Below are 72089 nucleotides of genomic sequence, written 5' to 3' on the forward strand. Positions count from 1 at the left end.
TTTTTTCAAAAAGTTTTTCTGTCTTGCCATATGTAATTATCTTTATGGAAGTATTCAGCTGTGAGTTATAATGCATTCACATTCAAAGAATCAAATTAGAAAAAAAATAGAGGGTTCTGTCCATCAGCCCATTAGATGTGTACTAGAATTCTGTTTTTGAGATTCTGGAACAGCTTAAGGTAGGTTTTGAGGTATTGACACTCTAAAACTTAGGTTGACTAGCTGGAGTGGGATTCTACTTGTTCAGTCTGTAAATTGGTAAAATTAGATTCAGAGTAGATAGTCCAAGAAGTTGTGGCATTAAGATGGAGCAAATACTGGACTAGTAACCCCAGGTTTCAAGATTACATAATGTGGCCCATTTTTAAAATGGTTTTTCTGAGCTCCAGGATTGATTGTGGAGTTCACAGGCTCCTGGGAGGAATCTAGCCTGAGAGCACTGCAATCCTAGACCTTGGGCTGGGAACGATGGGAGTTGCAAAGGGCACATTTATCTTATTGCTAAGCTCATACAGGGGAAGTGCCATGACAGTGCCCAGCATAGAGTATCACACTATAGGAAATAATAAGTACCTTGGTATTAACTGCTAATTGCAATGACCATGTTCTGATTAAATATAGTATCTAATTAAACGACAAATAACTCCAATAGGGACAAGACGTAACCTGTTTAGGAGGTATGGAAGTTACTTAACAATTTTGACGGCTGTGAGGTATATGGTAGGGATTAACTAAATGCTAGAAGACCTAATGTCACCTCTTGCTAAGTATTGGCCTTGAGATCTTGAACAAGTCAATTTCTCTGAAATTCTCTTCCCTCATCTATAAAATGTTATCAGAAATAGTTTCATCTGTTTACTAACTGACCAACAAAATCATCTACTTCTTGAGATGATTGTGTGCCTCAGTAGTTACACTGTATGCACCTTAGGATCACACTACAAGTGATTGCCACTATTTTATTTTCCCATTAGGGATCTGGCTGATTAGCTGCCTGCCTGAACCAAGTTTCGCCATTAAAGAGACTTTACTACAAATGGGAAGGAAGGGCATAGGAGAGAATATACATAGGAAAGAAATACAATCGTTCAAAGACAAAGAATGTCTTCCTACCTATCTGGGGTGTGTGTGTGTGTGTGTGCACACTTAGCCTGAGTGTGTACATAAAAACTGCTCATTTTAAAAGGGTTTTAAAAGTAATTAGGATTTATATATTTTCAAAAGAGTGGGCAGAGTGCAATGAGTCACCAAGAGGTGATTAAGTCAGGTTGTTTGAGGCTCCCTGAGGTGACAGGATGGTCTGTAGGCTTTAGAAAGAAAGCTTATATAGCCTATTACCATGATGAAATGAAATTTAAAATTACATTTTATATTTGTAAAGGGCTAACAGGCAAGGTCCCTATGGATTGTCAAATACTACATAAAATGCTATAAAAACCAGACCGTAATCTCTCACTAACTTACACATTAGCCTCAGGCAGTAAAGATGGTTTTTATTGGAACCAGATTTTGTGAAGGGAAAAAAAAAAGTTATGCACAGTTTATCCTGGCTTTTCAGGCACTTTGCTTCTTCCATGAGTTAACATGACGTATTCCAAGTGATTAAATAAACTTATCTAGCAGCTCTTTTCATGCACGTGAAAGAGGCAAAGTAAAGAAGGATTTACTCTGAAGAGAGGTCTTAATTCTATCACTGAAAAGTGTCTCTGTTTTATTCCAATCATTACTATGAAAACCAAAAAAGGCAAGAAAAAATTAAAGCTTCTGAAAAAGCCTCTTATAGAGAACTGCTTGTACTCCATGTACTATTTCACTTACCACCTTGTACCTTTGAAGATCAAAAGTAATACGTGTGGGAAGAATTCAGAACACAGAGGAGATATTATTGTCAGTGCCATGAATGCAACCCAGGAAAATAATAGTTTGGATGTTAGCTCCTATGTTATCACTGAAGTGCTAAGCAAGGCTGCTCAAATATTTTGATGGACTGGTAAATTTTTTCATCTTCAAGAGTAACTAACTTTGAACAGCTTACGGTCAGATTTACAACATGTGGCAGATTTATAAGTGATCTCTAGATTCAACAGTCAAGCAGTGAGCCTATTGGTGTCTTTGGTTTTGTGCTTCTTTCAAGAGTTAGAGGTTTGTAGTAGCCTATAAGCCAGGTGTAAGATTTTATGTGGAGACAAACTTGGGGCTCTTTAGATATGGTTGTTTGGCCATTTACAGAGCTAGCTTGAGCAGATATTCAAAGTTCTGATCTTCCCTAATGTTTAGGTTGTGCTGGTTGAGGACTAACCCTCCGTGATTTAGTAGTCAAGGGGTAGAAGGTGGTGGCCAGTGTGAGTCTTGAGAATCCCAAGTAGGTGGCCCATGTTTAATTACATGCCTTAGGAACTCTTGAAAAGTTAGTATGGTAAAAAGCACACATGGCTTTGTTGTCAAGCTGACCTTTATCCCAATCTTATACCCATCAATTACTAGCCATGACTTTAGGCAGGTAAATTACCTTCTCTGAGCTTCAAGGAGTTCTTTGTTTTTGTTTTTCATCTATAAAGTGATACCTACCTCAAAATATTTTTGGAAAGATGAAATAAAATCTCAGGTAGAACCAGAGTGAAGTCATCTCACTGGAGCATGGATTTTGTGTATCCCAGAGCCCTAACCTTTAAGAGATAACCAGCAAAAGAGAAGCCCTCAAAGTCTGAGACATAGTGGTTAAAAAAAAAAAGATGCTTTTAAAAAGGAAAAAGAAATCAAGTATTCATTGCTATAGAAAGACGTAATAAAATAGAAATTAAAACAATCTCTCCCTCAACTTATACCCTCTCCAACTACTGTTTTTCTCCCGTCTTCCACTAGCATCTTCCTTTACTAAACTGTCCTCATCACGGTCAACAATAAATTTATTGTTGCTAAACCCAAAAATCACTTTCTGGTCCTCATTTTATTAGATCTAAAACTAGTACAGTTTGGAGAGTTGGAAAGGAAGCATTGTACATGGAAAGAGCTCAGAGTGAGTGTTTCAATGAAGAATTGTCATCTTAGTAAATGCTTGAACTTGGAAAAGCTATTGGACGATTCTGAGCTCATTTTCCTTACTTGTTATCAGAACAAAAATCTCAGCCTTATTTATGAGGATCTGTTAAGGACTAAGTTCTGACAACAATGCACGGAAACATCTACAGCTGCTCCTTGACTCTTGATAAGGTTATAATCCTTCAAAGCCATTGTAAGCTGAAATACTGTAAGTAAAAAATGCACTTAATATACCCAACCTAGTGAATATACCCAACCTGCTAAATACCTAGCCTACCTTAAATGTGCTCAGAACACTTATATTAGACTACAGTTGGGCAAAATCATCTGGCAACACCGTAGAGAACTGGTTGCTCACCCTTGTGATCACAGGATTAACTGGAAGCTGCAGGTCCCTGCCGCTGCCCAGAACCACAAGAGAGTATTGTACCTCCTATCGCTAGCCTGGAAAAAGATCAAAATTCAGAATTCAAGTATGGTTTCTATTGAATGCATATCACTTTTGCACCATGATAAAATCAAAAAATTGTTAAGTTGAAACATCGCAAGTTGGGGACCATCTGTAGTATCATGCTTGGAATGCGACAGGTGTCCAATGAGTTATTTGGCTTTCTGTTTTCCCTGACACAAAATGCAACCACATAGCAGCCACCTTCATTTTCTTCTACCTTCTTATTATGCAAGCTCCTCCAGATTAAAAAACATTTTAAATACCCATAATCTACAGTCGCTGGCATAGTGTTGGAAATAAAGTGCATGTTCCATAAATTCTTATGAAGACGAAAAACAGTTTACTGATACAGAGAAGTTCCCATAGAGGCAATATTTGGTGGTTTCCTTTTAGTAGACAAATGTTTGTGAAGGATATTTTTGGATTTATCATGGGAGGTTGATGACACCAAATCAGATACAGTCTGCCCTCTGTATCCATGCATTCTGTATCTGCATATTTGGGGAAAAAATAAAAATAATAATCCAAATAAAAAATTAATATAGTTCAACAATTACATAGTATTTACCTTACTTTACATATAAGTAATGTAGAGATGATTTAAAGAATATGTGAGGATGTGCATAGGTTATAAGCAAATACTACATTATTATAAGAGTCTTGAGCACTGGCAGATTTTGGTATCTGTGGGGTCCTGGAAGCAATCCTGCATAAATACTGTGAGAAAACTGTATCATGAAAAGACTATACATTGATAATCAATAACATACTTTAAGCATTTATTATGGACACATTATAGTAAGTGGTTTATTGCATTACTTCATTTAATCATCATTCAATCTTCAAGAAAACTGCTTTATCCCCATTTTACGAAAGAAATGATTGCTTACACAATTAGGCAAGCAGCCGAGATTACACACCGTCTGAGAGGAGACCTGAGTTTTAAACCCAAATCTAGCTGTTTTACACAGACTATGATCTTAGCCATTATGCTATGTGTCTGGATCCCCACCAAATCCAAGTTCTGAATAGACGACCTACACGGCCCTTCCTGCCATGGCTGCTGCCAATTTTGGCTTTTCACATGCGCCTTCCCCTTCTCTTTTACAACCATACTAATCCTAATCTCCTTTCATTTTTTGGTATAAATTTATGGGGAACAAGTGTAATTTTTTTACATGCATAGATTATGTAGTGGTGAAATCAGTGGCTTTTAGGCCATCACCCAAATAACATGCATTGTACTCATTGAGTAATTTCTCATTCCCTCCCACTCTCTCACCCTCCTTAGTCAGCAGTGTCTATCATTCCACACTCCATGTCCATGTGTACTCATTATTTAACTCCCACTTATAAGTGAGAACATGCAGTATTTGTCTTTCTGGGTCTAACTTGTTTCACTTAAAATTAGGGCCTCCAGCTCCATCCATGTTACTGCAAAAGACACTATTTCATTCTTTTATGGCTGAATAGTATTCATCGTGTATAATCTCCTCCACATGAGCTGTCTTGAATATGTTTCTTCCTGCCACTGACCCACCTGATTACTCTTCTGATGGAAGGCAGTATGGCAATGGTTTGGATGGAGTTTCAGCCTGAAGCCAGGTGAAAGCTAATGATAATATGTATGACTTTGAGCAACTCAGTCTTTGGATGACATAATGATAGATACTTACAAGATTATTTTAGTGACTGAGATAATGATGCAACACACTTTAAACAGCATTGATTATTAAAATGATGAATACTTTTATTCTAGTTTCAAGGTTTCTTGCTGCAATTATGCTGTGAAGTTTGGTAAACCTTTTAATGTTCATTTTAGTTGTACCCAACATAAATGCTTATTAATATGTTTCCTTATATATTGTATCTTCAAAAGAGAAGCAAGATATGAAAATCAGTAATTGAACTTGGCATGTAAATGGGAGGAGCTTTTTTAGGGATTGCTAGGGGAAAAGGCCACATATGAAACATTGATTTATCTGCCTATTGTAAAAGACCAGAGAAATAAAGCAATAACTTTTGAGATTAAAATCAAATTAAATTGAGCATTATTTTGGCCTGAGACAAATTATTTTCTTTAACCCATTCAGTTTTAATTTATGTCAGATTCAAATTTGGTAATACGTTTTACTTATTGCTATTTAAATTCATGATAAATTGCATGTATGTATATATATATATATATATATATATATATATATATATATGCCATGCATGCTGTTATGTTTTGGAGAATATTATGAATTCAGAATGGATAACCTTATTAAAATATAATAAACTATTTTTTCTATTTCAAAAACATATAGTTTATAAAGTGTGACTGTCTTAATAAATGCTGGAATTCTCCCATAATCGTCTTAGGGATTTGTTTACCTAAGATTTTCATACACTTATGACTAAATCAGGAATTACTAAGACCAGGCCATATTTCAGCAAAAAATCCTTATAATCAGTTGGGCTGTGAATCTTCCATCTAGATGTTTTTAATTTCTGCAACAGATTTTTCAATGCATAATCTCACAGCTTTGTTAAAGACTGGCGAAGCAAAAACTGAGGTATATGAAAGGTGGTTTTTATGTCTATGTGTAGGGTAAGTAGATCTTTGGAAGGTTCACCCAGTTTTTAAAAAATCTAATCATCAATCATATCTCTACGAAAGGCTTATTCTGTTCTCCTTTTTCTATTTTTCAAGATTCATTTCCATTATCAAAGATATTTAGTACTTCTATAAGATTTACCACATTAAATAATTAGTACAACCTCCTTTACTTGGCATTTAAGAACACCCAGATTACCCTGCAAAATACATAGAATGAACAATGGAAGTGGTCTTTCAGGAGACACAAAATAATATATCCTTGGCTACTAGGATCATCACTTTGCTGTATCACATTGCATAATTAATTTTTTTGAGTCTTTATTTTCTTAAGTGTAATGGAGGATTCCTAAGGTCTGCTATAGATCTTGAAGTCCATTTGTCTCTGACTTAACCCTTTCAGATGTATTTTCAACGAGTTCCCTACATGTTTCACTAGTTCCAGCTAAACCAGACTACCTACTAATTCATGCACGTGCCCCTATCTTTTCTGTCTTCTATTCTTTTGGCATTACTGATTGTTTTCTACAAAAAGTTCTCTCCCATTTCTGTCATTTCAAACTCTTCCAGTTCTTTAAAATTCCTTTCTTAGCATCCTCCACCATCAATCCCTCCCAGATTTATAACCCATGATGATATAGTCTCTGAAATTTTGCTCGAAACTCTTTTACTGATGCCATATACAGACTTTGATTACATTGTTTCTTATTTCATCTTATCTACTAGGCTTGGAACAAAGGCATTCTTCTACTGACTTCTGCATTTTTTTTCTGTAGCACCTAATAGTCATGGCACATAGTAGGCATTCAATCAAGTGTCTGTAGAATGGGAAGTCTGGTCTATTATTCTGACACAATGCAAGTGGTAAAATGATCTCCTGTTAAAAAAAAAAAAGCTGTAGGCCATTTATTCAGAATTCATTTAGTGCATTCTTTTTGATTGTTCAAAGATGCAGTTTAATACTCTTTTTTATTATACTATATGAGTATTAGCTCTCCCCTGACAGTAAGACAGGGAGAAAGCTGATGCCATTTGGCTCTTTCTTTTCTCCAAGCCATTATGCAAAGAATAAGCTCTAAGTGATAAGGTCATACCCCTGTGTCTAACAAAAAACCAGGTTGCTTCTTAAACATCTCAGACCATTTCCTGTAATCAGTTAACAATTTCTGCCTGATTAAAATGTGCACAATTTTCCATTTGCTTAATTTTTCTCAAAATTTTTGGATTAAACTATGTAAGAAATTTTTGTCTGTTCCTCCTTTCCTGCAAAAACATTATTCCTTCATAAATGAATCTCTAATTGGAATTTAAATGGTCATTTTCCAATAACTAAAGCTTTCTCCATGGATGTTAAAGCAAAGTCAACCCACATTTCCTACTATCCCTTCACCCTCAATATTGTGATGGAAGCTCTACAGATCCAGTGGATTTTGGCAGAAGAGATCTAGTTGAATTATCTCAAAGCCCTGGAGTTTTGGGCCTCTGGCTATTATGACTGAGCAGCTACGAGTATGCAGAAATTGATGCTTTGTTTGCCCTGAATCCCTGTGCCATCTGTACCACACAGAAAGCACTGTGAACTTAGTCATTCAAAATGAATATTTAACAGTTCACTTTTGACATGCATTTTTTAAATTTAAATTAAATTTGTTTTTTTTTTTTTTTTAGTTTTTATTTGTACCTTCTCAAATTTCTTGGTCCCAGCTGTCCTGTGTATCACTGTGCTGGCATCATTCTGTATTGACCTTGGTAAGATCAGCAATTATAGATTATCAGATAGAAACCCTCTTTTAACCCTTGAATCATTTTCATGATAAATAGTCAGGACAGTCCCATATCACTTCAAGATTTGCTCATTTGTGTTTACTAAAAAACATCGGGGTTGGAATACATATACAGGAGGTTTATAATGCCTCTATTTTTGTTATATTTGTTGATCTCATGTGCTTTAAACCATTTATTTTTTTCAGGTCATTGTAGCCTTGTGATGAGTTAAAATTAATGTCTTTTCATAGATTGTTTAATAAATGTACATTGAATGATAATAATTCTGAACCATTATCGAAGTGGTAGCATGCATGCATGATTTCTCTATAGAGATCCTCTAGGTTGAAGACATTTATGACAACATAATCATTATGGTGTAATATGTAATACCTATAAGCAATTTTTACTAAGATCAATGACCGTTGCTGGTCCCAAGACTGAGAAATTCTTAAGAATATCTCTATAGTGAAAATTAAAATAGTGCAGTCTTTTCATATTTAAACATTAAAACAGAATTTAGAGCCCTAAGCCTTCCAAACCTGGTAAAAGGCCAATAGTGAGGTGTCAGAGGGAGAATGAGATCTGCCCATTCTTTCGAGCACCATATATGGCACTTCACAATCTGGTCTTGCCTAATAATAAAGAGTTTAATCCTGTAGCTACAACCTGTTGAAAATTGCTTTAGTCCAGGGCTTCTCACCCTTATTCTTAACATATTTTGGGCTGGATGATTTTTACTGTATGTTCTTATGCATTGCAGAATGTTTAGCAGCTTCTTTGGCCTCTACCTATTAAGTTCCAGATGCTAGTAGCACCAGCTTCCTAACTTATGACAAATATATATATATATATCTCCAGACATTGCCAAATATTCTACAAGGGGCAAAGTTGCTCTTCACCCTCATTTGAGAACCACTGTATTAGATCCAACACTTACCCTTTTATAATTCCCTGCGTGCCCATCAGTCAGGATTCAGAAAGTTTTCAGATGTTTTAAAAGAAAGAAATTCAGTGTTTACAACAGGCAATAGAAAGTTTTTAGGTGTTTTATTAGAAAGTAACTGAGTGTTTACAACACTGTAGGAAGGGCTAAAGAAGAGGAATTCAGGGGAGTCCCAACAGACTAGAATTTTAAGGGCATGTCAGTAAAAACTGTGAGCCAGATTAAGGAAGCTGCTACTCCCCTTGCCATTGCCACAGCTGTCTCTCACACCCATAGTTTCTGACCAAAATTGGGAATTCAGTGCTTGTATTTATTCCCACCTTAATTCCTAGAACCAGCAGAAGCAACAATATCCCAACCACATCACCCTTTCAAGCCTCTCAAACCTGTATATCATTCATTAGTTGAATCTAATTCACAGACTTCTGGTTTCAAGGAAGTTTCTAGCCCCTGCAGTACACATAGAAGATAAAAATGGAGAGTGAGAATAGATACTGTGGGCCAAAATATCATATCCAGTATACATGCTGTGGCGCATCTGCTTGTTTTGGGCTTATAGTACCCTCTGCAGAGGTGCGCTTCATTTGTTCATTTATTAATCTGTTTATTCAATTATCATTCAGTCACTCTTTCAATAACTACTTATTGAATACAATATTAGGACTCTTCCAGGTGCCAATAACTTGAATTAGTCTATTAAAACATGTTAGTGGGGAAAGCAAGGAGTTAAGAGGTATTAAATATAGTAGAACTAGGCTCATAAATGCCTTTGGGACTCTTCTCTTCTTTCCTTTCTCTCCTCCTCCCTTTGCACTTTTCCTCTACTTTTCATCATCCTTTTCCTAGAGTGGGCTTTTTCAAAAGGTGCAAAACCTAGAAGTTCCAGATTCACACTCTACCAACTCCACAACTACACAGTTATTTTTTCAACAAATACATATTGAGAACTCACTAAATGTTTATCGTTTTGTGTCTTAGTTCATTTTATACTGCCATAACCACACAGGATGCCACAGACTGGGTAATTTATAATGTACATAAATTTATTCAGCTTATGGTTCTAGAGGCTGAGAAATCCAAGAGCACAGTGTCAGCATCTTGCAAGGACCTTCATAACGTGTCGTCCTATGGCAGAGGTGGAAGAGCAGGACAGCATATGAGAATGCAAGAGAGAAAGCAAGCCAAATTCATCCTTTTATCAGAAACCCATTCCCTCAAGAACTAACCCACTCCCTTGATCATGGCATTGATCTATTCACAAGAGTAGAGCCTTAATTACCCATTCATGCTTAAAGGTCCTCACTTCTCAACATTGTTGCATTAGGGATTAAGTTTCCAACACATGAACTTTGAGGAACACATTCAAACCATAGCACTACGTAGTTGCTGGGTATAGGATGAGAGAAACCTGAAAAGAAAGGGCTCTCTTTCTGTACATAAAGTTAATAAAGAATAAATGAGTAACCAAGAGGAACCTTAGTTTTTACAGCTTGGGCCACGGGCTTTTTCCTTGACCATGCATTGTGGCCAAGGAATAGAGTATTATGATTGCCCCAGTAGAGGTCAAATGTCTAATCACTTGGACCTTTCAGTTAGAGAAGAGGGTAGGTAGCAGAGGCCAAGGTAGGAGGATTACATGACATGACTATCAGGGGAATTTCTGGGAGACAGAAGGCTGCTATATTTGTGTCCACTACAACTATCTGCTGGGTATTAGGCACTATGCTAAGTGCTGAGGGTACTATAGTGGGTCAGACAATGTCCCTGGGAAAAGTTTTCTGTTAAACCTGATCCACCAGAGCTGACCACTCCCTCTTCTGGCGTACCAGTAGTTTGTGTATATTACTAACATTATTATTTCTTCTTTTCTAACTTCCTCAGAAGACTGTGAAATTGAAGCCTCTGACATCTAACTCCAGCATCCCACCTGGCATGTAGATGTGATTCCATGAATGTGCATTGGCTAAATGTTGAAAGAAGGAAAGAACAAATGATGGCTTGATTAAGCAAATGAATGGATGTCTCTCTTTCATACTGAGAGAACGGTAGATGAAGGCTTAGCTTTCTCCTTTCCTGAAGCAAGTCTATTGGAGAAGTGAGGCTGGCTCATGCAAAGGGTGATGGAGGGGCACCTGATCTGCTCTGACACGTTTCAATTTAAGCTTATCTTTCCCTCGCTCCTTCCTGTAAGTCTATCTTCTTGGCTATGGGATTTTTATTGAATTTCTGATATGTGAATGAATCACCATAAAAATGTAAGCTCTCTGTTGAATAAAATTACACACACAAAATACTCCTGGAAAAATGAGGCAAATAAGTCTCTTCAGTGGTGGCTGTTTATAAGAACCTCCTCCACCTTTAAAATACACATATTTCAATAGGCTTAAGTGTTTTTGGTTGAAATTTTAGTGAGAAAGACATAAGATCTGTGAGAAGTGGCACTTTATCCTGGTTAACTATAAAAGCATTAAAAAACTTATAATGACTAAAAGTGTTTTAAGTGATCATATAAAATGTCTTCAGATTTCTTTTATCTTTTTTGGGAGGGGTAGTACACAGGGGAGAGTGAGGTGAGTATGACTATGATTAAAATCAATGAAGACCATTGCTGGTTTTAACACATGATGACAATATTGTACACCACAGTGGCACGTAAAATGATATTACCCATAAATCCTTTGCCCTTTCTGATGCTGCTAAGAAAACACATGAAATCACTTTGACTGATTAACAAGGCTATGCTCTGCAGGCACTACTGACCCTGAAGTTACTGGTATTACCTAAAGTATCTGAGGTTATAAATCAGGAGCAGTTTGCATTATTAGAAGCAAGAAGATGTTTCTTAGGAAGGAAGAGAAAGCCAACAGTTATTTAGAGTTATTTGTGGTGTGTTCCCACAGTATCATGGATAATATAAGAAGAACAATAAAAGAAATATAAGAAAATATAAGACTATGAGAAATGGGAGAAAATTTGTGATATTAATTCTTAGAAATGGGGTTACTGAAAATTAAACGAGGTATCCCAGATTGAGAGGAAGGCAAACAGTTCTCCATAGGTTAGGTTTTACCTATTGGAAGATCTGTTTTATAGTCACTTAGCTGGAACAGGGGGTTCAGATAGGGGTATTAATTCTCTACACTTTCTATTATCACTTACTAGTTGCCTAAATCACTCTCATCTTTGAGTTAAACTAGTTAACTCTTGATGGTGGGTTTGTAGTTTTGGTGGAGTACTGATAGATAATAGAGAAAAGATTAAATGATTTGTGAATTAAACATGGAAAAAGTAAAACAGTACATTTCTCAAAATAAGTGACTAAAAATCAGTAAGAATTATACACATTAGATTGTTGACTAAAGATCAGTGAGAATTATACACATTAGATTGTATCTATTGTTTGGAATCACATAACAACCAATACATTTGTGTTATATTAATTGGAAGGTAAGAAGGCCCATTCTTATCAGCAACCATATACGTACTTCTCATCAATCTCTCAAGACCCTCTACTGAATCAGAAGCAAACACTAGCTACAGAGAGATGTAAGGAGAAGCTTGGGCTATTTGGTTCCAACATGACAATGTGTGAGATGTTTAGAATGACTAAATTATTGTATGGGCATCATTTTGGATAACATCTATAGTTAAACAAGTTCATAAATATCACATGGAAGTTCACTAAAAACATCCATTAGATCTATTTGATATAATTTACTTTATTTTCTTATTAGAAATTGCTTTCAAACAACAGAAATAGACTCTGATTAATTTAATTAAAATATTGAATTTTTGGCTTTGTCTGAATTGAACTCCAAATTGTATGTCTTTCTTCTACCTTTTTATCTATATTCTTTACTTTCAATCAGCTTTCCAAGCCAGCTGGTTTGATTTGACAGAGCACCAAACTAGTTTTTTACTTTAGGTATTACAGTTTAAGCATGTGATCATTGTTATTTATGACACATTTATTCATCTGTATAACAAAAGTAATAATATCTGTGTCTCCTAAGGTTCCAGAAAGAATCAAATAGTGGTATGAAAGCACTTTGTTAGGATGTTGAATAAGTGTAAGAGATCTATGTTTTCTTACTTTTGATTTTATAGTTCTTAATATAACTATATCATGGAGGTTCTTAATATAACCTCCATTTGTTTTTGGAACCTCCAAACAGGTACCAGATGAGTTCAGAGAATCAAAGGGAAAGAGGATAATTGCACTTCAGAAAGAGTAGGAATTAAGGTGGCTATGGGGACCTAAACTGAAGGAGTGATTAGAGTTTTAGAAAAACTAAGAAAAGAAGAACAAGAAGTTTACAGGAACTAAGCTTTGAAAAATGTAAGGCACTGACTACCCTCTGTGGAATTTAAAACTTATATGTATAGTCTCACCATATATATCCCTATCAATAAAAGAATAAAATAAAGCTCAAAAAGTTCTTATTTTATTTTATTACCACCTTGGTTTGTGGGGAGAAGTAGAAATTAAATATTTACTATTCTGATTGATTATGATGTTCTATTATCACAAATATTGCCAATTTCCACTACCTCTGCTTTGTTGGTTCTCCAAGCAGATGCTCAGTCTGTCATTAGGCACTGCTGTTAATACGATTCAATTCCAGTGACTTCAAGATTTTTATTTCTGTGTCTTCATGTTTCAGATATGCCACAGAGAGGATCCAGAGAGCCCATCTTCAGTCAGTTGTCTGTATTTGCATGTCAACTACAGCATCAAGAAGCATAGGCATGGATACTAAGGACCCCCTCTGTACACCAAGGCCAGTCCAAAGGACAGTGTTTCACTGTGAACTGGAAATTCACCTCTCTTCTTCATTTTTTTTCTACCTACTTTATGCTTTATCTCTAAGATGAGGCTGTTTATGGCCTCATCCTCAGTTACCTTGTCCCTCATTACTCCCAGTTAATGGAGATTAAGCTTTGTATCATGACTTCCTAACTAAAACTGAAATCACCAGACATCACATAAATAAAGTGACAAATGGATTAGATAAACATTCATTCCGCTATAAGGTAAATGTAAAAGTGTATTGAAAAAAATTCATATAAGGGAGAGGGAGAAGCTTTACTCTGGAGATAGAAGATGCGAGATTTCTTCATCTCTAAAATGGGTGTAACTTTCATTCCATTGTTAATTTAGGACAGCTTTTCTTGCAAAAGGAAATCTTGAGGTGGTACTTCAGATGTAATCAGAAGTGAGCCCTGTCAGCGTTTTGTTTGGTGACATCTGTCATTTTCTCTTGTTTACCTTCTGCAACAGCTCTAGTGAGGGCTGCTGTCAGTGTCTCTGATATGGTGTTAGTACGAGAATTTGTAACTTCTTCCTCCTTTTTTCTTCTACACATCAGCTTGATTTGCTATTAACCATCTCCTGCTTGTCCCCGACAACCCTCCTGTCACCCCCAGAAGCTGCTATTGCTGATGTTTGCACTGTTGAAAGACCACAGGTGGCAGAGACCTCTCTGGAGCCCTCAGTGCCCAAGTGGCTATTTTGTGCACAGGAAAACAAAACAAAACATTTATTTCTCCTCTTTTACACATTCTCATGTGAATATGAAAACAATGCTGCTTGTATCTCGTTACCTTCTTACCCATACTCTGCCACCTGCCCTTTCCATTTCTCTTATACACAAACTGTGAAAAGCTAGATCAGGAGACCAAGAGTAATGCATAAAAATAGCTCATATTCCACTGGCCATTGTCATATATCCATGTGATGACGGGAACTTTGAGAGCCATCCCACCCCCATGAGAGAAAGCAGGCCATGTGTTGAGGATAGTAGATCAGAAAGATAGAAACAATCTGAGTTTTTGAAGACATTTATAACCTTTAGAATTCACCAAGCCTAGAAACTTTCTGCTTCTGGACTTCTTGGCTTCAGAGATAATACATATTTTTTGTTTCTTAAGGCCATTGAGATGTCATATTTTGTTATATAAAACTGAAAAGACGTCTGGGCACGGTGGCTCATACCAAGCACTTTGGGAGGCTGAGGCGAGTGGATTGCCTGAGGTCAGGGGTTTGAGACCAGCCTGGTCAACCAACATGGTGAAACCCCATCTCTACTAAAAAATACAAAAATCAGCTGGGCATAGTGGCAAGTGCCTGCAATCCCAGCTACTCAGGAGGCTGAGGTGGGAGAATGGCTTGAACCTGGAAGGCAGAGGTTGCTGTAAGCCTAGATTGCACACTGTACTTCAGCCTGGGCAACAGAGCAAGACTCCTTCAAAAAAAAAAAAAAAAAAAACCCTGAAAAGACAGTAAATAATGGTCACATAACAAAAATGCACACTGTAGATGGAAAATTTTAATTATTAATTTGTTGTTCTCTTCTAGGCTTTTATCTCAGGGGAATCAGCTTGTCATTGGATAATTTACTATCCTCTGTCTAATGATCTCTAGCTCTTTGATACAGTTTTAATTTTAGTTAAAGAGACATATATACACTTCAGTTATGGTAACACCACTTCTCCAACTAAGTATTCCATTAAAATTTTTATAAGTACATTTTTATGATTTTTTTTAATGCCTAGCGCATTAAAATGTTTAGGGAGAAATGGAAAGAGAAGGCAGCATTCAAGCAAATTTCATTTTGTCTCCCAAAGCCATTAACAAGTGGATGGGATTATTTTCATATACTATAAGTTCTTCTTCTTTGATTAGAATGGTTTCTGAGTTGCTTTTCTCCTTAGTCTTAGGATAGTGACCATAGCCAAGATGTAACTATATCATTATAATAAAATTTAATTATTTAATAAGGAATAAATTTTTAAACAATTTAAAAATCTTTCAAGATGTCAGAATGAATACATGTGTTTCTTCATTCTCTCTATGGGCAGAATCTCAAATAAAACAAAATAGATATATAAAGGCTTAAGCCAAAAAACAAAGGAGGGAGTAGATGGGAAGAGAGTACATCAATCTATGGTTGCTCTTTGGAACTGTTCCTTCTGGAAAAACAAACAAAAACCATATTGGGGATTGGGAGCCAATAAAGCAGAAATGAGAAGGATAAAGTCAAGGACACTTTTGAAAATTTTAGCCAAGGATGAAACAGATTTTTCACTGCAGAAGATCAGTAGGGCTTGGAAGCTGGAAATACTATGTCTATGAAGAGTAGGAATGAGATATAATTAAAGTCTGTAGAAGAACCAGTTGACCTCTTTCCCTCTTTCCTATGTCTGTGCACAGATTGCCTGGCATACAGGGATTTAGCCCACATGCAGAAAAGCAAAATGACGCAAATTTAAGTGAGGTTCTTCAATTAAACTGAACCACCTCCTTGAGGGAGAAATAGGGTAGCTAGTGTAGGAGATGGCACCCCAGCATTAAACAGTCTGTCACTGAGGTGTCTGAAAATTTACTGCCAGCTCTCTGCTCACTTAAATTAAGCCAAGTCTGTCAAGCCTTTAACAGTGTTTATGGTCAGATTTTTTGTAGTCTCTTAATTAAATGGACAACAAGAATCTCTAGACATTAGGGAAAATCCTCAGTGCAAAGTATAATCATTCAAATACTTATTTTAAAGAAAGAGACAAAAAGAAATCCTCCCCAAGGGAAAAACAGATATTTTGGGAATAGAACAATATTTAGAAAACATCCTAATTAATGTCTCTAGAGAAATTTAGAAGATAATGCTTTAATAAAACGAGAGCAGGCTTACTTGAAAGGAGAAAAAATACCAAATACTAATAAGAAAGCACACAGCCGGGCGCGGTGGCTCACGCTGGTAATCCCAGCACTTTGGGAGGCTGAGGTGGGCAGATCACAAGGTCAGGAGATCGAGACCACGGTGAAACCCCGTCTCTACTAAAAATACAAAAAATTAGCCGGCCGTGGTGGCGGGCGCCTGTAGTCCCAGCTACTTGGAGAGGCTGAGGCTGGAGAATGACGTGAACCCGGGAGGTGGAGCTTGCAGTGAGCCGAGATTGCGCCACTGCACTCCAGCCTGGGCGACAGAGCAAGACTCCGTCTCAGAAAAAAAAAAAAAAAAAGAAAGCACACTTGAATTTGAACATATATTTACATAAATATCATATCTATATATCTCTGTCAATCTGTCTGTAAAATGATAAAATGAAGAAAATCTCCTGAAGAATACACCAGAAATACCAAAAGACAGACTTAATAAAATCTAAAGTAAAAGATACAGATAACCTCGTGAATCCAATGTCAGATTAATAGGTCTTCCAGAAGAGCACTGAAAATTCTAAAATTATGGCTGAACAACAAGACTAGAAAGCTAGCTGGAGTGAAAGAATTGGGGAAAAATAATTGCATACATCATTTAAAATAAGAGACCAATTGAAAATATAGTAAAAGAATTCTGTGGGGTAAAAACAAATTCCTTGAATGTAACTCTAGGAATATTCTCCATGAGCGGAAAAGTGAATATGTACTAAATCCTGAGAGGAGAACATGTAGTCCTAGCACATTACTTGTCTTTTTTGTAATAGTTATTAAATAGTCATAATACAAATGCAGTGTATTTATTCATAATTTTAAGAAGCCATCTATAGGCTAGGCGCAGTGGCACATGCCTGTAGTCCCAGCACTTTAGGAGGCTGAGGTGGGTGGATCACTTGAGGTAAGGAGTTTGAGACCAGCCTGGCCAAAATGGTGAAACGCCATCTCTACTAAATAAATAAATAAATACAAAAATTAGCTGGGTATGGTGGCACACACCTGTAGTTCCAGCTACTCAGGAGGCTAAGGCAGGAGAATTGCTTGAACCTGGGAGGTAGAGGTTACAGTGAGCCAAAATCGTGCCACTGCACTCCAGCCTGGGTGACAGAGCGAGACTCCACTTCAAAAAAAAAAAAAAAAAAAAGAAAGAAATCATGTAAGACTTCATTAAGCTCTCACAACACAGTGTTAGGGCTTCCAGTTTCAATTGGAATATAGAAATTTGCAATGCATCTGTCATCAGAGAAACACGAAATACAAATTATCTAGTTTTAACACTGTTAGAGAACTGTGGTCATAAAGAAGTCTAATGGAATTATATCTTAAGGATAAAACGTTTCCAAGTAAGCAGGGTTTATCTGCCACTTTCCTCCACATGGTCTGCCTACTTTAGGTTTGGGCAGGCTGAAAATCAGGCTGCCATGGGAAGAGCCACTTTTCTTGGTTAAGGAGAAACAAGAGGATTTAATGACATGGTGGGCTCGCTGGCTGACATATTAGGGCTATGGATTCCCAAACACAAAGCTAATTATCTCTCCTTGCCGATCTTTTTCCCATAGGACTTTTGTTGAGTATTTGGCTATGGCAGCATGGAAGATAAGAGACTGGGCTGGAAAGCAATAACAGCCTTCTGTAGTCTCACAGTTTTAGAGATCTTGCAAGAGGGAAGAGATTGCAATGCATGCAGAATGGATCTTACCCTGAAAATATTTGAAACAAGAGGTAAGTTGAAGCTAACTAAAGCTGCAACCAAGTCCCAACTGAGTTCAACTGTTTGGACCTAACGTGGTCATTTTCTCAAATCAGTTGCCGAGTTGCTTAGTTCCTATCTGGGGAGCAATATTTATTTACTTTACTTCATAAGAATCGTTTAAATACTATATCTAGTTACAAATAAATAATTAGATATTCAAAGATGCAAGACAAACTAAATACTAATAACAGAAAAAGCAGTCATAGAATTAGATTCAGATGCTGGAATTAGTAGACAAGCTATTGAAAGAGCTACCAAATATCTTAGAGGAATACATGAAAAATGGACAAAAAGATAAATTTTAAATTGAATTTTAAAAAGGGAACAAACTGGGCATTTTAGAACTAGAAAATATAAAACCTGAAATTACAAATTAATTGGATGGTTCAATTTCTGGGAAAATAGAGTAGATGTACTTTTCTACATTCTTCTCACTAAGTACAACTAAAACCCTGGACATTATGTAAAAAGCAAACATAAGAAGACTTGAAAAGGTGGAGAAAAGAGGGTAGACTGGCTTAGAGACTTTGAGAACAACACAATGATGAGTTTCTTAGCTTTCTTCTTACCTCCTCTATTCTAATCTTGGAGCTGCAGAAGCCAGTATCTCAGAAACACAATGGGTACAGACAAAAAAATAAAATCCTTAGCTAACTGTGTTCCTTGTAGCCAAAGAACCAGGCAAGGGGCAGCCTAGCAAGGCAACAATTATCCATTCCAGCCAAACACCACAGGAAAAAAACATGTACTCTGTTGTGAGCTGGGCCTTTCACCTCCACCCAGCCTGATAAAGAACCATGCCCATCCCTGAAAATATCAACCAAGGTTCAATAGGAAGCCTGGATTTCTAGACCCATTGGGCAGGAATGAGATGGTGTTCCCTCCTGCCCCATGCTGTTCCTGCAGGAGCACAGTCAGAGAAAGTCATATAAAACAGAAATTTTAAATAAGACCTAGAATCTCATAACCTAATGTTATGACATCCCTGGGGTGTCACTTCAAGAGCCGAAAGCCTCTGTGCCCTGTGGTGCATTTGCCCCAGTTTTGCTCAGGCCTACTGGGCCCATTCGGCTTGGTAGGCTGCACTTGGCTTGCACTACTGGCCCGGACTCCTGCCTGCCAAAGGCAAGCAGAGTAGTGAGGGGTGTGTGAGCAAGTGAGCATGGGATCCAGCCACTGTGCACACCCAGGCACACTGGCTGCAGCAGGACAGGCAGCTCCAGGTGCCAGCATGGACACTGGCTCCCTGCAAGGTTGCGGCTGGACCAGGCGCACCACAAGCATCTTCCAAGCCTGGCACTGGGGAACACAATGATGCCTGGCAGGTTGGAGACACCAGGAACCACAGAGCCCCAAAGAGAGTGTCACAGCCCTGGCTTGGTGAGCTCCTAGGTCTGGGCTCCCCAAAGGGCCATAGCTGTTCCCTCCCTCTTGTTATTTGCAACATAGCAGGCAAGGAGTGTGTTTCAGCCCTGTTTGTGTTACAGCTCTTTCACCCCACCAAGGTGTCTTGAGGAGTGTTCAGCTTTCAGCAGAGAGGAGACCCTGGAGTGGGTAGCTCCTCTCTGCCAGCAGGTTGTCATGGCATCTCTCCAGTCTGGCTGTGTTCGGGGTTTTATGGGCTTCAGAGGGGAGGAAGTGCATGCTGATTGGTTCATAGGTGGCTATGAGAAGCCCAGAAAAAGGACCATAAATTCCCACTCCAGTCTGTGGGACTGGGAGCCCCAACCCCAGGCTTCAGGTCTTCCCCGGCCTGAAGGCAGAGCTTCACCAGGGACCTGACATTTTCTGCCCAGGAGCCTGTCTGCCTCCTGCAACTATTAGTTTGTGCTAAGGGACACTTGAAGGCCAGCGTGAGCTGCCCTCAACGCCCCGGTCAGCTTCACTCTCATGCTCACTGGTGCCCGAAGTCTGGAGGGGGTCGAGGAGGCAGGGGGCTAGTGTGACAGTGCTGCCCCCAGTTTGCACACACCTGGCCATGATGCAACAGCACACGGGTTCAGCCTCAACTTTGCTCTGAGATCAAAATGGGGTGCAGGGAGTGGGGAGAGACCAGACAGTGGGAACAAGCACTTCTGAGCCTGCAGCGGTTTGGGGGGCCCTTCCTGGGCCCTTGAGAGTGCAGAGATGCCTGGGTCCATCACCACAGCTGGGCGGCTGCAGCTGTGCTCAGGAGGGTAGGGCTCCTTCCTGCTCCCAGCCCCCAAGAGCACTGGCATGCTCAGGTCGGCGGCTGCAGCTGTGCTCAGGGAGCCCAAGGCTCCCACCCTGCCAACTCAGAAGAGGGCAGGGCTTCCGCCTGTTCCTGGCTCCCGCTAGTTCCATGGAGCATGTAGCCGCAACCACGCCTCCTCCCCTGAAGCTGGCATCATGGCAGTGATCACTCTAGATGGGCTGCCGCTGCCATCACTAATATCAAAATATAAAGTTTTCAGTAAAAATCACTCATCATACCAAAACCAAGCAGATCTCAAATTGAATGAAAAAACACACAACAGCTAACAGTGAAATACCAGAGATCTTAGAATCAAAAAAGATAATATAAAATCTTAGAGTCAGACAATCTTAGAATCTTAAAATCTTGGAAAAGATTTTAAAGCAGCCATGATTTTTTAAAAAAAACTTCATGAGCAATTATGAACACCTTTGAAACAAATGAAAAAATATCCAAAACCTTAGCAAAGGAAGTCCAGCAAAGAAATAAAAGATACAAGGGAAAACCAGTTGAAAATTTTGGAAGTGAGAACAAACTAAAACATCCAGTAGAGAGTCTCAACAGTAGAATACAGGGGATAGAAGAATGAATTAGCCACCTAACAATTAGATAATAGAAATTACTCAACTGAACAACATAGAGAAAACTAACTGGAAAAAAAATGTCAGCGCTTCAAGGACTTAGGGGACTATAACAAAATATTTAAATTTTGAAATATTGAAATGTTAGAAAGAGACGAGAAACAGCAGGGCTGAAAAAATACTTGAAATAATGGCTGAATGCTTTGCACATTTAGTAAGAGACATTGACCCATAAGTGCAAGAAGCTGAATGAAGTTCAAAAAGAATGAACCAAAGATAGCCAGGTCAAGACACATCATAAAGTCCTGATAATTAAAGACAAAGATAACATCTTGAAAGCGGTCAGAGAATAATGACACCTTATCTACTGGAGAAAAAAAATTTAAAAACAATGAATTCCTCTTAGCAACCATAGAAGCTAAAAGAAAGCGACACCATACTTTTCCCAGTGCTGAAATAAGACTCTCAACCCAAATCTGTACGCCTATCAAATATGCTCTTTAGAAATTAAGGAAAAATCAAGATATTCTCAGATTAAGAAAAACTAGTCTGGCAGATATGCCCTAAAAGAGTAATTAAAATAAGTTCTCCAAAGAGAAAGGAAACAATTAAAAAAAAAAGAACGTTGCAATTTTTGGAAGGAAGAAAGAACCCTGTCAGCAAAAATATTGGTAAATACTTCAGGCTTTCTTTCTCTTCCTCAATATTCTAAATTATGCTTTATGGCTAAAGTAGAAATCATAACACTGTGGCTCTAACTGTATGTACAGAAAATATTTCAGACAATTATATTATGAACAACGGAGTGTAAAGGGATGTAAAGAGAGGTAGATCTATACTTCACTCAAACTGGTATAACAATGGCACCTTTGAATCATAGATATTATGTAGAGCAACCTCTAAAAAAGCTATATGAGAGATACACTCATGAAACACTATTGATAAAATAGAATCCTAAAAATAATGTAATCCTGTAATCCATCGGAAGATAAGAACCACAAACTAACATAGCTTCACTGGTGAATTCTACTGTACATTTAAAAAAAGAAACTCCCACACTTGAAACATTTTATCTTACAACGGAGGCTAGCATAAACATGATGCCAAATCCCAATAAAGACATTACAGAAGAAGAAAATTATAGAACAATATCTTTCATGATCATAGTCACAAAAACCTAACCATATTAGCCAATTTCAGTGTCGTATAAAATGGATAAATCAGTCTGAGCCAGTGGGATTTTCTATGATGCAAATAAGCATGTAAAGAAATAAAAAGGATAGTTCATTAAAAATAAAAGGAAAAAAGATGATTATCTTAATTCATAGAGGAAAAAAGTAACATTTGCTTTATTTAAATAAGTATATTTAAATAAAGTAGAATTTATTCCATTTGAATTTTAAAATATCTGCTAAAAATCCTGTAGCCAGCAGCATATTCATTGATAAAATATTGAGAGTTATCTCCTTAAAGGTCATAAACATGATAAATATCTCTGCCATCACTACTTATACTCACCATTATACTGGAGGTCCTAGCCAGTATTTTAAGGCAAGAAGAAGAAATAAAAGACACAAATATTGAAGAGCAAGAAGATGATGTTTCTTTATTTGCAGACAATACTGTCGCATACAACAAAAATCCCAAGAAATATACAAGCAGCTAGTTGCCTTGCAAGGTCACAGGTTCAAGACCAATATACAAAAATCAATCATATGTCTTTATGCTAGCAGCAAATAAACAGAAAATAAAATAAATAACTTCTGCAATAATATAAAAATTATCAAATTCCTAAGAATAAATTTATCAAAAGATATATGATATGTTTACCCTGAGTCCTACAAAACATTGGTGAGAAAAATGATCCATTAAGTCAAAACAACCCAGCACAAGTTATCTGTAGAAATGGAAAGCTGCTTCTAAACTGTACATGGAAATGCAAAACAACAAGAAAGGCCAAAAATAAACAAAAACCCAGAATGTTATTATTACTGATTTTTGACAATATAAAGATAAGAGTGCTATTGTCAGATATAATAAAAATGGAAGAGCATAAGAAAGGAATGCTATTTTTTGAATTATATCAAATGTTGTGTGAACACTGAACAAGACTGAAGGAGAAATAAACATAATTATGTTGTTTGAGGTTAAAGATATGACCCATGGAGAAACCAATAATAGTTGTAAAATTATATATATAGTTGGTAAATTAGGGAAGAAGGGAATAGTATATATGAATTAATCTCACATCTATCATGAGAGTAAACCAACAGATATGTCTAAAGCTGGGGGAAAAAGGAGGTGTCAATATGAAGGAAAATCTCAAATGATGAAGATTAAGGGGAATTGCTCTGGGTACCAGGACTGGAAGTGGGGAGAGATGAGCTAAGAGATGGTTGCTTTTTATTATACTGTTTTAATTCTTTATACATCTTACTATGTATGGTAAGACTTTATAAAATGTATTAATTGGTAAGTTAAAAAGGCAATTACTTAAATTCAAAATATGGTATCCAGAAGAAGAATGTGCATTAAAATAAGTGACATCATGAAGTTAAAAAGTCAATGACCAATTAAGTCATCTTGGGATACAGAGGGAAAGGAACTTTGATATTTAGCTGTTGAATCAATCTTTATTTTAATTTTTTATTTTCTGATTTTTTTCAGGGGAATGACTATATTGTTTTAATTAAAAAGATACATATTTATTACTAAAAATTTAATAGAAAGTTGCAGAGAAAAATGTAAAATACTTCCTCTAATTCCATCTTTATTCATCACCAGCATTATTCTTAGCCAACTGTTCTATGAGCTGTAAGTTTGGATGGAGAGTGGTTGGGCAGAGAAATAAGAAAAAAAATGTATAAAATGGCATCAAAGTGTAATACTATTTTTAACATAAGAATTAATATTTATTTATTTAAATTTTGCAGAGAAAAATCTCTTAAGAAATAAGGGAAAGGACTGCTTAACTTCAAAAAATATTTCATCACCTCAAAAGATACTGTTTCATAGTAGATCTCTCTAATCCTTAGAAACTGTGAAAAACATTGCACTTGAGTTGCCATTTTTAGCTACATGTTTTAACCTTATACAATATCAATTGACCTCTGCTATGAGAGACAAAAGTATTAACTCTTTACACTTGCTCCCAGCCTCCATCTCCACTTCTCAATTTTTTTATTAGTTATATGTCATATTTAATATATATTACATTTATATGTCATAATTTTATTGTTAAGCTTACATTTACCTTTATTTGGCAAGCACAATTATTGCAGGAAAAATCTTGATTTTCATTCCAGATGTTTTATAGTGGTTTCTCAATTTTGAAGTAGTTATTTTAACTTTTGAGTTTTGAGTAGTTTTCATAAGAGTGTTTATCATATTTGAATGGAGAATATGGGAGTTCTGATTTTGTTTTTCTCTTTTTGTAAGAAATACAGAAGCATGTTTCAGAATAATTTTGGTTGTCATTTGATTTGGCTGATATTTTGCCTGGGTCTAATATTTTGGACAACACATTCCCTCAGAACCTTCTAGAAATTGCTCCATTGTCTTCTGACATTGAATATAACTTTCAAGAAGTCTAAAGCCAACCTAAACTTTCTTCTGCCTGGATTTGATATGCCATTTTATGCCAGAATAACTGAAAACTGCTTCATTTTTGAATTTCAGTGACAATCAGAATTTGTCTCGGGGTGGATGGTTTTGTTGTCAAGAATTTGTCTTTGCAAAAGGGATCAATTCTGCTGTATTTCTCTCAGTTTTGTCTCTACCCTCCATGCATCTATTTACTTTTTTTTCCTTGCATCAAAATTAGATCCTTCATATGTAGAAACTTTTTGGAATACCATTCTTTATAGCATTAATCACAAAAAATAAAGAGGGAGGGTACTGATCTTGCCTGTAGAAATAAATATTAGCAGATAATTGTGCAAATAGAACACAATAGACTACTCTACTCCTAGGGAATACCGGAGACTTATAAATAAACACACAAATCAGTGGCTGCATTCATCTATTACAGCCTCTTAAAAGCACAACCTTTGTTGCATTGTGTCTGGAATATGCAGGAGGCTTGTCTAATTTTAAGATATAGCGTTGCCTCTGACCATCATCTAGTAGTCAAGAATATTTTAGTAACAAATTAAGGCTAATTGGTTCGGATTTCTGAAGGAGAAAAAAAATACAAGTCTCCCACAATAATCTGACAGTTTATTTAACCATTTATTTAAGCCAGTGAAATTAATGGGGCTGGTCTTTTGTTTAAGAAAACTTCGTTAATGTTTATGATTTAACATCCTATCCTACATTGACCAGGCATTTGCTGACATAAATTTAGTGCAAAATTGCCAGTTATTTTAATTTATGAATTGTTAGTACTAGCAGAATGTGTAGCACAGCTGTTACTCAATATTAGAAGGACATTTTTAAACATAATTTTTCTACATGATTAAAGACTATTGTAGAAGCAGAAGCTTAAAAATCAGTTTCACAAACTATTTTGCATCCTCATTGTTACAATATGATTTTTGAAAAAAGGAATATGAAGGTGTAAAATTTGTATTGTCATTAGTTCCCCTTCTTAAAAGCAATATTGCATTCTAAGATGCTGGAAATGTTGTTTACTTTTTCCTTTTGGAAAGATTTGTTGTAGATACAATGCAACAACAAAAATATATTATACACAGACTTTATCCTAGGAACTAGACTAGACATTGGTATCATAGAAAAATCTGTCATGTTGGAATTCATTTATTTGGAAAGGAAATGCAATTGATATTTAATTGAATTCATAAAATCACAGAAAATGTTTAGACATGAAAAGTGAATCTAGTACCATCTACTTACATTACAAAATGGAAATAGGATTTTTTCCAAACTATGGAGAGTCTAATATAATTTTTTTTTAAATAGGGCAAAAGCAGTGACTTAGTGAGTCCTTCATTCAATAAGTACAAAACAAAAATTAACAGGGCTTACAACATGATAGTAATCTTGCTCTTTATCCCTATTTCTTTTCACTTTACACTTAAGGTTCTATATCTGTGGCTTAAAATAGCATTTATCAGAAGCTTGATGCAACTGATGTTTTAGCAAGTAATCCCAACGTTGTTTCCTGTAGGACAGGCTGATAATAGCAACCACTGATTCTATGTAATGTATTGTATCAGATAGACTGTCATCTTCTTTTACAGGTTCAGGAACAGGCCAGATTTGAGCTCGGCTTCTTCACTTATCAGGATTTTCTTAGGAAAGTCTGTTCCAGTGATGAGTCTAGGAAATGATTTCCTACTGCTCTGCTGTTTTATGTTTGTTTTTGTTTTAAAGAGAAAAATAGGGTGTACTTTCCAGGATTCTGTAAGAACTCAAATGTGATAGTTTTCTCCAGGGTCTCAACTCTGTTCATTGTAGTTTGAATAAAAAGAAGGGTCCTGGCCCTACCACTGGGAAATACATGTATTTTGTTTCTTCATGAAGCTTGCTTGTCAGCAGTTAAGCATAAGTAGATCAGTCCCATTTGAACTAAATTGCCAAGTTTGCAAGGACTGGGAAGAGAATCCCCATTTTGCAAGACAATACGGTGATGGCTGAAGACGGCAAGCATTTGGCAAAATACCATATTTGACAAGCTCTTAGATCAACGTTTTCTATAAGCTCTTTCAGATATTTCAAGGATAAAGGAATTGTTCTTTTTTCAGATATATCATTGTCCATAAAGTTGTTTGACCTTGTTTCTTGGCTAATGCAAAGTCTTCTAAGTTTTTCTTTGAAAGGAGTTAAGAGCTACCATTTGTACTAAAAATTTTTGTGTAACATATTTTTGTTGTTCCTCCTGCCTTTCAGTGTTGCACTTCCAATATGCTATTTGCAACAAAAATTTTAACTTAGGGGATAAAGAAAGAGGTAGTAATGCACATTCATCCATTAATTGTTTGCTCCTTCAACAAATATTTATTGGATACTTCCTATCACCAGGCACATTCAATACAAATGGATTAAGATGTTTTCCCTACACTCATGTGGCTCACAGCCCAGTCTCTAACAGGTTACATGGAATTAACTAAGAAATCGGCACTAGGAGAAAGCTTCTTAAGTGTAGTCTTTACCTTGACTCTATGATTCTTACAGTATGAAAGCCAGAAACAGTGACACCTTTTGAATTGAGAAGATAATATGAGAAGTTGTTCACCCTTTCAAGTCCTCTAACATACTGGGCAGTTTACAGTTTTGGTATATTCTGAAGGAGGAATGAGGACATATAGAAGTTAATTCAGCTTGCAATATTGTCTAACTGGTTCAAATAGAAATGGGGCTTACATCCTGGAAAGCATTGATGAAAATGAAGTTCCCTACAAATGACTATGCAAATCCTCAATTCCAAATTTGTTTTAAAATCAAGAAAATAATTACCTCGGTCAGTGCCGTCAGGTACATACTCCTTCACTGTGTTCTGGCAGAAACTCAGAAAACCAATTCAGCAACTTAATTAAGTCCTCACAGGCAAGCATGTCCCAACTAGGCAATTTCTGGACGGTGAGATTTCCTTCCCTGTTGGGTTCTAACTTACGTCGATGTCTTAGGCTACCTTAGCAGCAGCAGGACAAAAATTTGGTACTTTTGGCCTCCATTTAAGTGTTTTAGGCAGACAGCAAAATAAGGTAGCTATTTTTAAAAAATCATTCCTGGAACACGCGAAAAAGAAATTGTCACTTCTCAAAAGTCTGAAAGGAAGTCTGCTAACACCGAGTTTTTGAGAGAGAAAGAAACGAAATCAATGAGGAGAAATAATTCTCAGATTTCTGTTGAATGAAATGTTCTGATTAACACTAAAAATGTAATTCACTATACAGTAACATTTTAGGCTGAAGAGTGATTTCACTAGAGAGGTTTCTAAAGCATGGAGTGAGGAAAGCAATCACTTTTTAAAAAAAAATTCTCTAAATATGAGAAGAAATTTTAATCTGGAAGTTTATTATATCTCTCTAGAATTTCACAACGCAACAGAAGCAGACTTGTGCCTCAGATTGCTGAGATGTAGTTACAACATCAGTGAAAGCTCATCATCTTCCCAAACTGCACATGTGACCTCCAACATCTTGAATTCAGACCAGCCTATGATTGCATGCAGCTCCCTAACTTAGCAATTCCAGGGCTGGTCTTTGTTTTGTTTTGCTGTCAAGCCTTCTACTATGGTGTCTTCTTCACTGAAGTATTTCTACATTACATTGCCCGGGACGAAGCTATTTTGTATGCACAGAAACTCGCTTCAGGACTTTAAACTATTTTCTATTCTACAGTGGTTAATTTTTCATTTATGTGGCATCTTACTGAAGAGTAGTCAGCACAGTTAACAATATATTGTGAAACAATAAATATTTTACTGGATATATAATCTCCACAATTTAAAAGTTTTATTTTCTGCGTGGATCTGTATAAAGCTAGAGATGTTAACATTTTGTGGATGCACATTTTTAATAATATGCGCTATAATCACTATCAAACAAATGACCTGCACTTTAATAGGCACTCCAGACATTAGCTGCCATTTCTGCTAAACTCAGTAAACTCTAATAAAGGTGTTTTATGGGAAGAGGTTTGTTTTTTTTTTTAAGAAGATATATTACTTAGATTTCATCAGCACATAAAAATGTTATCTTGGGAACACTGGAAGATTCATATATTTCTAAATTATAGCACATTCCTGTCACTTTCACATGAGATCATTCTAATTTTTTTTAAATCATAGTTTAGATTGGGTCGTGTTTCACACTTTATTCCATTTGAATTAATGATGTTATTTACTTGGAACTTGATTGTATACTTGCCTCACATTCTATGAGGTAGTTCATAAGAGGCAGCAACATAATAAAGAAGGAAAATGTTGTTTACTCTCTTTCCCAATTCTCAGGAGCTTGGTGTAAATTCTACCCAATGAAACATGTTTAGTTTGTTTCTGTATTCCTTTAAGGCTCAATATACAGAAGCAGGCAGCAGGAGTGCTCAGAGTCACAGTCTTTGTAGGATTTTACTCCTGAGCACCCGCAGTGCTTGCCCTTGATCTGGGAAACAAACGTATTCTCAGTTCTGGAACTCCTTGATCCAAGAAACAAAACTGTCTCCTGCCATGGAACTTCAGCTTCAGGAGTTGCTTTCGCCTCTCCAGCCCCAGGAGAGGCCAATAATCTCAGATAGCAAGGACTCAAGTGAGTTGTGCACAATAAATATTTTCTCAGAGCAGCTATATGCATTAAATGAGCAGTGTGCACCAAACAAAATTCCTTGTATTTCTAGAAATGCTTAATTTGGCACCTATCAACTAAATCCAAACCTAAATCTGAGAATGGCCACATAAGCCAAGGGGTCAGGAAGGAGAAGAACAATTGGCATCGGGGCAGCAGGGAAATAGGGGAGAATCAACTCCTCTTGGTGTACATTTCAACCCCAACAGCTTCTGTCCATAATTTTGTCATCACAGAAAACACTGTGGAGTTCAGTAACAAGGCTAGCATTCCAGGCACCTCAGACCTTGGTTACTTAAAATGCAAATTACTTACCGATCTCTGATTGTTGTGGCTCATGGGTTGAGGACAAAAGCATTCTCGCACCCTCTGGCATTTTCTCCATTCTAAAGCCCTAACAACATTTTCAGGTAGCCTTTCAAATTTCTGTGAGCCATAGGCAGGTAGCCATACTCCAGAGGCTGCAATTGACCAATGTGAAGTTAGAAATTAGTTTCTTATCATGGGGAGAAAACCACAAGATTCAGTGAACCTGAATGGTGCTGGCAACCTTAGGTAAGGCACTTGAACAATTTGGGTCTTATGTTCCCCGTTTTATAGAATCCAGACACAAATGGGAGGCTCCTGACTTTTAGGATTCAAAAGAAATATGGTCATAGGGCTCTAGGTTTACATTTCTGTCATTCTTTCTTGAGATGTTGAGGAGGATAGCTTACATTGTTCTTCAAATCCTGCTCAACCAGATTTGTGTATATCTGTAATTATCCACCACTCAGCTCATCTGTCACTCAGAACAAGCCATGGAATTTAGTCCCTTTACCTTTTCATCCATAAAATAACCACACTTACAATCCAACAGTGACAATAAAATAAAGATAACTGAACAAATACCACCTCCCAAAAGACCCCCCTAACAAGAAATAAGAGCAAACAAAAAGTGACCACTCTAAAACCGTTTTGTGTTGAGCAGAATACAGCAATACATGGAGAGATAGAGAGGGCTTAGATTCCATCAACACAAAACACCTAAGATTGATTATTGGGCCTCCCTGTTCTTTAGAAACCCTCAGCATTCATTTATGCCAGTCTGAGCTCTAGCTCTCAGCAATTGCTCTCCCTTTTTAAAATCCACTTTGAAACCTGCACGTTCTCCACATCTATCTCAGAACTTACACTAAAATTTAAAAAAAAAGGAGCAAAAAAAAAAATCCACTTGTCCCTGCCCAGAATTATAAAAGATCTTCAAAAAGTTCGTGGAAAATACACATTATGAAAACATTATGCATGGATTTCAAAAATTTTTGCACCAAAATAAACTCATATTAACTCTTCATAACGTGTGTGAACAGGATCTCATTTGAGGCCCTAAGAAGGATAAGATATCAGTTTGAAAAGAACCCCTATTGGAGCAACATTGAATTCTGCTAAAATTGAAGCAAGAATAAACATTAAATTTATGGTAAAGCTTGGGTGGAAGAACAGTGAAATCATTAATGCTTTATGAAAAGTTTATGGGGACAATGCCTCAAAGATATCAGCAGTTTAAAAATGGATAACTTATTTTAAAAAGGGACAAGACCATGTTGAAGATAAAGCCTGTGGTAGCAAACCTTTCACCTTAAATTGTGAGGAAAAAATGAACCTTGTTTGTACCCTGATTGAAGACGACTGATGCTTAACAGCAGAAATAATAGCCAGCAACATACATGTCTCAATTGATTCAGCTTACATAATTATGACTGAAAAATTAAAATTAAGCAAACTTTCCACTGGATGGGCAGCAAAACTATTGTATTCAGATCAGCTGCAGACAAGAGCAGAACTTTCAAGGGAAACTTTAAACAAATGGAATCAACATTTTGAAGCATTTCTTAAGAATTATAATGGGGGATAAAACACGCCTTCATCAGTATGATCCTGAAGACAAAGCACAATCAAAGCAGTGGCTACCAACAGGTGCAGGTGGTCCAGTCAAAGCAAAAGAAGACCAGTTCAGAGCAAAGGTCATGGCAACAGTTTTGTGAGGTGCTCAAGGGATTCTGTTTCTTGACTTTCTGGATGTCCAAAGAACAATGACATTTGTGTATTATGAGAGTGTTTTGAGAAAGTTAGCCAAAACTTTAGCAGAAAAACTCCAGGAATACTTCATCAGAGAGTTTTTTCTCTACCAAGACAATCCTCCTGTTCATTACTCTAATCAAGGGCAATTTTGTGAGAGTTTCAATGGTAAATTATTAGGCATCCACTTTACAGTCCTGATTTGGATCCTTCTGGCTTATACTTGTTTTCTAATCTTAAAAAATCCAGACAGGGCACCCTTTTTTTTTTTCAGTTAATAAGGTAAAAAGACTTAATTAACATGGTTAAATTCTTAGGACCCACAGTTCTTTAGGAATGGACTAAATGACTAGTATTGTTGCTTACGAAAGTGTCTTGAACTGGACAGAGGTAGTGTTGAGAAACAAAGTTTATGTTTTTTATTTGTATCCTTGAATTCCATTTTTCATGAATGTTTAAAGTCTCCTCATGTATATGTATAAACATATGTATGAGATATATAAACAAATAAATGTATACATATGTAAATATATACAAATGTTATATATTTTTAATGGGGGATAAAACACGCCTTCATCAGTATGATCCTGAAGTGAAAGCACAGTCAAAGCAGTGGCTACCAACAGGTGCAGGTGGTCCAGTCAAAGCAAAAGAAGACCATTCCAGAACAAAGGTCATGGCAACAGTTTTGTGAGGTGCTCAAGGGATTTACACATAAACCTAAGCTTAGCCTTCTGTGAGTTATCAAAAATCTTTACAATATTTTATTCCTAACAATGATCCGTATATTCTAGGTTTCACTATTTCTTCCTCCCTAACTGCGATGAAAGAGGTATATTTATCTGTTTCTACAAAACCTTGGTTTTCAATGCTCTTTTCATCCTCCTTCCCTTTTACATGTAATATGAAGTATCCAAACTGAATTATTAAGTTTCCTACTGTCTCTAGAAATCTATGAAATAACTTCATGTTTTATGGATTTGAAATACTTGAGAATTGGCAAAATCTTTATGCTGATGAAGATATATTGATGGCTCCAAGGCTCATCAGAATGGCTGGAGGAAGGTGAAGGCTTGCATTGGAGAATACCTTGGTTAGAGAGAAGTTCAAGAGGCGCTTTGTGTGTTGGGCTGGCACTTAAGGTTTAGAAATAAAGTAAACGGTTGGTTATGGGACTGATTTTGTGTATTTCTCCATTGATCAGTGAAAGGTATTTTCCCTCAGTTATGAACATCAAATTTGGCGTAAGAACATAAAAGGAGCTGCCACTGGGTAACAACCCAAGAGACACTTCACACTGTCATATTGTTGCTGAATCTGCTGTGATTAAGTGTATGATACTTAATTTTATTGGTCTAGAGCTAGAAATGCTCAGGATAGAATAAACTGACTCACAGGAATCTGAAGTATAACACCAAGTGTCAATTAATGAATTTACAAGGGAAATCCTTCTGTGTCTTTAGATGCCATGTGGGTCTTTGCTCTAAGCTATCATGATCATGTGTTGGCTTTAATGTTTTGTTCTCAGAGGCAACATTATTTTTCTTATTTGCAATTGCTTTGGGGTCACCTCAATGTAGCCACCAACTTATTTTTAAAAGTTTGATGGTCAGAGAGATTTAATGGAGTCAGAATTGAATCAGGTGGGTTGACTGCAAATTTAACTGCCTTTTCATTATGCCAAACTGCACTGAATACAGCAAACAAAGGTAAAACAAATTATACTGTATAATAATAGGATATGTTAATATTATTTTGTTCCCCCTGTTGTAAAATACAGACTAAATGCCTAAAAACAGTTTTAAACAGAATAAATTTTAAACACTATTATGTTTTATTCTTTAGAATACACATTTAAAAGCAATTAACTTTGAACTTGTAATGATTGCACTTGGAAATTATGGTAGCATTTGGTTGCATAAAATATTTATTCAGTTCAACATCAATGAAACCATTGAAACTGAGTGCTGTAAATAAGAATGATAGTTTAAGGTAATCTGATGTATGTGGTCATTTCTTAATATGTATAATTTCAAAAATTTAGGATTTAACCATTCGAATCACTAAATATGATCATTAAGGACAACAAAGATTTTAAGTCATCCAGTCTACCTTCTCAATTTTGCCTAATTGTTTCTTATAGTAAACTGTTACATTTACTTTCTCCCTTGCTTTAAATATCTTAAAGGATAGCCCTTCTCTAATATTATCATAAAAGACACTTTTCAGAGGCTAATAGATTTCACAGCCAGGAAGTTTTTTCATGAAATTTAGCCTGAATTTTTTTTTTCTTTTTTTAAAAAATTTACTCAGCCGAGCACAGTGGCTCACGCCTGTAATCCCAGCACTTTGGGAGGCCGAGACTGGCAGATCACTTGAGGTCAGGAGTTCAAGACCAGCCTGGTCAACATGGCGAAACCCTGTCTCTACTAAAAATACAAATATTAGCTGAGCATGGTGGCAAGGATCTGTAATCCCAGCTACTAGGGAGGTTGAGGCAGGAAAATCGCTTGAACCTGGGAAGTGGAGGTTGCAGTGAGCTGAGATCATGCCACTGCACTCCAGCCTAGGCAACAGAGTAAGACTCCATCTCAAAAAAAAAAAAAAACCCAACAACTATAAAAATTTACCCTATTAGTCATAGCCTTATCATCCTGCAGCTTGCTAAATAATTTCTCTTCTGCTTTGGTGTTTATACTATCATAGGTCAGTAGCCAGCTATCTTGTCCTTCTATAGTCTTTGCCTCACCAATCCATACATATTTAATTCTCTTAATCTTGCCTCATGAATCAATCACATCAGATCTTCATCATGCTTGTTAGAGTGCCTGTTAGTACTTTCCAATGTGTCTATACCACTCTGATAATATGGCTCCCAGAATGAAACACTACTTCACTGTGTCTTAGAGACGATCATTTATTTGTTGGCCATATTGATATATATTATACGTATATATATATATATATATTTTTTTTTTTTTGAGACAGGGTCTTGCTCTCTTGCTCAGGCTGGAGTGCAGTGGCACGATCACAGCTCACCACTGTAGCCTGGACCTCACAGGCTCAGATGATCCTCCCCCCTCAGCCTCCAGAGTATCTGGAGCTACAGGTGCACACCACCTTTCCCAGCTAATTTTTGTATTGTTTTGTAGAGACAGGGTTTTGTCATGTTGCCCAGACTGGTCTTGAACTCCTGGACTCATGTGATCTGTCCACCTCGGCCTCCCAAAGTGCTGAGATTGCAGGCATGAGCCACCAAGCCTGGCAGATATACTTTCACTTCATGTAAGTAAATGAGTTCCTGGCAAACTGTGTACAAATCCAATGATTGCACACTAAATGGTATCTTAAATGTACCTTTTCCAAATAGAACTTTTTTTTACAAAAGTTCTTACGAAAGGTAAAAAATCAAAATTTCCTTTTTGTGTGTGTATGTATAGGGAAGAGGATTGGAAATCCTCCTAATTTGAGTGTTTTGGAAACCAGGTAGAGACAAGATCCATGATCTATTACAAGATCCAACACGTGTAGAGTTTTCAAAGTATTTTTACATATTTTATCTTATTTTTCCTTCTTAACTCTATATAAGGTATGTAATGCTATTTCCATTTTATGAACAAGGAAACCAATCTCAGAGAGTTTCATGGACTTGCTCTGGATGATAAAGTGGAAAATGAAAGAACCATATCTTACTGAGGTCTATTGCTTCCAAATTTAGCAATTTAAAAAATAAGGAGCCTGGTAACTGAGGACAGAATTTGAGATCATGCATCGTATTTGAAATCTTGGTTCTGCCATTGACTTCAGGCTACTATCAGAAAATTAGATAACCTTCATAAACCTCAGTTTTCTCATTTAAAAGTGGAGAGAATATCCTACATTTCCAATGGATGATGTGAGGGGTTAGATAAGGTAACCCATGAAATAACTATGTGTAAGCACACATCACTGACCTTCCCCCTATTTGCACTGCCCACTACAATGAAAGTATAAACTTAGATTTTCTAACACTCAATCATAGCTGTCTTCTAAAGTCTTGACATGGTCTAGTAGAGAGGTTTTCATAAGATAATATGCATCTTCAAGGGCCTATGACTTGGTATTATGTGTTCCTTGAAAGAAAGAAATACAGAATAAACATAATTATTATTGCCTATTGCAACGCTTCATGCTCTTGAAATTTAAACAATAATAACAAAAATCTCCGCTAAATTTTCTAGCGAAAAGCACTGGTAGTCTAAAACCGTATTTTTTACACCAAGACCATAGTTGTTATACAAAGACTTTCCCAGTGTAATCCAGGCATGAATACTTTAAGTAGTTCTCCCACTTACAGAAGACAGCTAGAGCCTGTTTCCATTGCAGATTATACTGTGGTGCTTTGCCGTGGGATATGAAACCTCCCAGAGCCCCTAACAGTATGAAAATACTGGTAGGAGCCTCCCCTTCAATACAAACCAAGGGACCTTACACACATAGCACTTCCTGGCTTTTCCTCAGAATACATTGGCCCATACTGAGACATTCTGAATTCAGAATACAGGAAACAGTGAAACGGTAGAGATTAGTGACACTTTGTCTTATCAACATAATAAGAATATTTTATAGAAAATGTTGAGCTATGAGTTCTGTAATTCTGGAAAACATAATTAAAGAAATTTAAATTAAAGAAATTCCCTTTTTTTTTTTTTGTGCTAGGAGACTGCTTACTGCAAAGAACTACCCATTCTCATATGATTTAGATAAATTTTGTGGATAATCCCCTTGTTTATTTAGCACCAGGCCAGACCCAGGCTTTCCAAATTTCCATTCTTTGCTTCATAAGTGAGTAGCTGAACTATTTGTCCCCACTGACCAATCAGAACAAAGCACTTGTTGATCTGATTTGACCAATCTTTTGTTAAGCTTCTCTCCTTCCCACTGGACCCTCAACATTGACCCACCTCAGCCTGAGCCGGCTGAATAGGAAACAGCCCCTCTTTAGTGACCTTTCCTCAACACTGCTGGACCACAAAAAGCCATATTTCCTGATCAGTTGCTGAATTCGAGTTCTTTCTAGCCTTGTTTATTCCTCCCCATGAAAGAAAAGCCCTTTTCTGCCTGACGTTCAAGGCACTCACTGATCTTGCAGTCTGAGTATTCTCCTTATTGCAATAATCTTTCTAATAGTCTTTCTTTATGTAAGTCTGGATTCGTCTTTATTTGACAACACATTAGATAAAACAGATAAAATATTCTGAGAGTTCTCCCAGATTTGGTGAAGTTTATGTAATGAGAGTTAATATATATTTTATCAAATTACATTAAGAAATACATATTCCAGCTGCAGTGAATTCTCACTAGTGATGAGAAATAAACTTACTTAAAACTTACGATGAAACATTTGAGATATCAGGTTAAAATGTGCAAGAGGATACATAGTTTTGCAAAATTATTGTAGAAGATACATGAGCAAAATAATTTGAGGACCTTAACTCTAACAAACAAAACCGAGGGAAGCAAATCATTGAAAAGATACAGTTCTATTTCAGGTTTGCTCCTGGAGGTCCTTTGACTTATGACTTCTCCCTCTGAGAAAGGAGAAAGACATTTGTATTTACATCTTTTGAAAACATGTCTTAAAATAGGTTATTTGAACTTCCCTCCTGAGCGAGTGGGTAGCATGTGCAGTGAGAAGTGCCATGCATGCTGCTGAAGCTGGAGTTCTGGGAGGGCTGGGCCTGGGTAGTGGGCAGGACAGTCCCTTAGAGTGTGAAGGAAAGTAGAAGTCAAAACACAGACCCGGCCGGGTGCAGTGGCTCACACCTGTAATCCCAGCACTTTAGAAGGCCGAGGTGGGCAGATCACGAGGTGAAGAAATTGAGACCATCCTGGCCAACATGGTGAAACCCTGTCTCTACTAAACATACAAAAATTAGTTGGGCGTGGTGGCGCGTGCCTGTAGTCCCATCTACTCGGGAGGCTGAGGCAGGAGAATTGCTTGAACCCGGGAGGCAGAGGTTGCAGTGAGCTGAGATTGTGCCATTGCACTCCAGCCTGGCGACAGAGGAAGACACTGTCAAAAAACAAAACAAAACAAACGAAACAAAACAAGACAAGACGAAACAAAACAAGACAAGACAAAACAAAACAAAACAAAACAAAACAAAACAAAACAAAACAAAACACAGACCTGCTGCACAAAGGTGGCCTGGGGGAGCCTTGAGGCAGCCTGGAAGGATCAGGATGTATAATTACATGGCCAAGATGGAAACCAGAGACATGTAGACAGAAGGAAATGTTTGGTCAATGGGAGGGGCCAGGTTTTAATGGGAACCTGTTGTCTAATCTAAGGGCACAGAGGAATTTATTAAGGGCCTTGAGCTGATTAGGATGTGTCTGAGACCAAAGGGTAGAGTAAAATGTTTAGAAATGGACTTCTTATATCAGTTCTTACAGTTTAATGATTTTTTTCTGGCTTATTCAAGACTTGCAGCTTCACTTTACTAACGACATAAACACAAAATACATTGTGCTACTACTTTCTAGGGTTTTTGTTTCAGTTTTGTTTCCCAATTTATCTCATCTAATAAATATTTTGCAGTATATAAGCTTGAAAGGCATTTTGTTAATGTTGATTACCTCCTTACCTCTCTCTAAGTTTGACTTTTGCTAAAATAATGGCATCTGTAAGAGGTCTTTCTTGTATCATTCAGAGTCAGGAGATGTTGCTAAAAGACTACCTGCAAAGGTGTGGGCAAGCAATGCTGAGGTGCCAAGAGACTTAGCAGCAGCAGGAAGCTGTGAGTATCCCTACACAGGAGGAGCATGGGACGGGGACAGCATGGCCAGTGTCCAGTGAGAACAGAGAATGCAGGAGGGTTCTGGGGCTGGACTTTGAGCTGTGCAGAGACCTGGGATCTACCAGAGATGCAGCCCCCAAGTACATGGGGTAGTGAGGAAGCCCTCTGGTCTCTCTCCTCCCGTTCTTTTACTCTCTTCTTGTTCCTTCCACTGGCCCAACAAATTGAAAGCCAACAGGCAAAGGATCCCAGGGGAAGCCTCACAGGAGGCTGACCTCCCAGGCCTTACATCAAGGCAGGTAAGACTGGAAAATATTCAGAGAGGCAAAATAAGGGGGTCTAAATTCCAATGTACTTCTCAAGGTTGGATGCCTCATATATTTTACTAACTTACTTTTTCTTCCCAAATCTCCTTCACTGAATGTGTTTTGAATATCCTCCTCATCTATTTCCTTTTTATTCAGCAAACTTTTGTGTATATTGATTTCTGTTAATTTGGAGGGACATAATGCTGAATATAAATAGTAATTATGATAAAATATTATAATTTTTATTAAAATCAAGATAGAAATTGATTTGTTAACCTACTTATCTACTAGTCTTTTAACATTATTAAACAATCAAAAATTCTGGTATTGATTTGTTCTTTAAAAATAATATTTATTACTTCTAATTGAATTAAATTATTGGTTTTTTGATTTTCAAAAAAATGATAAATTTCCAGAATTGTCTTTGTTTACTTCCATAAAATTAAACACTGGCTTTTCCCACTATCTCCTTTTTGATATCTATATTCTGTATCTTTCCAAAAATGTTTCTTATTGTTAAAGATGGTAACATCCACTTTAAATTTCTATAGATATTTAGATTTGTAAATATGTCTTTGAATAATAGATATTTTAATAACATTTTTATATTCAATATATTTAAGTGATAGTGGATGCACTAAAGATACAACACTTGAAACATGAATTAAATCTTACTATGTGTTTATTCAACAAACATCTATCTATTGAGCGCCCACACTGCACACGATGTTAATGGCTGGCATTTCCTGAGTTTTTAACACGTGCCAGACACTGTGCTAAATACCTTCAAGGGATTATTTCACACCCTCACGATAACACTGTGAAGTAGGTTTTATTATTAATTTCACAGTTGTTTCTTGAAGAAACTAAAGCAGAGTGCAGTTAAATGCCTTGCTTGGGGTCCCAAAACTAGTGAATAATTGTTATTTTAACCCAAAGAGTCTGAACCTCGAAACAATTTTTCAGTCTTTATGTACCTGATGTGCTTTACAAAGAATAATAAAGAATTGCTCTGCCTCAATTGAACTTACGTCCTCTTGGCATAGATCAAGGATGAACAACCTACAGCCCAAATCTGGTTTTATACTTGGCTTTATAAATAAATTTTTATTGAAATGAAGCCCCACTCATTTGTGTATGTATTTTCTGTGAATGGTTTTGTTTCTGCTACAAGGGCAGAGTTGAATAATTATGACAAATACTTTACACTTGCAAAGACTAAAATATTTACGTATGACCCTTTACAGAAAAAGTTTGCCAGTCTCTGCCATAGATGTCTACAGAATTAATTACAAAATAAGACAGTCTGTGTTCAGCATTATTAAAGGAAAAAACGTGTAGTTGAACTGCAAAGAGCAAATGATTAATTACCGTTTGAAAACATGAGGAGTGGGAAGTTTTTATGAAGATGACTGTATTAGTCAATGTTCTTCAGAGAAACAGAACCAATATGACATATACAGACATAGAAGAGGTTATTTATTATGGGAATTGGATGAGAAATTTCATGCTATGCTGTCTGCAAGCTGGAGAACGTTGGTGGTGTAATTCAGTCTGAGTCTGAAGGCTTAATAACAAGGAGGGCTGTTGGTGTTAAGTCCTGGAGTCTGAAGGGCCCAGAATCTGGAGTCCTAATGTCTGAAGGTAAGAGATGATGTCCTAGCTCCAAAAGGGAGAGTTAATTTATCCTTCCTCCACCTTTTTGGTCTATCCAGGCCCTGAACAATTTGGATAACGCTGTTCACATTGGTTAGGGTGGATCTTCTTTATTCAATCTCCTGACTCAAATGCTAATCTTTTCCAGAAACACCCTCTTAGACACATCCAGAAATAATGTTTTGCCAGCTATTTGGGTATCCCTTAATCCAGGCAAGTTGACACATAAAATTAACCATCACAATAACATTATGACTTGAACCTTGACAAGTGAGTGGAACTCTCAAGCATTTACATTTACCATAAGCCAGTGCCCTGGAGTATAAACAAAGTACTATGACTCTCTTCTATTTTAAAGATTATTAAGGCTACTCTTTTTTCTCTCTTTCTTTCCTGTCACCATGCCTGCCAGAAAAACAATCCCAAAGTATTTCCAGTATTCTCTCTAAAAAGACCAAAAAATTCTACCGGCAAGATGTCTCATTGTCCTCACTGAAGTGTTCGAGAGATAGGCAAGCAAACAGGGCTCTTCTCCCTCAACTGCAGATCCTGATAATTTCAACAAGGAGGTGGAAAAACCCTGTTGTTCCCGAGCTTATGTTTTTGTCCAATTCTACATTGCTTGTTATACTTCTAGGACATGCATATCTTCTGCTTCTAACTGTGATGCAGCCTGTTACCCTTCTGATGGCTGAACCTCAAAGTAATCTTCCCTTTTTTCATAAGAATTAGTGACAGTCCAATATTTTTGATTAACATGAAAGTCACTTTTGAACTTAGATTATTTTTTTACAGAATACATCTCGTTGGAAGATTTACAAAGATTTATAAATACACAATACAATGTATAAATACAATGTACTCATAAACATACAATGCATTGTGTGTTTAAAAATGTTTGTAAATTGCCACCCCTGTAAGGTGGCAGAGAGCATGCTCGGAAAAGTCATTACCAGAGCCATTTCTATTGACTAATATATAACCTCCAAAGAATCAACTGCCAGAACAAGAGGAAACAAAGTGGGAAACCACAGAGACCAGGGAAAGTATGACCCTGTAATTCCCTTACTTGTAGTGTCTACTTGGTCAGAGTGAATGCTTTACTTACTCAGCTTTGACTTCGTCCATTTGTTTTACTTACTATGTATTTCCAATTCACCAGCCATTGCTAAGTATGCAACACAGCCCTCATTTCCTAAGATATATGAATTCCACTTTAAAACAGAGTTATGCGAAACTCAAAAGGAAATAGTTTATTGAGCAAGGATGTGAGTCGGCAAAAACTAGAAGGTGAAGGGAAAGGCTGAATTGTCAGTAGGAGGGGCACCTTGGCTCTAAGTCCAATCAAATTTTAGTTCTTTGGAAACAAATGAGAGTTTAACAGGAAGACCATTTCAATTAGGGCCAAGACATAGAAGAGTATGGCACAAACGTGGATTACTGCCATGAAAAAAAGATTTGGGGAATTAGAACACATTTTGTTGACTTGTGCAGACTCATTCCACTAATCAAGTAAACCCATGTAAATGATTAGCACAATGGAAGTGTAAATATAGTTTCAATTCTCAAATTTACTACTTGTTAGTTCTTACTATTGGCCTAATTTTGATGCTTAGCCATTAGTTATATACAAGTCAATGAAGATGACTTTTACTGTAGGCATCAGAGTTTAAATTAAAAAACAGGAAAAGACACAGGACCACATGCCTGGGAAGTTGGGCTGAGAATATGGGGATTAATTCTAGAACTACAGTTGAAGGACCCAGACTGTCTTCTGTGACTTCCAGCATAGCCTCTGATAAAGCAGTGGATAGTGAAATAGGTTGGCTTCTCCCAGTTGTCTTTATTTCCCATTGCTGTTTCTACTACCTCCTAAGCAAAGTCTGAAAGAACTAGGAAAAGAGAAAGCAGAAGCCTTCATCATTCCAAAATGTAGGAGTACAAATTTGTATTTCCACTTGTAACTGCTGTGTTTTGCTGGAACCTTTTATAAAGTTGTGGTTAAAGGTGAATGCTTCCCTATAACTTCATTTCTTATACCTGTGGATACTCAGAGCTGCCTGTCAAATTTTGTTATCTCCATCTTCTATGGCAGTAGAGTAATTACCATGTACTTGGCTGTCCAACAAGGCATTGAATTTCCAGGCCCACCTTTCCTTTAGGGGTGGCCCTGGGACTAGGTTTCCACCAATGGAATGTAAACCCAATTGATGTAAAACATTTTTGCCTCCCACCTCTCTTTGGCCCTAGGCTTCAACTCTGCCCCTTCCAGCTAGCTGGGATGATAATGCCCAGATCAAACGTGACAGGCACGCACTGAAGGTGGGAAAGACAGCCCGAATTCATGAATGAGCACATCAAGCAAAGCCATCCTCCAACATGGAGTATTCACCTCAGCCTGTCAAGGGAGAGAGAATAAGCAAATTTGCTCATAAGCCACCTTGTACTTAGGTCTTTTGTGGCAGCAACTTAGCCTTTCACCCTAACTCATGCTATGCTCATTCACATTTAAAGAAGACACGATAAAACTCTGTTTTACGATAAATTTTAAAATCATTTTTTTCTCTTAACTGAAACATGCAATCAACTATTACTGAGTAAAGCAGAGCTCTTCAGAACAGCAGAACTTAAAGTATCTACTTCCTTTTTAAAATTTAGTCTCTTAGTCTTTGCAAAATCTAAATCCTACACCTAGTCTTAATAATGATTTTTATTACTATGCAAATATCCCCCAAGTTTAATGTGAACTCAGAACTTGTATGGCTTCCCTGTTTAGATCTCCTGCATGAAGGTACCTATGAATAACTATAGCTAACTGTGGCTTCAATTCCTACCTGACCCACCAGTAGTACCAGAAGTCCCCAGAAGTCTTCAATCATTATTCCCCTCATTCTTCAGTTATTCCAAAGCAGTAGAAATAGCTTCCTTGTTTAGGAAACTTTTTTCAAAAGAAATTTTAAAATGTCAAAAGGGTTTGATTTGCATAGTTGAATTAAATTACAGAAATAACAAAGAATGCAACTTCTATCATGAGCATTGGCATACTATACCATCACAGAAAACCATTCCCTTACTTGTTTATCTTCCACGATAAAAATACCTGAAGTCAAGAAATAGGTCTGTCTTGTTTGCCATTTTTCTCCCAAGCATCTGGTACAGAGGCTGGCCAATGTAGACACTCATTAAATGTTTATTAAATGAATGAATAATGCTGATTTTTTTTCTCGGGAACAAGGTCAATAGCCATTTTTACTGATGCTGAGTCCTTGTGAAGGTGTTGAGTATATATATTTTGGTTCTGGCAACAGATAACAGGCATATGGCAATGGGTGTGATATGAATATAGAGTGTGCTTTGGACTGGTCATGATTGATTACTGCTTCCAAAGGTTACTACTTGAGACAGGGAGAATCACAAGTGAGAATTCACTCAACACTTGCTGGATTTTTTTTAGATCCTAGATGCTAATGTCTGAATATTTGTCCCTTCAATTCTAAGCACATATATTGCAATTCCAACACCAATGTGACAGTATTAAGAGGTGATGCTTCCGGAGTTGATGATGTCTTGAGGGCTCAGCCTTCATGAATGAGATTTGTGCCCTTATAATAGTGGCCCTATAGAGCTGCCTCAACCCTTCTACTGCATAAGGACACAGCAGAAAGGTGCCATCTATAAACCAGGAAACAGATCCTCATCAGACATCAACTCTGCCTGGTGCCTTGAGCTTAGGCTTCCCAGCCTCCAGAACTGTTACAAATAAATTCTGTTGTTTATAAGCCACCCAGTCGATGGTATTTTGGTATAGCACCCCAAATGAAATAAGACATTAATTATGGTATTTATGCTTCTTTAGGGTCTATTACCTGGCCTGATGCCATCTTCAGGCTTACTACAGATGGTTAGCGTATCTAAAGATAGTTCATAGATAGGATCAGTGTCTCTTCACAGTTATCAATTTACTTTCATTCTCTTTCCAAACACTTTGGCAAAATGTGGCCCAGTGACTTGACATGACTTTGTTTCCACAGGGAAATTGACTAGTGATAAAACTGGTTAGTAAACTCTAACTAGTATCAGAGTTATAGCAGTTCCAATGAATCCAACTCCTTTTAAAAAATTATTGATGCCTAGACTGTTTTTGCCTAGTTATGATCTCTATTTTGCATTTTGCTTTCTCACTCTGCTTTTCTCTTGGCTCTCAGAGAGAGAGAGTGGAGCTAAAGATCCAAAACATGAAAATAAAGACCTAAAAAGAGTCAAGATAAAGGATGCTCCAGGAACTAGTGATCATGCTAGGGCACTAACTGGCAGACAGGATGTACTGCCAAAGGCCAGTTGCTAATTTGGGTTGGTTTGGGTTGACTTGGGTTTCTGCACTCATTTCCTGCAGCAACACTGCTGCCCAACATCAAACAGGTACAAAATTGTATTTGTAGAGTATGATTTATCTCCACTCACCACCACCTTGGATTTTTCTACTACAACACCATGGCCAAGGCAAAGGACTATGAATTGAGAAAGTCCAGCCTCATAAAACCCAATTAGAATAGAAAATTAAAGGAGAGGCAAGCAGGACTCGCTGGAAATCAAAACATATGGATCCAGCAGCCTCGGCTGCAACAGTCCTGTCAGAAGAGAGTAGGTATTGGGGTCTCCTCCAGCTCATTTCTGGAAGGCAAATAATCAGAGTGGTTCAGCACACTTGGAGTTCGAAAACTCTTTACCCTTCCACTTCCCAAATTTATATTGCCAGCAAATTTGACCTGAGCCTGGGGACGTTGCTTCCTACCTAAATGGGATTACCCACAAAAGCCTTAATATAGTGCAGGTCACATAGCAAATTACCAACAAATGCTAGCTATTATCATCAGTACTGTTATTAATTTTAGCCAGGTGTTTGCCCTCAGGTACTGAGAGGAACCAATTTTGGGCTAAGATCCAAGTACCAACTATTACTGTCATCAAACAAATATCTGTGATAGCCTGTGTACAAGACAACCTTTCAAAGGACTTGAGTCTAATAGGTTTGGTTTTTGTTGTTGTTTTGTTTTTGTTTTTATGTCTGTTGCCTTATTTCCAGTTGACAGTCCTTGTGGCCAAGTTTGGAGAAAATTCCCATTGGAAATATAAGAATTACAAATTTTCATTTCATAATAAAAGAAAATGCATGTTTCCAAAAAGCTTCATGGTACTCAGATATGTTAAGGGATCTTATTTATCTTCTGTCTACATTTTCTTAGAATCTGTCTTCACAAAATCAGATCATTCAGAAATTGTATGGAGGGAAAAAAACAGGAAAGAAAAATAACTTCAAGTGTGTGCAAGTAGACACTCAACTCATTAGCAAGTAATATCCAGAAAAGACAGTTACCATATGGACTGCTATTACTGAAAAACTTCTTTCTTCTGTCAAGGGGAGGGGCTGCTAAGAGGCTCAGGGATGGTTGTTAGAATGAAACATCACGCTTACTCCTACCCTCTGGAGCAAGTTCTCCACTCCCCCCACCCCCACCAACTCCCCCCACCCAGTCTGAGAGAGGCTGTTGCCTTTAAGGCTTCATTTTCTTTGTGAGCCTTTCTGAATGTTAATGTCTTTGCGACTCATTAACGGGGTTAGTTGTTTTGCACTCTGAGCACCAAGACATCTCATCAGGATGAACTGGGGCAAGGCAGCCTCCAGAAACACACCTGGGTCTCTGGGCAGTCATCTGCAGGCGATTGCCTCCAGGTGTTTGCCAGTGGGAACCTACTGAAAGTCAATGCAATTTAGAGCAATTTCTCTGGCAGTGGAAATTAACCTGCAGGAATCTGCCGGCAACAGGTGTATTTTAGGGCAGACATACCAGCGTCCTGCACTATGGAGACAGGACTTGGACTACCAGGTGCGGTGCAGAAGGCTGGATAATTGGAGGAGGCAGAAAATTAGTGCAGAGAAGATGGCCAAATTGCAGGTCAGCATGGGTTGGTGTAATTATTGGTTAACCCTCTCCTGTCTGTTAACCAAAAACTATTGGTGTGTTTGAGGAACCAGGAAATCTGCACTGAAGGGACAAGAATAATCACTCCCTGCTCAAGCCAGCTGAATTTTTTGATAGCTAAGGTTTTCAGCAAATTGTTTTTGGTTTAGTGTTTGATACTCAGACGATTGCCAGGAAAACACAGGAAGAAGTGAATTTTAAGTGCTTGAAAGCCTCCTGACTCAGAAACAAACCTAATTTTACCTACTGTGTTTGCCGCTTTTTATCTCTTTTGAAAAGACTTATAGGGAGGAATGTACGTAATCAGGAAAGGGCATCTATGCTCTGTACCTCCGATTCTCCTCGATAGGTATTTCTACCTTTGTTTTTCTTCTTTATGGGCTCATAGTGTGACTCCTTGACATAATTATCTTTTCCTAAGTTTTTAATGTCTATTGTTCCTTCCACTTAGTTGGTTTAAATAACTTTGAAATTAAACAAATTAAACAAAGTCCTGAACTGAACAAATTTCTAACTACAAAATAATTTTAAACCAAATCTTAATATTGATATAATATCCATGACATACAGCAATGGAAACTGTGTGATACAGACTTTTGGCTCTCTGATCTAAAGTTTATAATATTCTTTGGAAATAAATAAAAGTATATATTATTGCCAAATAAAGTGCTGCCATAATTAATGATTATTATTAAAGCAATTAATTTTTTTCTATAAAACCAATTATTTGGCATTTTCAAGGAATTGAACAGGGAAATGGATTTATAGTTTTGAGGAATATTTATAAAGTGTTGGATAGATAACTTTAGAGGAACATATCCTGTTTTCAATCAACACATGCTTATAAAATTTAAATTATAAAAGGCACAATAATTGATATTCAAATAAATTATGATTTTAGTCTTTGTTAAATTTTTTAACATAGTATTTATAACATTAGACAAAATTGTATTTAAGTGTTTTAAATGCCTGCCAAGAAAAATTCCTATTTGGAATTTTTCATGATCTTTGAGGATGAATTAAAAGCAGATGTCAACTTTGCCACCTCAAAATTTTCACGAGGAGAATTTCCCAAGTCATTTATATTTGATCCAGAAATCATAATTAAAATGGAATAAAGGAAATGAAAAAATACTTCACACATTTTGTTCTCACTAGTCAAATTTCAAAGCAACAGACATTGCAAGACAACTTTAAGAAAACAATTACTAATACTTGTAATTTTGAGTCTACGGAGGTTAAACATGATGTTTCAACTGTGTCAAGCTGAATATTTCAGTCGAGTAGTTCTCAAAGTGTGGTCCCTGAACCTGCAGGCTAGTATCACCAGAGGTGAGAAAATAAACCTAGTGGTTTTTGCTAGGAGCCCTCCAGTGATGCAGAAGGTGTGTGAAAGTATGAGAATCACTCCTTTAGACTGCTAACCATTTCCAGTAGTTTAATAGGAAGAATTTTTGAAAGCTGCCCTAGCTATAAATCTGAAGCAGAAAAGTTTCTCTAGAAAAGAAATAGGTGGCCAGGTGCAGTGGCTCACACTTGTAATCTCAACACTTTGGAAGGCCGAGGTGGGAAGATTGCTTGAATCCAGGAGTTCAAGAGCAGCCTGAGCAATATACTGAGACCCTGTCTCTATAGAAAATAAAAAATTAGTTAGGCGTGCATGACTGTAGTCCTAGCTACTCGGGAGGTTGAGGCTGGAGGATAGCTTAAGCCAGGAAGGTTGAGGCTGCAGTGATCATGCCACTGCACTCTAGCCTGGACGACAGAATGAGCAAAACCCTGTCTCCCAAACAACAACAAGAAGAAAAATTGCTGAAATACATGTTTCTGAATTTCTTTCTCCTAGATGCGAAAAGCTAATTGGTATTAGCAAATGTGCCCATTGAAAGCAAGCATATTTTAGTAACACAAGTGTACACTGTAGTGATGGTGAGTACAATCCAGCAGCTAACAGTCTTTAAGTGTTCTTGCACAATAATTTCACTTTGAAAATTTGACTATCAGTATTTTAATAATAGAATTGTAACTATAATTAAAATATTTGATAATTTCAAATTTGTTCTTTTCTTCCAGAAGTTCTCTTCATGATGGTAACGTTCACTTTCAGTTGACTATTGGTTTTAACAACTGGCTGTTCTCCACTGGACCAAAAGGTATATTTGGTATAGATGTAAATTATAGTTTCCTTAACAAATCTAAGCCAGAAAGAAATCTCTTTGGTTTTTTCATACATGTATGTAGCCCCCTTTATTATTCTCTACCTTGTGTCCATACTTGTTTTTTTCTTAGCATGTTCTGTAATTTATAATTTTTTTCATTTGCTTAGTGCATTGTTTGTCTCTCCTAAGTAGAGACAGCCTCATAAGGCAGAGACATGTTTACTATTCTTTTTCCTAATGTGTGGAACTGTGCTTAGTTCACAACCAGTACTCAATTGTTCAATTGTTGAATGAATGAATGCATACATTGAGGCATTAATGTGTTCAATCAGGATAACTGAGTGCATGATATATAAATCAGATGCCAAAGTACAGGGTAAATGCTCAATAAATGCTACTATATAATAGTTGCCAGTTTCTCAATATGTAAAGTAAGTGGTTATACAGCTCTAACATTTACAAATTGAAGGGGTCCCACATGCAATTTTTCAGATATGCATCCTTTGGTGGACTATGTAAACATTAGTAATGGCATTTTATATATAATTGCTGTAATTCTTGTATTTCTTTTTTGTTTGTACGTATTATGGGGTATATATGTAATTTTTGTTATATGCATGGATTGTGTAGTCTAATCAGAGTTTTTAGGGTATCCATCACCCAAATAACATACATTGTACCATTAACCAATTTCTCATTATCCTGATCTCCATATCCTATATTTCTGTGTCTCCATTATCTATAATTCCACCTCTACCTCCATGTGAACACATTTTTTATCACCTATGTATGAGTGAGAATATGTGATATTTGTCTTTCTGTGCCTGGCTTGTTTCATTTAACATAAAATCTCCAGTTCCATCCATCTTACTGCAAAATACATGATTTAATTCTTTTTTATGACTGAATTGTATTCTATTGTGTATATATACCAAATTTTCTTTAACCATTCATCCATTGATGGACACTTAGCTCGATTCCATGTGATGGTTAATTAAGTGTCAACTTGATTGAATGAAAGGATCCAAAGTATAGTTTTTGGGTGTGTCTGTGAGGGTGTTGCTAGAGGAGATTAACATTTGAGTCACTAGGCTGGGAGAGGCAGACCCACTCTTACCCTGGGTGGGCACCATCCTCTTGGCTGCCAGCATGGCTGGAAAAAGCAGGCAGAAGAAGGTAGACTTGCTGAGTCTTCTGGCCTTCATCTTTCTCCCATGCTGGATGCTTCCTGCCCTCTAACATCTGACTCCAAGCTCTTTAGCTTTTGGACTCATGGACTTACACTAGTGGTTTGCCAGGGGCTTTCAGGCCTTTGGCCACAGACCGAAGGCTGCAATATCGGCTTCCCTACTTTTGAGCTTTGGGACTCAGTCTGATCCACTCCTGGTTTCCTTGCTCCGCAACTTGCAGACAGCCTATCATGGGACTTTACCTTGTGATCGTGCGAGTCAGTTCTCCTTATAAACTCCCTTTCATATATACATATATCCTATTAGTTCTGTCTCTCTAGAGAACCCTAATACATTCCATATTTTTTCTATTGTGTATAATGCTGAAATAAATAAACAAGTGCAGGTATCTTTTTATATACTGATTTATTTCCCTTTGGGTAGATACCTAGTAGTGGGATTACTGAATCAAATGGTATTTCTATTTTTAATGCTATGAAGAATCTCCATACTGTTTTCCATAGAAGTTGTACTAATTTATATTTCCACCAAATGTGTTTAACAGTCCCTTTTTCTCTGCATCCTTGCCAACATTTATCTTTTCCAATCTTTTTTAACAACATCCATTCTGATTAGAATAAGATGATATCTCATTATGGTTTTGATTTGCATTTCTCTAATGATTAATAATTTGAGCATTTCTTCATATACCTGTTGGTCATTTGTATGTCTTCTTTTGAAAAATGTCTCTTCAAGACATTTGCCCACATTTTAATGGAGGTTTTATAAATTTTGTATTTCTGTTGTTGTTGTTGTTGTTGTTGTTATTTGAGTTCCCTGTATATCCTGGATACTAGTACCCTGCCAAATGAATATTTTGCAATTTTTTTTTCCTGTCTAACAGGTTATCTCTTCACTCTATTTATTTTGCTGTGTAGCAGCTTTTTTGTTTAAGTCCCATTTGTCTACTTCTCTTTTTGTTGTCTGTGCTTTTGAGGTCTTAATAATAAATTTTTGGCCTAGACCCAGGTCCAGAAGAATTTTCATTACGTTTTCTTCTACTATTTTTATAGTTTGGGGTCTTGCATTTAAGTCTTTAATCATCTTGAGTTGATTTTTTTTATGGTGAGAGATTTCCAGTTTCATTCTTCTGCATGTGACTATCCAATTTTGCCAGTACAATTTATTGAAGACAGTCTTCTTTTCCCAGTGTATGTTCTTGTTGGCTTTGTCAAAGATCAGTTGACTGTAAATATTTCTGAGTTCTTTATTCTGTTCCATTAATCTATGTGTCTGTTTTACACCAGTGCCATGCCGTTTTGGTTACTATAGTCTTATAATATAAAATCAAATAATGTGATGCTTTTCACTTTTTTTTTCTTTCTGCTCAGGATTGCTATGGCTATATGAGCTCTTCTTTGGTTCCATATGAATTTTAGGATTTTGTTCTAATTCTGTGAAAAATGACATTGGCATTGTGATAGGGATCGCACTGACTCTAGATTAATCTGGTCAGTATGGTCATTTTAATGATATTTATTCTTTTGATCTATGAACATGAGATGTTTTCCCATTCATTGGTGTCGTTTTCAATTTCTTTCAGCAGTGTTTTATAGTTTTCCTCATAGCGACAGTTCACCCCTCTGGTTAAATTTATTCCTAGGTATTTTATTTTCTTTGTTCTTCTTGTAAATGAGATTGCCTCCTTGATTTCTTTCTCGGCTAGTTCATTATTGGTATATAGAAACATTACAGATTTTTTACATCGATTTTGTATCCTGCAACTTTACTGAATTCATTTATGAAAGCTAAGAGTTTTTTGGTGAAGTCTTTAGGTTTTTATAGCTATAAGATTATGTCATCAGTAAACAGAGATACTTTGGCTTCCTCTTTTCTAATTTAGATGCCTTTTGTTTCTTTCTCTTGCCTGATTGCTCTAGCTAGGACCTCCACTACTATGCTGAATAGGAGGAATAAAAGAGGGCATCTTCTTCTTGTTCCAATTCTTAAAGAAAATAAATACTTGCAATTTTCCCCACTCACTATAATGTTGTCTATAGGTTTGTCAAATATGGCCTTTGTTGTTTCAAGGTTATGTTCCTTCTATGCCCAATTTGTTGAGGGTTTTTATCATGAAAGAATGTTAAATTTTATTAAAAGTTTTTTCTGCATCTACTGAGATGATCATTTAGGATTTTCCCTTTATTCTGTTTATGTGATGTTTTACAGTTACTGATTTGCATATTTGAACTATCTTTGCATCCCTGGTATAAAATCCACTTGATCACATTGTATGATCTATCCCATAAGCTGTTGGATTCAGTTTGCTATTATTTTGTTGAGGATTTTTGCATCAATGTTAATCAGTGATATTGGTCCGTGGTTTTCTTTTTTTGTTATGTCCTTGTCTGGTTTTGCTAATCAGGGTGATACTGGCCTCATAGAATGAGTTAGGGGAAATTCTTTCCTCCTTAATGTTTTGGAGTAGCTTCAGGAGGATTGATATCAGTTTTTCTTTGTGTGTTCGGTAGAATTTGGCTGTGAATCTATCTAGTCCTGGGCTTTTCTTTGTTGGGAGATATTTTTATTACTAATTCGATCTTGTTACTTGTTATCGGTCTGCTCATGTTTTCTATTTTTTCCTCATTCAGTCTTGTTAGGTTGTATATTTCCAGAAATGTACTTATTTCTGGATTTTCTAGTTGTTCATAATAGTCTCTGATGATCTTTTGTATTTCTGTGTTATAAGTATAATGTGTCCTTTTTCAATTCTGATTTTTGTTTATTTAGGTGTTCTCTGTTTTCTTGGTTAGTCCAGTTAGCAGTTTATCAATTTTATTTGCCTTTTTGAAGAGCCACTTTTTGTTTTGTTGATCTCTTGTATTGTTTTCTTATTCTCTATTTCATTTAGTTCTGCACTTATCGTTGTTATTATTTTTCTTCTGCTAATTTGGGGTTTGGTTTGTTATTGCTTTTCTAGTTCCTTAAGGTACACCATTAGATTATTAATTTGTAATTGTTCTACATTTTTAATGTAAGTATTTAATATTACAAACTTTCCTCTTAGCACTGCTTTTGCTATATCTCACAGGTTTTAGTATATTGTGTTTTCATATTAATTTGTTTCAAAAAATTTTTGATTTCCATATTAATTTCTTCATTGACCCAATGGACATTCAGAAACATGTTTTATTTCTATGTATATTTATAGTTTCACAAGTTCCTCCTGGTATTGTTTCTAGTTTTATTTCATTGTGGTTTGAGAAAATACTTGATATAATTTTGATTTTTAAAATTTGTTGAGCTTTGTTTTGTGGCCTAACACATGGCTTATACTGGAGAATGTTTTATGTGCTGATGAAAATAACATATATTCACCAGTTATTGGGTGGAATGTTATGAAATGTCTATTGGGTCCATTTGGTCTAAAGTCCAGTTTAAGTCCAATGTTTCTTTGTTGATTTTCTGTCTAGATGATTGGTCTAATGATGAAAGTGAGGTGTTAAGGTCACCCCTTATTATTGTATTGCATTCTCTCTCTCTATTTAGGTCTAGTAATATTTGTTTTACGGATCTTGGTGCTCCAGTATCAGGTACATACATATTTAGAATTGTATATCCTCTTGCTGAATTGACTCATTTATCATTATATAATGACCTTTGTCGTCTTCTTTTTTTTAAAACTATTGTTGACTTAAAGTGTGTTTTATATAATATTAGTATAGTTATTCTTGCTTGCTTTTGGTTTCATTGTGCACGGACTATCTTTTTCTATCCCTTTCCTTTCAATGTTTATGTGTCATTAAAGATAAAATGAGTTTCTTGTGTGCAGCATATAGCTGAATCTTTTTTTTAATCTATTGAGTAGAATCTGTATCTTTTTTTATAAACTTAGGAGAAAATCTATATCTTTAATCCACGTGAATTCAAGGTTATTATTGACATGTGAGGTTTTGTTCCTGTCATATTGTTAATTGTTCTCTATTTGTTTTATAAATTCTTTGCTTTTTTTCTTTTTCTTTCACTGTTTGTCTTTGTGGTTTGGTGGGATTCTGTAGTGGTGCCATTTGATTTCTTTCTTTTTCTCCTTGGTGTGATTGTTTTACCAGAAAGTTTTATACTTTTGTGTGCTTTCATGATAGTAAATGTCATTCTTTTGCTTCCACATTTAGAATTTTCTTGACCATATCTTATATGGCTGGTCTAGTGTTGAGGAATTCCTTCAACATTTGCTCGTCTGGGAAGGACTGTTTCTCTCTTATTTATGAAAGTTAATCTTGCTAGACATAGTATAGGCTGGTAGCTTTTTTCTTTGAGCACTTTGAATACATTATCCCATTCTCTTCTGGCCTGTGAGATTTCTGCTAAGAAGTCTGCTGTCCGATGGGGTTTCCTTTATAGGTTACTACAGATTTTTCTGTGACTGTTTTAGAATTTGATTTTTTGTTTTTACTTTAGACAGTCTGATTGTGATGTGCCATGGCTAAAGTCTTTTTGCATACTATTTGGGGATTGATGAGCCTCTTATATCTTGATGTCTAAAGGTTTTGCTAGACTTAGAAAATTTTCATCTATTATTTAATTAAATAAGTTTTCTAAACCTTTTGATTTCTCTTTGCTCTCAGGGATACTGATAATTTGAAACTCTGGTCACCTTACGTTGTCCCAATTGTCTCTAAAGTTTTGCTTATTTTTGAAATTCTTTTTTTCTTTATTCTTATCTGACTGGATTATGTCCAAAGATCTGCTTTCAAGTTCTGAAATTATTCTTCTGTTTGGTCTAGTCTGTTGTTGAGACTTTCCAATTTATTTTTTATTTCCTTCAATGAATTCTTCAATTACAGATGGTGAGTGCCCCGCAATGGTGAGTGCATGTGCCAGCCATGATAGATGGGGGTGGGATGATCCTCAGGCCCCTGGCAGACGGTTCAGGTGAGGGGTAGCAACTGCCATGCTAAAGTCTTGCCACAGGGAGGGTGGGGCTGACCTTAGAGACCACAGCATTGGCCAGCAGGTAGGAAACATGCATCCCTCTCATGCCTTAGTCCAGTCAGGACTTGCTTCACAGTCCCAGCTGTTACAGCAGAGCTGGCTGACCAGTCAGATCCAGCAGGTCTACATAGTCTGCAACTCAACCCTGGGACACTGGAATCACCGTCCAGGTTGGGACCAAGCCTCCATGGCAACTTTCACCCTGCTCAAGTCCCAGGGGTGGTGCCTGATTCCCAGCACTGGCATCGGCAGACCATGGCATGCTTGCTTCTCAGTCTTAACTGTGGTACCCTGCTGGTCACCTTATGTTCCAGTTTCACAGGAAACAGCCTGAGTTTCTCTAACACCCAGTACCAGCACTGCAGAGTCCCAAAACAATGCATAATCTTTTAAAGGGTAACATCAAAAATGGCATCTTGTGGTAGCTGCTTAAGTCTCAGGAAAGGCATGGACCTAGAGTAAGCTGCCTCCTTAATGGAGTCCCTTCTCACACTCTCCTGGTGGCTTCCTAAGTTAGATTCAGAACTTGGGAGGGTGAAGGTGCTCTCATGGCCTGTATTGTACAATTCCCCTGTGGGAAAGTGGACCACAGAGAAAATCTCTCACTCACCCCATCCCCATGTTGTGGAGTCTCTCCCAGCTCCCAGCCAGGCCCAATCAAGCAGGCTACCTCTTTTCCTTCTACTTCCTAGTTTCTGGTGTTTCCTGTAATTTTTCTGTTGACTTCCTATGTTCTCTCTTTGATAATGTCCTCAAAGTATAATTGTCTACACACTATTTTCGTTCTTCTAAGTAGATGAGGCAGCATGTAATGTTTCTAGTCAGCAACCTTGAAAAAGAAAACTGATTGCTCTAATTCCTATCCTAACTGCCATCTCTTTCATTTTCTTGAAGCCACACACACTCTGCTCCCCTCAAAAATTTTTGTTTATATCCTTTCTGAGGAAGTATATAATATAGCCTTTTAATATTTCTTAGTAAGTTGATCAACGGTCTTTTCTCCCATTAAATTATAAGCTTCCCGAGGGCAAAGAAAGCGTGGTCTTACTTATTTTTGCATCTTCTGCTAGCTAGCATATTGCCATGCTATCTACACAGAGAGAGTTAAAGTTGGCAGCTTCAAGAATATATGCCAGCTTTATTTTCTCTTCTCCCTTTAACCCCATTGTTGTTGGCTGTGTTGAGCAGAGTGAATCATACAGCAAATACATAAGAGTCTGCAAGGAATTAGTATTCTGACATCTGGGAGAGACATGGAGAATCAGATTTCAGAATCCCCAGACATAAAAGTAATCAATGAATTCTGAGTGGGTGAACTAATAAGTGAGTCTCTGTGGGGATCAGTGTAAAGTCTGATTAAAGCTGCCAGCTCTGTCCTTCAAAAATATCTATAGCCATCTACAAATGTAAAACAAAAAGTTTGCTAAGGCTTAGGAAAAAAGAACAAATGATGTGCCATCTGAAGCTCCTCTTGGTATGTTCTCCATAATTTGCTATGGGGTCATTAGGAGGCAAGGTTTCTAGTCTATTCTCTGACATCCATTCACTGTGAGATTTAGACATGAAGTTAAGGTCCTTAGATACTATATTCCCAATGTCCTCAGTTGACTTTTTAAGGGCCCAATTTTGTGAAGGATTTACTCTGTTGACTTAAAAAAAAAAAATTCAACAAACTTCTTTGAACTCCTATGAAAGATGTCATAGTCTAATTCAGTGGTTAAAAATATGAGCTCTTGTATCAGATTGCATGGGTTCAAATCTCAACCCCACCTTTATTCATTATGTGAACTTGTGCAATTTACTTTCTATATTTCAGAGTACTGACTTGTAAAGTGGGCTTAATAAAAGACCTGATGATTATCATGAGGATTAAAAGTTGTGTCATGAAAAGTACATACAATAGTGTTTGAGATATTATAAGAGATCAGTAAATGTCAGCTATTATTACATATCTGTGAGGAACTCCCAGAGTATGTGGCCTATGGTTTATAATCAGGAGATAAACAGGACACAGCTCCTCTCCCAAAAGTGCAAGATCACAGATTAATGGCAAAGACCTCAGAAAAGAAAACTAACAATTACACTGTAAGGTAATAGTACCACACACAGGGTCTCAAAAGAGCACCAGTTAGGGGCACCAGATTCCACTTTATAAAGGTCAACAATTTTTTTCTAAGAGGAGCAGCCACTTAGTTCTTGAAGGACACATTGGTATAATCCTGGCATGAGGGAGGGAAGGTAATTATTGACAAAAGACTGGTTTCAGTATAGAAGACTAGAGGTTTTACAAGTTTCTCTGCCTTTAGGGAACTGCCCTAAAGTGGTTTTAGTATGAATTTCTGTACTGTGATCCCCCACCTGTAAAAAGGACTTCATAATCCTTGACTAACAGCACTGAGATTGCTTAAATGTTAAAGAGAAATATATTTATAAACAATTAAAAGAACTAGAAAAGCAAGAGCAAACACATTCAAAAGCTAGCAGAAGGCTAGAAATAACTAAAATCAGAGCAGAACTGAAGGAAATAGAGACACAAAAAACCCTTCAAAAAATTAATGAATCCAGGAGCTGGTTTTTTTGAAAAGATCAACAAAATTGATAGACCACTAGCAAGACTAATAGAGAAGAAAAGAGAGAAGAATCAAATAGATGCAATAAAAAATGAAAAAGGGGATATCACCACCAATCCCACAGAAATACAATCTACCATCAGAGAATACTACAAACACCTCTATGCAAATAAACTAGAAAATCTAGAAGAAATAGATAAATTCCTTGGCAAATACACCCTCCCAAGACTAAACCAGGAAGAAGTTGAATCTCTGAATAGACCAATAACAGGCTCTGAAATTGTGGTAATAATCAATAGCTTACCAACCAAAAAGAGTCCAGGACTGGATGGATTCACAGCCGAATTCTACCAGAGGTACAAGGAGGAACTGGTACCATTCCTTCTGAAACTATTCCAATTGATAGAAAAAGAGGGAATCCTCCCTAACACATTTTATGAAGCCAGCATCGTCCTGATACCAAAGCCTAGCAGAGACATAACCAAAAAAGAGAATTTCAGACCAGCATCCTTGATGAACATTGATGCAAAAATCCTCAATAACATACTGGCAAACCAAATCCAGCAGCACATCAAAAGGCTTATCCACCATGATCAAGTGGGCTTCATCCCTGGGATGCAAGGCTGGTTCAACATACGCAAATCAATAAATGTAATCCAGCATATAAACAGAACCAAAGACAAAAACCACATGATTATCTCAATAGATGCAGAAAAGGCCTTTGACAAAATTCAACAACCCTTCATGCTAAAAATGCTCAATAAATTAGGGATTGATGGGACGTATCTCAAAATAATAAGAGCTATCTATGACAAACCCACAGCCAATATCATACTGAATGGGCAAATACTGGAAGCATTCCCTTTGAAAACTGGCACAAGACAGGGATGCCCTCTCTCACCACTCCTATTCAACATAGTGCTGGAAGTTCTGGCCAGAGCAATCAGGCAGGAGAAGGAAATAAAGGGTATTCAATTAAGAAAAGAGGAAGTCAAATTGTCCCTGTTTGCAGATGACATGATTGTATATCTAGAAAACCCCATCGTCTCAGCCCAAAATCTCCTTAAGCTGATTAGCAACTTCAGCAAAGTCTCAGGATACAAAATCAATGTACAAAAATCACAAGCATTCTTGTACACCAATCACAGACAGAGAGCCAAATCATAAGTGAACTCCCATTCACAATTGCTTCAAAGAGAATAAAATACCCAGGAATCCAACTTACAAGGGATGTGAAGGACCTCTTCAAGGAGAACTACAAACCACTGCTCAATGAAATAAAAGAGGATACAAACAAATGGAAGAACATTCCATGCTCATGGGTTGGAAGAATCAATATCATGAAAATGGCCAGACTGCCCAAGGTAATTTATAGATTCAATGCCATCCCCATCAAGCTACCAATGACTTTCTTCACAGAACTGGAAAAAACTACTTCAAAGTTCATATGGAACCAAAAAAAAGCCCGTATCGCCAAGTCAATCCTAAGCCAAAAGAACAAAGCTGGAGGCATCACGCTACCTGACTTCAAACTATACTACAAGGCTACAGTAACCAAAACAGCATGGTACTGGTACCACAGCAGAGACATAGATCAATGGAATAGAACAGAGCCCTCAGAAATGATGCCGCATATCTACAACTATCTGATCTTTGACAAACCTGACAAAAACAAGAAATGGGGAAAGGATTCCCTATTTAATCAATGGTGCTGGGAAAACTGGCTAGCCATATGTAGAAAGCTGAAACTGGATCCCTTCCTTACACCTTATACAAAAATTAATTCAAGATGGATTAAAGACTTAAATGTTAGACCTAAAACCATTAAAAATCCTACAAGAAAACCTAGGCAATACCATTCAGGACATAGGCGTGGGCAAGGACTTCATGTCTAAAACACCAAAAGCAATGGCAACAAAAGCCAAAATTGACAAATGGGATCTCATTAAACTAAAGAGCTTCTGCACAGCAAAAGAAACTACCATCAGAGTGAACAGGCAACCTACAGAATGGGAGAAAATTTTCACAACCTACTCATCTGACAAAGGGCTAATATCCAGAATCTACAATGAACTCCAACAAATTTACAAGAAAAAAACAAACAACCCCATCAAAAAGTGGGCGAAGGATATGAACAGACACTTCTCAAAAGAAGACATTTATGCAGCCAAAAAACACATGAAAAAATGCTCATCATCACTGGCCATCAGAGAAATGCAAATCAAAACCACAGTGAGATACCATCCCACACCAGTTAGAATGGCCATCATTAAAAAGTCAGGAAATGACAGGTGCTGGAGAGGATGTGGAGAAATAGGAACACTTTTACACTGTTGGTGGGACTGTAAACTAGTTCAACCATTGTGGAAGTCAGTGTGGCGACTCCTCAGGGATCTAGAACTAGAAATACCATTTGACCCAGCCATCCCATTACTGGGTATATACCCAAAGGACTATAAATCATGCTGCTATAAAGACACATGCACACGTATGTTTATTGCGGCACTATTCACAATAGCAAAGAGTTGGAACCAACCCAAATGTCCAACAACGATAGAGTGGATTAAGAAAATGTGGCATATATACACCATGGAACACTATGCAGCCATAAAAAATGATGAGTTCATGTCCTTTGTAGGGACATGGATGAAACTGGAAAGCATCATTCTCAGTAAACTATCGCAAGGACAAAAAACCAAACACCGCATGTTCTCACTCATATGTGGGAATTGAACAATGAGAACTCATGGACACAGGAAGGGGAACGTCACACTCCGGGGACTGTTGTGGGGTGGGGGGAGGGGGGAGGGACAGCATTAGGAGATATACCTAATGCTAAATGACGAGTTAATGGGTGCAGCAAACCAACATGGCACATGGATACATATGTAACAAACCTGCACATTGTGCACATGTACCCTAAAACCTAAAGTATAATAATAAAAAAAAGAGAAATGTATTTATAAACAATAATGGAGTAATGCATCTTTTAGAACAAATAGGAATTTAGGAATTAAACAGATCTGAGTTCAAATTAAGGCTTCTGTCTATGAATTTGAGCTAGTTGTCTAACCTCTTGAGGCCTCATTCTTCACTGAGAAAAATCAGACATAATAATACCTACCTTGTGAGCTGTATGAAACCACTGGTGAGAACACTTAGCACGTTGTGGTAGCTCTGTAATCATTAGCTTTGTTTTTTCCTCTCGAAAGCTTTCAAAAGAAAGATTATTTCAAATTGCAAATGAGTTGTAAAGATTGTTTATCAACGCAGTCTTTTATCTCACCTTAGTAATAACTACTTAAAAATATGTTTCCCAGAGATCTTTTCTAGTATTTCAATCACAGAGCTTGGAATTTAATAGAGAGAATTTAAAGGAGAAAATGAGAGGAGGAGGAGGAGGAAGTGAAAAAGAAGAGAAAAGGAGAGAAGGAGGAGGAAAAAAAAAAGACAAAGTATTTTAAATCAACACATCTTGTTCAACGGTTGCTTAAGGGATCACTTTTCCTGACATTGTTATCACATGGTTGTAATACCAAATATTATTCAGTTTTTTTAGGCTCTTCCACATCTGCATTGATTCTAATCAAAATAGATCCCTTCTCCATTTGGATCACCTACTCCTTGCTTTTAGAAAGTTTTGAAGCCAAGCATCTGATAGAGCAAGCACCAAGCTCTTTCACAAATACATGTTTCCCATTAAGATGAAAATATGACATAAACCTAGAGAAGCTGCAAAACATATTACATTTAGTTTAGCTGCCCTGCCCTATTTTCTGGCACCCTAATACACAGAATCTCCTAGACCTGTCTACATTTTTTGGGACTTTAAAGCAGCACACAACTCTCTGTGTCCCTTTAAATACAGTATTATTCCTATTGTAATGAAGTTAATTGCTAAAATAGAAGTGGTAGACAGCCCAGCTGTAATCTGCTATCTTACTAAAGGAAGCCAGTTTCAGGAATATCTCTCAATGGCTTAAGCATTATATTTCATTTCTCTTCTTCTATGCAGTCCATAGACAGTCATTCTCCCAAGCCATGCCAGGAAACGTTGGTATCACAAGATTGCAGGCTCAGCTGCAGGAACTTGCTACAATACCTTCATTTTTATCATAGCAGTGATTTTACAGCCCTTCTTCTTTTCCTGGAAGTGTATGCACATTCACAGTGTGTGCTTAGTTAAAAATAATTGTGGAATGAGCTAAAGTAGAGAAAGGAGAAGGTGTGATTTGCATGCACAGAATTCTTCTAGGAAGCATCAAAACTTGTGGACTAAGGATGTACTCCCTCTACCGAATGTTTCTGTTCATGCTAGTGCAATAAACTGGAAAATGCAATAATCTTACTTTTGAGAGTAATAATAATGATAACAAACATTGCATATTTTTTAAATGAGAAAAGCTATGGCTCAATCTTTTTCTTTGTAATTTTCCTTCTTTGGCTTCTAGTCAGTTTTCTGACTAGTCTCAGTGGCAGACAATTAACACAAAGTACTTCTATTCTGATGAGATATCACTGTAGTGAAAAATACAAGGAGAGGTGAAAAGTGTTAGACAGTGTGGGCTAGTAGAGCGAATTGCTGCAGAGATAGCAGCTCAGGCAGCTCGTTATTATGAAATGTCCCTGGGTGTGATAGAATAGTCAAACAAAGGATATTTCTTTTCTTTCTTAATTAACAACTTGAAGATAAATAATTTTCTTCTTAAGCTCAAATCAGGATCAAGCAAAAACCCCTATGTCCTTTGACTTCCCAAAGCTGCTGCATGACGCATCACAGCCGGTTTTTAAAAACCTCTTTCTGATTTATTAACTTAAGATAAATGGCTTTGCTATCATAACCTGTCAGTGCCATGCAATGAAAAGGAAATCAGTGGTGGTAACTGTGTGCGAAGCTGCTCTGCGTAACTAGACTCCAACATTGGAGTCAAACCTTCAATAATTCTACCACCTCTCCCTACAGAAAATGATCCACTGGCAAGTTTCTCATTCATTAACTTTCTAAAGACGTCTGTCCTTGCAGAATCTCCAATTCAACTGAACATGATATATGAAATCCTGCCCACCTCATGCACAAAGAACAGGAAAAAAATGTAATGCTTATTGAAGACAGCAATATTGCATATGGAAGCTTCAGCAGACTCAACTAGAAAAGTTGCCCACTCGTGAAGATCCAAGGGAAAGGAGTTTCTATCTCTCCATTTTTTAATTCTTCAAATTTGGCTCATTCCTCTTGGCTGTGAATTACCTTCAGAGGCAACCAATGAGGCAAAGCTTGTTAGTAATTGCAATAATAAAAAATGAACAAATTTCCCAATATAACAAATGTTTTATTTCTAAGATAACAAGCACTTTATGTCAAGCCTCCTCCTCTTTTGTCAATACACTTGGAACACATTTATATACAGTGACTCATCAATGCATGTGCCAATCTTTTCTTGGTTCAGCAGAAAAAAATCAAAAGCCAGAGGGCACGTAGGAAAAAATATGTGATTTTGTTGGAATTCGCATTCAGATATGTAGATGATCCTGTAAGCCCATGGATGTCATTTACAACATTTATAAGGACATTTACAGTAACACAATCTCAATAGTGTGTATGTGAAGATTTCTTCACTTACTGGAAAACTCGATTCTTTTTCTTGTTTTGTTCATAACTGGATTATCAGGATGTATTATCTATAAAAGTGGACTGCCAGACTGAACAAGACTTTATTTTTTTCCTTACCATCTGCAGTTTCTGAGGTCATCAGAGAAGATTTGCCAGAGGCTTTCGCTTACCCAAGGGAAGTATGTTAAGGGCCATGTGTTTTTCTGAAGCAAAGTATCGCTTTTACAGAGAAATGGCTGCCACCTAGAGCCAGTGGCTTCACAGTGAGTGCCAATGTGTTTCACAGTCCATGCTCACCTCTGGTAATTTCCCAAATCTGTCATCAAAATGATCCAGATCATGAACTCAGAGAGAAACAACCCATACTGGCTTGTCTGACCTCCCTGGTAGTCTATCAACGAGATTGATTCTATCTCAGTCTTAAGGATACAATTCTTCATACCCAAAAGATACTGCCATTTGTAGCACTTGTTCTAAGGCAGCAAAAGCAGCAGGAAGGACCAATTTTACCTACAGCACAGGATTCCAGAGAGCACAGGATTCCAGAGATGTCTTCATTTTTATTAATGTTGGTTTCAATGGATGTTCCCCAGGTTTGTAATAAGATTTTAATATTGAGAAAATCTCTGTCTTTGGCTTTGCTTTTATCATGAGTCTGTCCTTAGTAGCAGTGCAATAAGTGACAAGTTACTTGACTCATCTAAGGTCCACATTCCTTCTGTTAAACATGGGAGGTGTTTGTGTGAACTGAATAAAGCAATGTGTGAAAAGGTATTTGGAAGGCTATGTAATGCTTTATAAATGGCAGGTATTGTATATGTTTATTTGAAGTAAATTAATACATGCTTCACAATTAGGCTAGCCATAGTACTGATTAGCATGCTAGGAATACTATAATGATTAGCTCAGGTTAAGAGCACTCTCTGGAGTCAGACTGCCTGGATTCAAATCCTGGCTCCTCCACTTGAGCTGGGTGACCTTGAAAATTTTCTTAACCTCTGTGTCAGTCTTCTCAGCTGTAAAGTGGTGCTAATTAAAGTGCCTATTTCAAAGAGCGGTTTAGAGGACTTAATAGTTGATATATCTAAAGTACTTAGAGCATTTCCTGGCATAGAATAAGTGCTCATGAAATATTAGCTATTATCATCATTGTCATCATCTGAGGTAAAATTTGAACTATAAAAGTAAGTGATGAAGCTATTTGTAGGAGAGGACTGCTTTTACCTTGGAGTTTATTCTTTTATGCTTTTTGAAACCAAGTAATTACTTGTATTATTACATTACTACTACTTTTTTTTGAGACAGAGTCTCACTCTGTCACCCAGGCTGGAATGTGGTGGCATAATCTTGGCTCACTACAACCTCCACTTCTGGAGTTCAAGTGATTGTCCTGCCTCAGCCTCCCAAGTAGCTGGGACTACAGGTGTGTGCCACCACGCCTTGTATTTTTAGTAGAGATGGGGTTATGCCATGTTGGCCAGGCTGGTCTTGAACTCCTGACCTCAGGTGATCTGCCCCCCTCGGCCTCCCACACTACTGGAATTACAGGCATGAGCCACCACACCCGGCCACATTACTATTACGTTTATTTGAAAATTATTCAAGCATTATGTCCACATGAGATGTGTGAGGTTTAAATGTGAATGTTGTCAATCGTAACAAAACTCCAGTATTTTTTTTCAAATAATATACATCTCTTTATTTTCAAAACAAACTAACTAGCTCAAATAGAAGCCTCCTGTAAGACTATGTCCCCTAGTCAAATTATTTAGTTCAGCAAGACTAATCTATGAAGAATTTAGGCATTTGGAACCTCTACCTCTGAACTTGTACTTTACGGTTAAAACAATGTGACTTCCTTTGGCATTTAAATCTTTATGATAATTTTCAGTAAATATTATCCCTGAATAATTATTATGTGGTTTTTTCAACATCTATAATTACCCAATTTGAAAATAAGTTAGAGATTCTCCCTAGCCCAAGTTGAACTTACATTGACCAAATTTATGAATGTCATTTCTTCACATCACTATGATTCAACCAAGACAGTTTGGAGAAGCAATCTGAAATATGTTTTCACTCCTCCTGGTAAATGAATAAGATAGAAAACTAACCTGACTTTTAAAATCATGTTTTAAAGACTACATAGAGCTCAAAGACATGTCCATGGTGTGGCATTAAATGAAAAAAAAAATCAAGTAAAATAATATTGTAATATTAAAAAAGCACTTTAATGTAAAAAGTTCTTATGATAGATATGAAAATGACAGTAAAATGAGAGCAGGGATCAATTAATTCTAAGGTATAGATTATTTTCATATTTTTCCTTACACATAAGGACATATGTGACAATAATTTTAAATTTTCCTTTAAGCAATATAAATTATCATTATTATCTGGAATAGAAAACAGACAACAACAATATGACAACAATGAAATATTTTTCAGGTTTGGTTATTCTAAGTAAGTAGAAGATACAGATTTGTAATGCCTAAATTCTCACATTTCTAATCCTGCAGGCCAATTATTCTGGTAAGTGAAGAAGAGTATTTAGCATAAACACAGGCTAACCATTCTCTGACAAAAACAATTTAGTTTGAATGAGATTTTCTAATTAACCAGGCATTTGCTACAATGTGCTCTGAAGAAATGGATTGGAAATAAATAAACAAATAAATAAATAAATAATTCCACAGGAGGAAAAAAAGCATCCTGAAAGGATCAGGATTTTCAAAGGTAGGTTATTGGGGAAGGGCTGTTTGGAGTTTGAGGGAAGTTTTCTGGTATTATTTGAATACAAAAGAGAAAAAAAGTGAGAAGAGGAAATGTATTGCTTTAGAGGAGAATTAAGTTAGATTTCTATAAAAATAACCAGAGATAGACTTAGCCTGCCTCAGTGTTCCATGCTTTCCACTCCTGACATTCCCTAATCTTGCTTAATACTAACATGCATTTCTAAACCATGAGATGCTTGAATGCCCCCAGCCCAGAAGCCCTTCTTTTCTCTGCTTTGACTGCAGGGGCTGACTCTGCTTGTATGTTCCACTCTGCCAGGTCTGCCCTATACCTTCTTTTAGATGAACAAAGAGCCACTGAGGATCACTCTTAGGGAGCAGAAAAATCTTAATTTTTACATACTTTACTAGGCTCTGCCAGGTGCCCTGAGTATTGGAAAGTTTCAGATACTAGAAATTATGAGCCATAATAGGTGGACTGTACATGTGGGAGCAAAAATGTGATAACAATGATTTGAGATGTGAAAGGGAGGGAAGGAAACCAATGCCATTACGTTAGTCTCTTTATTCATCTTATTTGTTGAGTTCCCACTGTATAATATTGTGGTAGGTGGAGAAAAGAATATAAGATGCACAAGACTGTTCTACTCGTGATAAGGCAGAGTAGTCTCCCAAAAGCCAAATCTTCTCATAGATAACTATAAACTCTGGACAAAAATACAAAAAAAAAAAAAAAAAAAAAAAAAAAAAAAAAACCAGAAAAAAAAACACTATCTGGGGGCTCTGGAGAGTAAGCAAAAACAGTAAATTTGAAGAGGAGACAAAATGTTTAAAAAAGATGGCACAGAGAGTGCCTCCCATCTCTGTGGCTTTAGCCTGAGTGTGGTCTGATGCCACAGTGTGGCTTGACTGTGGGTGCTGAAGCTCCCTTGGAAACCAGCCATCTTTCTCACTTGAAAAGGACCAAGTTGGGGAAGCTCCAGCTGCTGACAAATGAGAGGCTATCCTAAAAAGAAGAGAAATGGAGCAGAACAGGGCCAGTATCTGTGTATAAAGCCTAATAAAGGTCCTGAACCGGGATCCTGCATGATCAGACTGCAGGCAGCCTAGCTAACAAAAAAATAAAAAGAAAATTGTATTAGTCTCTTTTCACACTGCTATAAAGAAATGCATGCATGCAGGGCTTGAAACCTAGATGACAGGTTGATAGGTGCAGCAAACCACCATGGCACATGTATACCTGTGTAACAAACATGCACATTCTGCACATGTATCCTGGAACTTAAAGTACAATGAAAAAAGAAAGAAAAGAAAGAAAGAAAGAAAGAAAGAAAGAAAGAAAGAAAGAGAAGAAAGAAAGAAGAAAGAGAGAGAAAGAAAGAAGGAAGGAAGGAGAGAGAAAGAAAGAAAGAAAGAAAGAAAGAAAGAAAGAAAGGAAAAGAAAGAAAAAGAAAGAAAGAAAAGAAAAGAAAAGAAAGAAAAAGAAATAAAGGAAAGAAGAAAAGAAAAAGAAAGAAAGAGACAGAAAGACAGACAGACAGAAAAGAAAGAAAGAAAAAGAAAGAAAGAGAGAGAGAAAGAAAGAGAGAGGGAAGGAAGGAAGGAGAGAGAAAGAAAGAAAAAGAAAGAAAGGAAGGAAGAAAGCAAAGAAAGAAAAGAGAGAAAGAGAGGTAGGGAGGGAGGGAAGGAACGGCCTGAGACTGGATAACTTAAAAAGGAAAGAAGTTTAATTGACTCACAATTCTGCATGACTGGGGAGACATGAGGAAATTTACAATTATGGAGGAAGGGGAAGCAGGCACCTTCTTCACAAGGCAGCAGAAGAAAGAAGCAGGAAGGAGGGACTTCCAAACATTTATAAAATAATCAGTTCTTGTGAGAACTCACTCACTAGCATGAGAACAGCACAGGGGAGACCACCCCCATGATCAAATCACCTCCCACTAGGTCCCTACCTGATAACGTGGTGATTTTGGTGATTGCAATTCGAGATGAGATTTGGGTGGGGACACAGAACCCAACCATATCAGAAATGAACTGAAATTTGAGCCACTAGTCACCTTAGGCAAGAGAGTGTTCACAGTTAGAGAAATGGTCTCCAAGCTTTTCTCTTCCAATCTTTGTGAGGCAGCCTTCAGGGAAAAGTGGCACTTTGCTCCCCATTGAATTTCTCATCTCCCCTCAGCATATATTTGAACAAGAAAAAAGAAACTGAAGAGGGAAGACCAGGGAAAGAGAGGTGGCAGTGGTGCAGGAAGCCTGCACTCCCTGTGTCTGGCATAAAAGGAGAAATGCATTTCCTGAGAACCAATAGCCAGACTGGGACTATTTTGGGGATATCGGGCCCGGGTAGCAGGCCCAGGTAGAAGGCTGAGATGAGCACATCAAGAGATGAGGACTGAGGCTGAAGTTGAGAAGAGTCATGTTAGGAGACATCTTATGCCTCCACAAGGAGGCAGCATTAAACACCAGCTATGCAACAGTCATCACCAGCCAGTGAAGGTCTTATAGCGTAATCTGTTAAGAGAAAATCTTTAAACCCGTTTCTTTATCTCCAGCCCCCAAGCTTCAACATATCCGAGGATTGAAGGCCTGAATAAAGCAGCATCACAGAAGTGTGAGAACAGCCTTTCCCCATTCTCCAGAGTGGATCCATGAGCCAGGAGTCAGGCCTGCACTTGGAGGAGCGGAAGTGCTTTTGTGAGGACAAGCAAGAATGTCTTGTAATTTCAACTACCCTTAAAGCTGTTTCAGGGTTCCCTGATAATGAGCTAACTGATACTGGGACTTCCCTTCTCCATCCCCCAAGGAAAAGCTGCCTTCCAACTCAACACCTCATAGAACCAGGGCCCCCTAATATCCCTAGGTGTGGGCAGCTGGCATTCCCCAGCATTCCCCTAACACCCAGCACCTAAGCTAAGAATGCTTGGGGCCTGAACCCCAAATGTTTATTCAGCCATGTAAAGTCACTTGCACACTTGTCCTATAAAAACGGAAAGCAACAGAATGTTTTTCTCCTCTTGGAGCAGAGCCCCACAGTGAATCTAGCAATGCACTGGCTCAAACATGCCCCCTTTTCAGCAGGAAGCTGAAAGAAATAGGATCCATGTGTCTGCTAAAATTTCTATCTCTGAGTTTCTACCTAAACTAAGTGATACTTTCTGTTATTCCCAGTGACATCAAAATAAATGTGAGATTCAAATTTTAAACTGGGCTATACTGTAACAAATTAGACTTGACTCTTTTTGTTTTGTTTTGTTTAAATAACAGAAAGTGACTAGAAAACTATAGGATCCACCCAAGGTGCTAAGACATGGCAAAGTGAGACCAAACATAACACAACAAATAGTTGGAGACAAAATAAAAGCATTTTACATTTGGGCACTACAATGTTCAGGCTATTCAACACACTGATTTCACATATACAGTCCCATTTATTGCCAACAATAACCCTGCAAAGTAGGTACTATTATTGGGCACATTTTACATATAAAATGACTTAAAATTAGAGGAGGTAGTATATATTTTCCTAATTTTTGGCAGCCCAGCATCTAAAGCCCTTTTCTATGCTTGAAGAATGCCCTGCCTTATGAGTGAGTCTTGCTGGAAAGAAGACACCAGATTCCAATATAAAAATTGAAAATACCAAATACTTTTCCCATATTCCCTGATAACTATCACACTGACATTAGAAGAGTCTCCACCAACAGATGTGTGCATGCGAGTTTTTCCCAGAATCTAAAGATACAAAGAAAGAGGACTTTTGCGGGAAACCACTCTGGCGAAAACGCCAGTGGAAGTCCTACACTGCATCTGATTTCCAGTGGCAAGAATTTCAGTGGCTCCAGCAGTGATGCCCAGTGCTCCGTGACTATGGGTTGGCAATGTACACAAACTGGTTGGGCCACTGCAGATGAAAGAGATGGCTTCAAGTGGCCAGTTATGTGTCTTGATTGGTAATGTGGCCATTGGCTGGGTAATGTCCACACTGCTTCTCTGGCCCTTTTGAAGTGTCTGTTGGCCATAATAACTAGATTTATTTTCCGATTAAATTAGCTAAAATTAGGTTCTGACTGACTTAGGATAAGTAATTGCTCTCTGATCGCACATGATGGAGCTGGAATTCCAGTCTTCACTAGGTCACACTGAATGATGAGATAATGTTATGGGCTGAATTCATATGTTGAAGTCCTCATCTCCAGAACCTCAGAATGTCTATATTTGGAGAAGAGTTTTTAATGTTGTAATTCAGTGAAATTGAGGTCAGTAGGGTAGCTATAATTCAATATGACCTGAATCCTTATGAGAAGAGAAAATCTGGACACAGAAATCTGTGTGGGAGGCCATGTGAAGACACAAGGAGAAAGCAGCCATCTGTGAGCCAAAGAGAGAGGCCTCAGAAGAAACCAGCCCTGCAGACACCTTGTAATTGGACGTCTAGCCTTCAGAACTGTGAAACAAGAGATTTCTGTTATTTAAGCCACCCAGTCTATGGTACTTTGTTATGGCAGTCCTAGTAAACTAATACCAGGAATGAGGAATATGAAAGAATTCAAGATGATCTCAAAGTTGCTCAATGAGGTGATTTGAGAAAAGATGAAGGGTATGAGAGGAGTAGCCATTGCAGAAAGAGAACAAGATCATGAATTCAATTTAGAAAACTTTGATTTTGAGACCTCTGCAGCAGAATGTAAGAGAAAGCTTCAAAGGCCTAGCTTCCTTTATGGAGTCCTGGGAGAGACCTAAAGTTAAGGAATAGAGAGAAAAGGCACCTCTGGATACATACTGGCATTGGATCCAGCTCTGAGTTGCTTACTTTCTGGGCTTCAGAATGACAAAGCAGGTTTATGCACAGAGTTTTTCAATAAGCAAGTCCCCACTGAAGGTCACAGGCCTATTTCAGCAGCTGGAGGAACCACAGTCAGCAGTATTGGGCCATGCAAGTGAAGGGTTGTTCACTGGTGAGGGGTGTTACCTTATTGGGAAGATGAAGTTTTCATCCAGCATTAAGCCTATGGCTATAATTCAGGGATGAGACAAGGGTGTTTGCATTTGTTAGCATGAAGACAAACAAATCCAACATCCTTAGGTCAGAATTTCAGCTTAACATGGTGTCTTGTGCTTGAATATCCTTTGCAACCTCTCCTGACTTTCCACTTTCCAAAGTGAGTCTTTTAAAATGCTCACGTTTTGGCTCAGGCCTGTAATCCCAGCACTTTGGGAGGCCGAGGCGGGTGGATAACGAGATCAGGAGATCAAGACCAAGGTAAAACCCAGCCTCTACTAAAAATACAAAAAATTAGCCAGGCGTGGTGGTGGGTGCCTGTAGTCCCAGCTACTCGGGAGGCTGAGGCTGGAGAATGATGTGAACCCCTAAGGCGGAGCTTGTAGTGAGCAGAGATCACGCCACTGCACTCCAGCCTGGGCGACACGGCGAGACTCCATCTCAAAAAAAAAAAAAAGGCCACATTTATTGGTCTCATGCTTATAAAAAAAAGTCTATGTGGACAACCACTGGTTGATTTAATAAATAATGCTTAAGTGCTTACTCTGTGCCAGGATTCTGAAAGGCACTGTGGGTAAATGGTAGGCAAATCTAAACCTGGTCCTGCCTTCAGAGAGTCTACTGTTTGAACAGAAAAAGAGAAGAGAATGAGGCCAAACAAGAGGATGTTCACCTGAGGAAATGGGTGGGAGGTGGGCAAGACTACCTGGCAGAGGCTCACCTGGCTGAGTACCTACGAAATTGCCATGGATGATCTCAAAATTCAAAGAAAAGTCCTGTTCATATAAATAAAAACCTTGAAAACACAAATTCGTAGGCAAATGGCTGAGAGGCCACATAAATTACTTTTAGTGAAAACAACAAATAATATTAGTATTATTTCTGTTTTAGTATTCAAGGCAGTGGTGATGGGAACTGGAGGGCATGAGAATCAGGGCAAAGAGAATTACTGAAAGAGTAAAACTATCTTAAAGATGTGAGGTTGGCCACTGATGGAGAGGACAAGCAGGACAGGGCTCGGGGGACCAAAGTCCAGCTGCACTGACTCCATTCAGCTCTGCTCTGTTCATCCTCATCCCAAACCTGTCCCCATCCCCAGACAAATAGAAGCTGTGGACAAAGATTGTTTTTGCCCTCCACATCTCCAATACTCTCTTTTTAAGCAACTGCAACCAACCCAACAAAAGAACTTACTTAACATATTAGTAGTATCTTAAATGATGCAATTTTATCTTGTCCATGAAATAGCTGCAATTAAAACAAATTATCTCTTTCCATTCATAGCTTAATTCATATAGCACATCTGATAGAGCCTTTTTAAATGCTCACTTTCATTGGTCTTATTTCAGAATTAATTCATGTTTATAGTCTAGCATTTAGAAAATTCCAAGGCAAAGCAAGGCTACATTTGTGTCTTGGTGCCTCTTGGTGTCTCCAGTGCCCCATGCCGCAGCTGCACAGAGGACATTAAGCATTGAACATAGAGAACTAAACCGCTTAAGGAACCACCCATAATCTCAATACCAATAGATACTTACCCTCACTTTTTTGATATATTTTTTCCAGTCACTTGTGTGTGTAAGCATACATACAAAAACAGGTGTGTGTGTGTGTGTGTGTGTGTAAAAACGTGTGTTTACAGAGTTCATTTTACAGGAAAGCACAAAGTCAGGTAGTTGTTATAGGGCACCTATGGGAAATGTCATAGGAGACAAAAGATGAGATGAAAACTTTGGGACCACCATTCTTAATCATCCTAAT

The sequence above is a fragment of the Symphalangus syndactylus genome, chromosome 12 (assembly GCF_028878055.3).
Source record: "Symphalangus syndactylus isolate Jambi chromosome 12, NHGRI_mSymSyn1-v2.1_pri, whole genome shotgun sequence".
Classification (NCBI taxonomy): Eukaryota; Metazoa; Chordata; class Mammalia; order Primates; family Hylobatidae; genus Symphalangus; species Symphalangus syndactylus.